Source organism: Schistocerca serialis, chromosome 5 (assembly GCF_023864345.2).
Source record: "Schistocerca serialis cubense isolate TAMUIC-IGC-003099 chromosome 5, iqSchSeri2.2, whole genome shotgun sequence".
Lineage (NCBI taxonomy): Eukaryota > Metazoa > Arthropoda > Insecta > Orthoptera > Acrididae > Schistocerca > Schistocerca serialis.
The window spans coordinates 252,232,603-252,304,691 of NC_064642.1; positions in this window are offsets into that span (position 1 = coordinate 252,232,603).

The following is a 72,089-nucleotide window of genomic DNA, read 5'->3' on the forward strand; positions in this document are numbered from 1 at the left end:
GTTCTTGGTGCATGATATAGTTCATCTAGTTTATCTTCTATCTTCTGTGTGATGTTAGCATGAATCTGAATTGCGTGTGTGGTCCTTTACCATAAGTGATTCCTATTTTATGAGACTAATGATTTACAAGCCCATCAGGCAAGTTATCTGATTATTTGTTGCACTTATATGGTTATTTAAAGCAAGCACTAGCAATAGTTATGTCTTCATATGAAAGTGTGTGGTTTTCTAATTTGATTACGTAAATAAACTCTAAATCTCGTTTAAATTAAATTTTATTGCCAATGTTTTATCCCACATATCCCACGCTCTGTTTCATAGGCTAAATTCTGCAGCGTTTGTCACTTGCGCAATTTTCATGCAGGTCTATTTATTTAATTGCTTGTTAATTATGTTTCAATTTTTAAAGTACATTCCGTATGAACAGATCGATTGCCTGGCTGAGAACAGAATGCACACTCCCATTTGATGAGAGATCCATAGCCACCATGTGGTGAATTAAAATCATTTCTTGTTCGCCAAATTTTAATAGATACAGTTCATGATTTCCACAGATCCCTTCATAATCCATATGGATGCCTTCCACAGTCCTCCATATACATCAAACCATCCGTGCTGTGCACATATGTCATCGCACGTTTACAGCAGTCTCACGGCACACCGTACATTCTCGATTGAAATTCTTAATATCAGTTCACAACATTGAAATTCGTTATCGCATTCTGTTTAATTTCATGTCCTAGCGGTATGCACTGAACAGCCCGTGCAGTATGCGATCAAAACTGCGCTTACAGCGTTAACGCAAGCTAGCTGCCGGCACATCAGATTTTTTGAGAGTAATGTGCAGAATAAAGGTCCAGACTAATAAACAGCGCGACAGAAGTGGTAATTAATTCTCGTCCGCCGTACAGATGCAAATCACAAAACGTATCACGGTCCACGCAATCATTTTTCATCTGCCATGGACAATACACACTAGCATTCACGCTGCACGACAATCACGTTCTTGCTTCCGATTCGTTGCAGGTGCTTTTCTCCGTCGAACTCTCGATATGTTCCTAAACCATTCAACCCATCTCGCTTCTCATTACACTTTCAAAATTCCTTCTATGTCGTCTTACAGTTTAATACAAAATTACAACATCAATGGAAAATAAATTTAAACTACAAGGTGTGGCGCTTGAATCCGAACAAATGAACTTCTTTTAAAAGCAAATTTATTAAAAAAAAGACAAATTAAAATTAAAATTCTTTTGCGTATGAACAGTGGTATCTTTCAAGAGTAACATTACTCAATTTAACCACCTTCAACCGCGATGACCGCCTCCAATCTTTTCCTGAAGCGATCTTACGCACTCTTTAAACCAGAACCGTCCATATTTGCGAATACTGCTTCGGTAGCGGCTCGTAGAAATGCCACATTAGGGTGCCCCGTCTTATTGGTAACCCTTTCAACTAAGCTCCAAACATAGTAGTCAAGGGGGCGGCCATTCGGCGACCAGAACTTTGACCAAAACGTTCTCCGAGAGCCAGTTTTGGACTAAATGGCTCATACGATGTCCTCCTCTGACATCCGACGCATTGTTCGCTCGCTGACACTCAATACTGATGCCAGTTTCCTCAGAGATTGCCCCGGGTCCTCCAAAATCTGCGTCTGAGCCTTTACGATGACTGCCGCGGTTCTTGACACGCGTTTCCTGGAATGAGATTTCCTCGCCGGGTTAGCGGAACCTTCCCCAGATCCTCCGAACTTGGGCACATTATCGTAAACAGTTGATTGGTTAATTTAAGGGGTGGCCGGATATCCTTCCTGTTGTCACCCCATTATCCACCGGCAGAAATATGCGTACAACTCTCTCCAGTAGCGTTATTCATGTCAAAGTGAGTGGGAGTTTTCTAAACGTTTGCGCACCGTGTAACTGAGGCGGGATTTGTGTACCAGCCCAGTAATCAGCTAGTGGGCTGTTGGAAACCTCCTAAAACAACATTCAGTCTGGCCAGTACAGCGACGTTCGTCGTTCATACGTCGGATGGATTTGATGCGTAGCCGGCGCATCCCTCCACCCTGGAGACAGCGGTTTAACATTCACGGCTATCTGAATGGGTGATATGTATAAATGTCACTCATGAGAAATATTGCCCTCCATTCAGTAAAACTAATTTTACAAAAGGTTCACTGACATAAATCTGCAATAAAACAACGAGCTCATGAGATAGTACAACATCGCCCAACTACAACCAACCCCAGTGGACATACAACACAACCGAACAATACAACCTACACTACAACAAATTAACATACGGTCAGCTATGATGGTACACGGACTCAAAAAGGTACACGGCCTCACAACAGATTCACTGAAGCTTCTCACTACAACACAATTAGATCACACCAAGATCTTACCGTGCTTTATCAAACCAAGTAAAAATATAATACAGTCAGATGACGCAATGGACAAAATAATTTTGGCTATTGGACCGCGTGACAGCAAACTACTAAAACAACTAAATTGCCGACGTTTCGACCAACTTGCGGTAGTCCTATTCAGGGCGGTTCACCGCTGTATACCAGTGAATGTCTTCCGTTATACATCTGTTCCTATCTTTGTTCCAGTTGTCGGTGGATGGCACAGCTCAATTGTTCTTAGGGTGTAATTAAGTCAGGGGAACATTTTCAGTTATTTATTGTACAAGAACCAAACATCGTACAGGCATCATACATCTGTCATTTTGAAGAGAAACGCTGAAAGTTTTTTTATGTATACCGGCACAGCATAGTTTGGTAATTTGCCGATAGTCAGCACTAGTCGCAAACATAGCGAGTTCAGGTGCGGAGAGCCGCGCGGGATTAGCCGAGCGGTCTGGGGCGCTGAAATCATGGACTGTGCTGCTGGTCCCGGCGGAGGTTCGAGTCCTCCCTCGGGCATGGATGTGTGTGTTTGTCCTTAGGTTAATTTAAGTTAAGTAGTGTGCAGGCTTAGGGACTGATGACCTTAGCAGTTAAGTCCCATAAAATTTCACACACATTTGAACTTTTTTTGCAGGTGCGGAGCGAGCTTCCTGTGTACTGGAGTTCGATAACAACAAGTGTGCTACAGCTGTTCAGCGGATGTTTAGAACCTAGATCTGGTTATGTACCGCCTCCACCACGTGATGTAGCAGAGCTCCAGGAGAGAATACGGAAGCGACTGTCACAGTCGACGATGCCACGCTGGGATGGGTATAACAAGAATTTGATTACCGAATTGTCGTCTGCCGGGTCACTCATGTTTCACATATCGAATGTTTGTAAAAAAAGCTTTCAGAGTTTCTCTTCAAGATGCAGTATGTATGACATCCGTACAATTTTTAGTTCTTGTGCAATAAATGATTGGAAGTGTTACCGGAGTTTATACACACTCTTATTGTCATTTTCGGTTACCTCGTGGCTACCGACATTACATATCAGAGATGTCACTGGACTGGTTGTTTTGAAAGGAGTGGCTGTACGGTAAGCTATTGCCTGTCCTACCTAGTGGCTGATTGCAAGGCAACTCTGGTAGGTGATTGGTAGAAGGTAGCGTAGCTGCTGGCTGTTGTCTGTGCCACTATGGTAAATGATTGGTAGGCATTCTCTAGTTGTAGACTGGAAAGCAATAGCAAATCAGCAGCTTGTATCTAGAGGGCGGTGCTTTCCTGCAGCGAGGCGTTAAGGTCGCACGGCAGTTCTCTCGCGACCGCTGTTTATTTTGTTAAACCCAGGTCAAGTGGTACTGCTGGTTGACGAATACACGTGGTTCGCCGGCTTGAATCGCTGGAAGCCAGGCCGTATGTAACTTGTAGCCATTCTACCTGTTCTGTTGTTAAGACGTTTGCCGACCATTGTGGCCGAGCAATTCTAGGCTCTTCAGTCTGGAACCGCGCGACCGCTACGGTCGCAGGTCCGAATCCTGCCTCGGGAATGGATGTGTGTGATATCCTTAGCTTAGTTAGGTTTAAGTAATTCTAAGTTCTAAGGGACTAATGACCTCAGATGTTAAGTCCCATAGTGCTCAGAGCCATTTGAACTTTTTTTTGTTAAGACGTTTAATTACTTCAATAGCCTCGCTTATTTTCCGTTGCTGCATCCAAAGCTGGCGAGCAAGCAAGCGAGGTTCTTGGAAATCGATAAGACGGTCACTTTCCTGGTGCTACAGCTGACTGGTTTTTCTTCCCTAGTGGTTCGTAACGTCCATGCTCGGATAAGCGAGTGCTAATGGCTCTCCCAGTTTCACCAACATAGATTTCGCCACATTTACACCGAAGTTCGTAGACACATGCAGTGTGGAGGACATTCAGGATTTTCCTACCAATCACCTACTGGAGTTGCCTTCCAATCAGCCACCAGAGTAGCGCAGGCAATAGCATACCGTACAGCCATCCTCTCCATAATACTTCGTTCAAACTGTCCAATGACATCTCAGATATGTGACGTCAAGAGCCACCAGATAATCTAAAATAACAAAGGGACCCATTCAGCAGTATACAGCAGTGAACCGTTCTGAAGAGTACGTCAGCAAGTCGGGTTCGAGCGTCGGCAGTTGAGTTGTTTTAGTACTTTGCAACGACGCGGCCCAATACATAAGATCATTTTATCCAAAACGACACCGGCTGTGGAAGCCTACGAACTTATACCAGATCACACAATGGCTCTGCCATGCTTTTTCAGTTCGACTATAATTATATAGAGAAAAGTTCTGCCAATTCAGACGCAGCCACGGCCCTACTATGTTTTATAATTAAACTCGGTTTCACACTGATGCCAGCACAAATGCAAATATGAGAACTAGAGTCCTGCATGACCGAGTAAGCGAGCACAAAATACGAGATGGGGCGAGCACACCCTAACTGGATAGGCTGCCCGCACTAGTCCTAGTGACCGAGCATAAAGCCGTGACCGAATACGTAGCACGTAACTTCAAACACATTACACGTGTCATTATCCGTGTGAGACTGCAGCCAGTACGGGCTTCTCATTTGTGGTGTGTCTCTCTCTGTTATCATGCAGCGCGAGGAAGCCAGTGCAGTAAGACGTAAGATTGAAACCAATGTTTACACATTGAAGAAACGGGAAGGTCTAAAAAGCCAAGCATGGAGTAAATTTCTGTTGTTTGTAGATGAAAACAGTGCGTCTACTGGGTACGTATCGTGCATAAATTGCTCCAAATTACTGTGCTTCCAGTCGGGAACCACTCATTTAAAGAAACATAGTTTGTAAGAAATCTCACAAAGATACAGCACCTTCAGGGATACCGGCAGTAATAAAAAATAGTATTACAGAAAAGTGTGTTGTAATGTGTGCTAAAGATATGAGGCCTTTTAATGTTGTTTCCGGTGAAGGTTTCAGAGAATTAGGCCAAGAATTAATACATCTAGTTGCGCATTATGGAGACGTTAACGTGGCTGATGTCATGCCACATCCCTCTACTATAAGCAGACATGTCAAAGACCAAGCTGATGCAATACGAAACAGCATAATGCCTTCTGTTATTAATAAAACATGTGCTGCGACAGTTGATATGTGGACTGATTCGCATAATCAGGTGCACTATTTGACGCCTACAACACATTGCATTAACAGAGATTGGTCTCTTGTGAACAATGTTTTATTTACAACAAAATTCCCGGACGTTAAGAAGACGGGAGTAAATATTATCAAAGAAATTGAAGAGAGGATGGCTGATTGGGACATTTCGCCGGACATGTTGCACAGTTTTGTTTTTGTCTCCGACCAGGATGCCAAAGTAATAAAGGCTTTGGAAAATCACGAAAGGATTCCTTGTGCTGCTCATTGTATAAACACAGCACTTAGCCATACTTTCGATGAACACAACTTCTTGTTACATCATGCCCCCAACATCACATCAACAATAAATACTGCAAAATGCATTGTAAGGTACATTAAGTAAAGTGGCCTCTGCTCGTCTTTGAAATCATCGTTGAATCAAGAGGTCTGCACACGCTGGAACAGCTTGTACGCTATGCTGGAATCCTTACACACCAAGTATAATGAAGTTGCTGCTTTGTTGGCGGAAAAGGACTCCGCTTACAGATTGCAAGGATATGATAATGAGCTTGCAGGAAAAATTGCGCATTTTCTGAGACCATTTAAAGAGGCCACAGATGAATTAGAAGGCGAAAAAGAACCGACAATTCAGTTAGTTGTTCTTTGGTTTCACAAACTGCAACAAGTCTGCAGTGTCCGTGACACTGACTGTCAGGTGAATAATTACTGCAGTTAAAGACACTGTTTCATTATGATACGCGATAGATTTATAATTAACTAGCGTAATGGATGTGTACTAACAGATATGTATTTTTTAACAGGAGGTACAAAGGATTAAAAATCGAGCCTTGACTTTCGTTTGTGAGAAGATTGTGATCACTTCCAGACACAATTTGCTACGGTTCTTTAGCCATCTTTCCGTGATCTTAATATGCTTGAAATAAATGAAAAGCAGGAAATTCTTAGCAATGTGTGACAAATTTGTGCTACTTACACAGGTACAACATGCAATCATTAACATAACCGTTTTTGCATAGTTAGTGGATAGTGTATTATAGAGAAACGGGAATGTTATAATTCGTATAATATTTCATTGACGTAAAACACCTCGTTTTTAGGGGAACGTTTCGATGATTTCCACATCAGTTCCGTATTACTTGTCTCTTTTGTTCATTATCATAGATCCTTCTAGTACTGTGTCATCACCACCCAGAAAGAGAGATCGTTTCAAGGAATGGAGGAACAACAGATCACCGCAGCAGATGAAATAGATCTCTACATTTTAATGCACCCCGGAGATGATGATGACATCTTAAAGTGGTGGAGCAGACATGAAACAGATCTGCCAGGCCTGGCTGCAGTTGCAAGACGTATTTTATGTATCCCAGCAACAAGCGCACCAAGTGAAAGGTACTTTAGTAAAGCCGGCATGTTACTAACAAATCGCCGAGGCCAATTCAATCCGGAACGCGTTAGTAATTTACTGCTGATCAACAATAACTATAAATTTGTTTCTGCTGCAAACAAGTGGAACGTATGACAAGTTACGTCTGTAAATGTTTAATGTTCTTTGTATGCTTTCTTTATGAAGATGGTTGTCTTCTAGACTACAGGGAAAGCACTTATTTAATGTTTCCTATTAATGAAAGGAAAAATATATCTTCAGTTTGGAAATGAGACTCGTCTTCTATTCGCGATTGTATTGAAATATCATTTTACTTTTCAAGTGCTTTATGAATTTAGTTGTGTCACGTATCCGTTCTTGGAAACGTTACTTTTGAATTAAAAGAGATAGAGACAGAGATAAATACGTTTTGTGTGTGTGTGTGTGTGTGTGTGTGTGTTTGAGAGAGAGAGAGAGAGAGAGAGAGAGAGAGAGAGAGAGAGACAGAGTGAGAGAGAGAGTGAGACACAGAGAGGCGTTCGATTTGTACAGTACAGTGAAGCGAACCGTGGCGAGCCGAGGTGAGACGTCAGCGGTAACCGGTCATGCTCGGTTATCCGCGTGTCCGGAATCCGGACAACAGACATGGGCCGAGTACGTGACCGAGCCGAGTGGTGTGGGGCCGGACACGAGCAGCTCGGTCCCCCTGTCAACAGGCGAGCCGTGACCGGCCAAACATTGAGCGTTGCAGTACTCTAATGAGTACCACTCAACAATATAGTTCAATCTTATACCTTGTTTGCCCGCCGCCGTCATGGAAACTCTCTTCTGCATTTCCTTCCTCGGGGTTAACGCTGCCTGCTGTTTGGGGCCCAGTTATGTCTCCCGATACAGCCGGTAACACCGCGTGTTGACCATTTGGAGTTCAACTGCTCTGGTGCCTCCACGCCGTCTCTCTGACGCCGCGGCACTGTTTGGGTTGTACAAAGCCTGTGTACTTTCGCCGGCGTATCCCGGCCCACTTCTGCTAACCAGCTCCGTCCCCACTGCCGCTTAGTCTGGAAACGGCAGCGGCCAACCCCTGGATCACACACGCTGGAACGTAAGCAAGACACCCAGCGCTGAACAAAGTGTTGGCCGCCGCTGCCCACAGCTGAATGGCTCTAGCACCGGGGGCGAGCTGGTGTGGCCGCTTCGGCTGGGTATTCAAACTGACTTTTGCTGTAACCTTAGAGAAATTTTCATTTGATATGTTCTTTATATTATTTAAAAAAGCATTAACAAATGTATACTAACAAGATCGTTATTTAACAGTGGTACTACCCAATTCTTTAGAAAATCAATTTTACAATCTCACCACAGTTTTTTAAAGGAAATAGGAAGCCCGGGATCACTGGTGATGGGAAAGCTTGTGACTGTTTTACAATTTTAATTTGACTCAAAACAGACTTTATTATAAACTTCAGTTCGGACATTTGCCCTCTTACTGATGCAATGTACAAATCTTCACTTTGATTAAATTACATAAACACGAATAAGAATCATATTATTTTGCGTCCGAAACCAAAATCATTGATAGTAGGCAAGGTGAATGATCAATCACAAGCAACCGTTCTAGTTTAACCATGTCTCAAGAGACTAATAACATTATACACTTCCAACCAAAGTTACACAGCCACATAATACCACAACTTCATAAAGAACAAAGAGGTCTTAAAGCTTAATGAAACTGAACTGCCCACATAAAGGTCCACAGGGAAACATGCTTATACTAAACATACAAGGTGGGCTAACCACGGTCGCAAGAACTTGCAGACAGGAATAATAAGAAGTTGTACGTTCATCAAAGATACACAATTGACTAAAATAGGTGTTAAATATGAATGACTAGTAATAACTAAACCAGTAAAATAACTTACAGAAACGGTAGTATTATAACAGGACGACCCCACTTAACTAAAGGACATAATGACACAGGGTAACATAGCAGGCAGTATTCCGACCGGCACCACAATGAGCAGTCCTGACAATCCATAACCGCGCCGACGACAGGGAACAAGCAGTCTTAAAAATTGGCGTGCTGCACAAATAGATTGCAATGAAAATAAGGTCAAATCACAGCCACACTGGAATAAATAATAAGCAGACCACCAAATTCTTACGGAGCAATACTCTAAAATTACCTTTCTCCCAGTAAATCAGCAGCAGACTTTAGAGATCACTTCCAGTTGCCTTAAGACAGTTCCAACATTAAATGAACATACCAAATGCTGCCGTGACAAATGATTAAACCATTAACTCTACGGCTGCCGGGCGCGTACACAACCGCAGCCAGTCCCGAAACTGGCAGTATGCGCTAAAACAAGTTAAATTTGCATGAAAACCACTTAAAACACACACTCCACGGATAAACAGAAACGGAATATGGAACATACGTCTCCTTAAAAATATCCACTGTGGAAAAAACTTCTTAGCTGAACACTTAGCTGAACACTTAGCTGAAAACTTCTTAGCTGAACACAGAAAAAAAGTCGTACATAACTTGGAGCTTGCAAATTACGAGCTGGAAAGCTGTTCAGCGTAAGACGACGAACCCACCACAATTTTGCACGTCAAGGCGCCAATGATCGGCACCGTAGATACGGCGCGCGCCAAAAGACAAGGGCGGCGAGCGCGGCGAGGCCCATGATGCACCACGGTTAGGGACGCGGGCTTCGTTTTCAAGACAAGATGGCTCGCTGAACGCCGACCGGAGACTCTCTTGTCACACGTTCACCCGGAAAACAGCCGGGGGAGGAGTCAAAGAAAGCAGTACAGCCGAATATCGATATCAGTGATGCAAGTGGAGCACCCTAGCGCCAGCCGCCACGGCTCAGTAATAATGAGAAGTCTTTGCTGTAAGATTTAGAAGCATCCGACCCATCTTACATTTCAAAGCGGTGGGGTACTCTGTACTGTTAATGAAGTAAATAAATAAACGTGCCTTCCCACGGCTTCAAGCTCTGCTGACGCGCTGCGCTCGCTGTCAGACAGATATGCGCGCCTCCTCGCTCGCCGGAGAGCATGAGCGTGGACTGCTGGGTGGTTGTGAATTTAAGCGTGCAGCGAAATTGCTATTTCCCGGCTCTGTACCGTTACTCTGACTTTTAAATTGACTTACCGGCTAATTACTGTGGTGCCTATACATTTACTTGCACTCCTAGCCACGGTACAAATTGGCACAGTTCATAGTGAAATATCAAATCCAGAGAGAAATAATCAAAATTGTCAGCAAAAAATATACTAGGACCGAAAGCTAAAATCTGAACGCTGGTTTTCATGCCTCTAAATACACTACTGGCCATGAAAATTGCTACACCAAGAAGAAATGCAGATGATAAACAGGTATTCATTGGACAAATATATTATACTAGAACTGACATGTGATTATATTTTCACGGAATTTGAGTGCATAGGTCCCGAAAAATCAGTACCCCGAACAACCACCTCTGGCCGTAATAACGGCCTTGATACGCCTGGGCATTGAGTCAAACAGAGTTTGGATGGCGTGTACAGGTACAGCTGCCCATCCAGCATCAACGCGATACCACAGGTCATCAAGAGTAGTGACTGGCGTACTGTAACGAGCCAGTTGCTCGACCACCATTGACCAGACGTTTTCAATTGGTGAGAGATCTGGAGAATGTGCTGGCCAGGGGAGCAGTTGAACATTTTCTGCATCCAGAAAGGCCCGTACAGGACCTGCAACATGCGGTCGTGCATTATCCTACTGAAATGTAGGGTTTCGCAGGGATCAAATGAAGGGTAGAGCTACGGGTCGTAACAAATCTGAAATGTAACGTCCACTGTTCAAAGTGCCGTCAATGCGAACAAGAGGTGATCGAGACTTGTACCCAATGGCACCCCATACCATCACCAGGCAACGCCGGTAAACTGTTTTTTTTTTTTTTTGTATGAGAAATCGACTGGAAAATTTCCTCATGTCAGCACGTTGTAGGTGTCGCCACCGGCGCCGGCCGGAGTGGCCGAGCGGTTCTAGGCGCTACAGTCTGGAACCGAGCGACCGCTACGGTCGCAGGTTCGAATCCTGCCTCGGGCATGGATGTGTGTGATGTCCTTAGGTTAGTTATAATCACGAAGTTGGCCTCGATCTTTTGACCTTGACACGAAAGAGCTAGCCGCGCGGGATTAGCCGAGCGGTCTGAGGCGCTGCAGTCATGGACTGTGCGGCTGGTCCCGGCGGAGGTTCGAGTCCTCCCTCGGGCATGGGTGTGTGTGTTTGTCCTCAGGATAATTTAGGTTAAGTAGTGTGTAAGCTTAGGGACTGATAATCATAGCAGTTAAGTCCCATAAGATTTCACACTCATTTGAACGAAAGAGCTAACCTTGTTTGTCTCGTAACTTCCGCAGCATTGTTTCTAATAGGACCTCTTACTTTAATCTTACGTGTTTTCAGAACTGGCAATTCCTCATTAGCATTACACTGCATGAATAAATTTTCTGAGATCGCAGTCAGTTCACTTCCGCTATCAATTACAATATTGACTGGGATATGCTTTACCATGGCCTTCACAATTGGTTGAATTTGAAATGGTTGGTTCTGTTCTTCTTTTTCATGCATCAACGAATCCTCCACTGAATCATACATGTGTCTTTTCAGGACTTTCCCCTGTGAATTCGAACTTTCTGTAGGATAAGTTTCGACTGCTACTTCTCTCTATTTTATTTCCTCTTCTCTATCTCTTCCTTCATTTACGCTTTCTTCAACATCCTCTACTTTTTGCTCATCCTCGTCTATCTTCTCCTTCTTCGTCGCTACTTCCACAGAATCGCATCTAAATGCTCTAATTATCGCTTCATAACTTCATTCATTATATACGTTGGGTTGTGTGCCCACTAGTAACTTATTTTCAACTTCTATCGACTGCGCATTATCCTCATTGAATTCGCTTTCCCTGGTTTCAATCTCAAATAGCTCTGCAATACTCATTACTTCGTCCTTTCCTCCTACATTCGTTGTGCATGCCTCTGGTAATTCATCTTCCTCGTCAGTATTCTCCCAATTAATTTCGTCCCAACACGATATTGTTATTTTCCTGTCTTCGTTTTCATCTGGTCCCTGTGGATTTGTTTCTTCCTTCTTCTCTTCTCGTGATAAGGTATTTACTTCTCTGTTCAAGGTGCTGCAATTGTCCTGGGTCGGTGCGTCATTCCCTTTGGCATGGGCGCTTAGTGGTCAATTCGAACGTTTTTCGGAGGTTGGTGGTCTTACCTCCACCTCTTCTATCTGTATTCTCTTTTCTTGCTCCGCTAGTTGATATTGGTTTCTTTGCTGATAATTTGACAGTCTATTGGCGCTCCAATACCCGTTCCGGTTGTCGTTATTCCCTCTGCAATAGTTGTTGCCGTTCCTGGGTGAATTATAGTTATTGCCATATTCTCTTCTAAATCCATAACCGGTTCTTTGTTGAAATCTATTGTCGTTTCCTGGTGCGAAGTTATCACGTGGTTCGTAATTATTGTTTCTTCGTACTGTGTCTTGTGGATTCCACTGCTTTTTGCTTTCGTTTTCACGTGCGCTTCGTCTTTTTCTTGCGTCATCTTCCGAAAATATGAACTCTAGTTCCCTTAGAATACCTTTAAATGCTTCGACGTCATTGCCTCCGCGACCTACTAATGATTGCTGGTATTTCAATGGTAACTTCATCGCGCATAATTTAATCAACTCTCCGTCACTGTATGGTACATCTAAGCATTGATTTTTGTTTGCCATTACTTCGAAAAATTTCACGGGTCTCTTCTCTCCTGAATTTTCAAAATATGGGCTCTGTCATAATTCGTACTTCACTCTGTTCTGTGTTTCGCTGGACCAATATCGTGAGAGAAACTTCTCTCTGAAATCTTCGTACGATCGGCATGTCACTGCAACATTCTGCATGGTTTCTGCGAGTGTTCCTGACATGTGTGCACATATAAAGTCTAATTTGTGTGCTAGCGTCCAGTGTTCTGGTAATCCTACTCGGAGTTGATCAATAAAAGTTCGTGGATGTAATGAGTTTCCTTCTCGAAAGTGTTGAAATTTTCTGACTGTGAGGAAATGATCGTTGTCATACTTCGTCATAGTTCCATATGAAATTCGCGATTCTTCGCCACTTTTGTTTCTGATCATTTCTCCCGTCGTTCTTTCCGGTTGTGGTAGATCCATTGGATATTGTCCACTGTAACTTTCGCCTACCCTTGCGTAGTATCGTTGTGGTGGCACGCAATAATTTTCTTCCATCGGTTGTGAACGTGTAGCTGAATGCATTGCACTGTACTCTTCGCGACCTGGCTTTCCATTGCCATGTATTGGTTCGGTATCTTGTCTGGATAACCTTGCCGCTTCATTGCACGATCCAAACTGTCTTGACACATACATTTGTGGTTCTACAAGTGTTTGTGGTGCCGTTTGTTCATCAAGAATTTCGAAACGTGTTTGTTGCTGTGCAGGCTGTCTGATTTCACGTATGTTATTTTCCGCCTGTGATCGGAATCGAAGATGCATGATATCTTTGTTAATTGCTGTTTTTCCGGTGCTGTTACAGATACGGATGTGGTTGCAGACTCAGTGCTTGTTCGATCTTGTTCACTACCCTCTTCAATGGTTTGCAACAACTCTGTTCGCAGTTTCTGAAATTGTTGCTTCGTTTGCGCTTCTATTTTCACTATGCGGTTATCATATCTTTTCAGCGCTGCTTTTGTGATACGTTCGTGTAGCACACTGTTTTCAACAATTTCACGCGCTGCACCTGCTCCTTGTCTAGTAATTACGTTTATCTGTTTCTCTAGTTTCTTGACTTCTCCCTGGGTGTTGTTACGTAATGTTTTGATCTCGTCCTGAGTGTCATTACGCAATGTTTGTACGTCCGCTTGTACCTTGTCAATGTCTGTTCTCAATTGATTGTGACCTGTTACTATGTTTCCTATCACTTCTCGAGATTCTTTTGCCTCGTCTTCAATATGACTTAGGTGTAACTGAATTTTTTTGTTTTGTTCTTTAATCTGACGCATTTGTCTCGTGATTTCTGCAATTTGGTTCGTCGTTTCTGCATTCTGAATTTTAATTTGGTTTGCAATTTCTTTATTTTGTCTTGTCATGGTTTCCGTCATTAACTGTAATAATTCTGCCAGATTGGTGGGTCCTATTGCGTTTTCTTCCGACGTCCTACGCTCTGTGTTTTCGCCCAAGTGTTGGTTTGCAACCGAATGCATTGAACTGTGCGGTGACACGTTTCTGCTCGAATTCCTTGTACTCTGTGGTGAGGGAGCTCTGATTACTTGTACTATGGGTTCTACGCATTCAAGACGCAAGTTAGAATCCTCATCGGCTGCCTCTCAATTTCCAGCTCCTCTGTCGTATGCTGACGTAGGTTTTCTGTGCCTTGGCGTACATTATCCTAGTTATGGTGTGTTATCTGTCCTATTTCTCGCGATACTGCATCGTCTGTTGTACTGTCCTCTATTCTCTATCCATCTTCATGTTGGGTCTCTACCTCAATTCGGTCAAGGTCTCGATCTGCCATTGCTAATCTTTCCGAATCCCTTATTTTCTGTTTTAAAAGCAATTCACGCGCCCTATTCGCGTCAACATGCGCTCATACGATCTCACGCGTTTCATAAACTTTTTGCACACATGACTGGACAATCCATTCACTTACTTGTTGGGTCAGAACAAACTTGTCAACGATGTATCCGCCACCTGTGCGCTTGCATTGGAGAGAAAACTTAATTCTAACAATATTAAAATACATAACTTTATTATGCTATTGTCTCTGCTAGAATGTCTCACTTTCTATTGAATACTTTCTTACTTCTATCGCTGCAGCTACTGTTTTCAACTGTTTATAACATTCAAAAAAAAATTATTACGAAAAGTTTTAACAGGATATTTTTCTGACCTAGTTAGGCATGTGGTCGACCTTCAATCATGGTATTTTACCATCCTGGCAGGGCCGCCATTCTCTAACATTCTGTGTGGTGTCTGTTGTTCTATGTCGTCTCTCCCTACCACTTTCGCGCAACGACGCCCTGAGCGTGTTTTTTAGGCAATTGACTAGTTTGAACATGGGACCTGTTGCTGGTAAGGAGACGCCAGACCACACATGACATGTAGAGTTCCGAAGAGTTCAGTGAGACTTTTTTTTTTTTAACATCAGTCTACTGACTGGTTTGATGCGGCCCGCCACGAATTCCTTTCCTGTGCTAACCTCTTCATCTCAGAGTAACACTTGCAACCTACGTCCTCAATTATTTGCTTGACGTATTCCAATCTCTGTCTTCCTGTACAGTTTTTGCCCTCTACAGCTCCCTCTAGTACCATGGAAGTCATTCCCTCATGTCTTAGCAGATGTCCTATCATCCTGTCCCTTCTCCTTATCAGTGTTTTCCACATATTCCTTTTCTCTCCGATTCTGCGTAGAACCTCCTCATTCCTTATCTTATCAGTCCACCTAATTTTCAACATTCGTCTATAGCACCACATCTCAAATGCTTCGATTCTCTTCTGTTCCTGTTTCCCCACAGTCAATGTTACACTACCATACAATGCTGTATTCCAGACGTACATGCTCAGAAATTTCTTCCTCAAATTAAGGCCGGTATTTGATATTAGTAGACTTCTCTTGGCCAGGAATGCCTTTTTTGCCATAGCGAGTCTGCTTTTGATGTCCTCCTTGCTCCGTCCATCATTGGTTATTTTGCTGCCTAGGTAGCAGAATTCCTTAACTTCGTTGACTTCGTGACCATCAATCCTGATGTTAAGTTCCTCGCTGTTCTCATTTCTACTACGTCTCATTACCTTCGTCTTTCTCCGATTTACTCTCAAACCATACTGCGTACTCATTAGACTGTTCATTCCGTTCAGCAGATCATTTCATTCTTCTTCACTTTCACCCAGGATAGCAATGTCATCAGCGAATCGTATCATTGATATCCTTTCACCTTGTATTTTAATTCCACTCCTGAACCTTTTTTCTATTTCCATCATTGCTTCCTCGATGTACAGATTGAAGAGTAGGGGCGAAAGTCTACAGCCTTGTCTTACACCCTTCTTAATACGAGCACTTCGTTCTTGATCGTCCACTCTTATTATTCCCTCTTGGTTGTTGCACATATTGTATATGACCCGTCTCTCCCTATAGCTTACCCCTACTTTTTTCAGAATCTCGAACAGCTTGCACCAATTTATATTGTCGAACGCTTTTTCCAGGTCGACAAATCCTATGAAAGTGTCTTGATTTTTCTTTAGCCTTGCTTCCATTATTAGCCGTAACCTCAGAATTGCCTCTCTCGTCCCTTTACTTTTCCTAAAGCCAAACTGATCGTCCCCTAGCGCATTCTCAAATTTCTTTTCCATTCTTCTATATATTATTCTTGTAAGTAGCTTCGATGCATAAGCTGTTAAGCTGATTGTGCGATAATTCTCGCACTTGTCAGCTCTTGCCGTCTTCGGAATTGTGTGGATGATGCTTTTCCGAAAGTCAGATGGTATATCGCCAGATTCATATATTCTACACACCAACGTGAATAGTCGTTTTGTTGCTGTAGTGTTGGCATAAGAGCCAACACTGTGTTGCTAGAGGAGGCCGAAATGCACGCGTTTAATTACACGCTGACTGGTGCGAGGTCTGGAACAGTTAAAGGAATTAATAGTAGCAAATAAAGTAAGTAGTTGATATAATACTTAACTTTAATCCACAATTGTAGAACATCGCTCTTGATGATACATGCTTCACATAATAAATATCAATTGAATACGGCGCCTTGTTAGGTCGTAGCAAATGTAGCTGTAGGCTATGCTAACTATCGTCTCGGCAAATGAGAGCGTATTTGTCAGTGAACCATTGCTATGAACGTCGGCTGTACAACTGGGGCGAGTGCCAGGACGTCTCTATAGACCTGCCGTGTGGTGGCGCTCGGTCTGCAATTACTGACAGTGGCGACACGCGGGTCCGGCGTATACTAATGGACCGCGGCCGATTTAAAGGCTACCACCTAGCAAGTGTGGTGTCTGGCGGTGACACCATATTCCTCCCCCGCAAAGCGGCGTACGGTTGTGTTATAAGGCTTCCGCCCGCCTTGGGGAGGACCCCATGTTGACGTATGCGACGAGGTGGGGAGCCTAACAACAGGCGAGGCTGTGCCAACCGCACCCGGCCATTCGGTCCGAGGGGAGCTAGGAAACGCCTGAAAACCTAGTCCAGGGTGCACGTCAACATGCGGTGTACGCGCCCGTAGAGAGACAGGAGGGGCCGAAGGGTCGACCTCCATCGCGTCGGGGTACCCGACGGGCGTAGACGACATGTGGTCCGGAGCGGGCAAGAGTTCCATGTCGGAGGACAGCTGGTCACGGGAAGCGATCGGCAGCGCGTGACCCAGGGAGGCGCCTGGCGGTTGCAGCGAAGCGTCCACTGCGGACGTCGCCGGCAGGAGAACAGGCGGCGGCGGCGGCGGCGGCGGCGGCGCATCGCCATGTGGCAAAATGGAAGGCAGCGTCGGTAACACCTGGGGATGAGGCGAGCCAGTAGATGGGTCCCCAGGGCGCTGACCGGACGGCACCGTCGCTGAAAGCAGACGGGGAGCGGCAGAACCCGTGCGACTACAGAGGCGCAGCTGATTGAGATGCCGACGCACCTCACCAGAGGCCCCCAAAACCAAATACATAGCGCGGCCGAGGCAGCGAAGAATGCGCCCTACGAGCCAACGCCGTGAACCTCGATAGTTGCGATAGTATACAACGTCGCCTGGAGCAAAAGCAGGTAGCTGCCGCTGCAAAGGAACCTGATGCGGCGGATGTAGCAAAGACATCAAGGTTCGATGAGGACGACCGTGGAGCAACTCAGCCGGCGAGCGACCATCTCGGGGCTGAGAGCGATACGAAGACAAGAAGAGCAATAACGCGTCCTCCCGAGAATGCGACTCTTTCAACTTCAACATCTATGACTTGAAAGTCCGGACCAATCGTTCAGCGGCACCGTTTGACTGAGGCGAAAACGGCGCGGATGTCAGATGTTGAAAACCATTGGCCTTGCCGAATGACTGAAATTCTGCGGACACGAATTGTGGGACATTGTCGGAAACAATAGTCTGTGGAAGACCTTCAATACAAAAGATAGCGGATAACGCTTGGATGGTGGCTGAAGACGTCGTGGAAGACATCCTGACAACAAAAGGAAAATTACTGAAGGAATCGACAACAACCGACCATCGAGCATTCCAGAATGGACCAGCAAAATCGATGTGCTAGCGTTGCCAAGGGGAAGTGGCTTTTGGCCATGCAAAGACTTTCCGCGGTGGTGCGGATTGTTGTTCGGCACACGCCATGCAAGAAGAGCATATTTTCGTAATCGCAGCATCGATTACGAACCAAGTACAGTGCTGACGAGCAATGTCCTTGGTGGAGAAGCCGTAAGACAGAGGACTGTAACGAACGTGGGACCACGACCCTGGACTGATCATTATCAGAACGCAACAGCAAAACACCACATCGTACAAAAAGTCTCTCCTTGTGAGCAAAAAATCGGCGAACCAACGGTTCCTCGATCCGTGACTTTGACAAGGGCCATTGCGTAGCAACAAAACGCAAAACGGTAGCAAGGACAGGGTCAGCAGCTGTGGCTGTAGCTACACGACCAAAATCAATCGGAAACGATTCGACCACGTCATCGGTTTCAGCATCAATGAACATGCAAGCAAGTTGGGAAGAATCGAATGCTCTATCCTCAGCAACAGGCAAACAGGACAATGCATCGGCGTTTCCGTGCTTAGCAGTGGACCGATACAAGATATCGTAGCGGTACTGCGAGAGGAAAATAGACCAGCGAATGAATTTCTGCGCTGTACGTGGAGGTACAGGCTTGTTCGGATGAAAAAGCGATGTCACAGGTTTGTGGTCGGTGATGATGGTAAAGTGACGACTATACAAGAAATCATGAAAACTTAGTAACACCAAAGACGAGAGCCAAAGCTTCTTTCTCGATCTGTGAATAACGTCTTTGCGCAGACGAGAGGAATTTGGACACAAAGGCAATAGGGCGATCATGCGATCCATCTTTGTGCGCAAGCACAGCACCGATCCCGAAATCCGATGCATCTACCATCAACAAAAGGGGTTTCCGGGGATCGAATGGCGTAAGGCAAGTATTTGAAAGCAACGCCGATTTCAACTGGCGATAGGCGCGTTCGCATGCCGTCGTCCAAACAAACGGAACACCTTTACGGCGTAAGCGATGAAGCGGAGCTGAAATGGACGAGGCATTGCGCACATAGCGACGGTAGTAATTTATTTTACCCAGCACACTCTGTAGCTGCTTCAAATTCTGCGGCGAAGGCAAGTCTTGTATGGCACGGAGGTGCTCTGGACTAGGATGTATGCCTTGGGCATTGATTACATGTCCCAGATATGGTAAATCACGAGCAAATAACACACATTTGTCCTTCCGCAAGCGAAGACCATTTTGGCGCAACACCTGAAATAATATCCTGAGATTGGCTAAATGTTCTTCTTCCGTCTTTCCGGAGATCACAATATCGTCCAGATAGTTTGCTGCAGTAGGGACCGACGCACAAACAGTTTGTAGATACTGCTGAAACAATGCAGGGGCGGATGCACACCCGAATGGCAGTCTTTTGAATTGGTACAAACCAAGATGTGTGTTAACCACCAAGACGCGCTGGGATTCTTCGTCCACTGGTATTTGCAAGTACGCATCTGCTAGGTCCAACTTCGAAAAATATTTACCTGGGTACAGTTTGTCAAAAAGATCTTCCGGGCGGGGGAAAGGAAAAGTTGCAATCACTAGTTGTGGATTCACCGTAGCCTTGAAGTCCACACAAAGTCTCAATTTTCCGGAAGGTTTTGGCAAAATTACTAAGGGTGATGCCCAGAGAGAAGCCTGCACACATTCAATCACACCTCGTGATTCCAAATCGTGTAATGTTCTTGCGACCTCATCACGCAATGCGTGGGGAACATTGCGCACTCTGAAAAATTTCGGTTGCGTGTTTACTTTCAGTTCCAAATGTGCTTCATAGTTCTTAGCGCAACCAAGTCCCGGTGCAAAAATGTCTGCAAACTCTTCACATAGACTAGAAACACTGGCTGAAAGCACAGTCTGGTTCACTGATAGGACCTGATTTACTATAGACAAGTTAAACAACTGAAATAAATCTAAACCAAACAAGTTCACTGCAGAAGAAGAACGAAGAACGTAAAATGACACAAGTTTTGTTTGTCCCTTGTATGTGGCAAGAAGGTTGCACTGTCCTAACACAGGGATATTCTGACCGGAATAATTATTTAACTTAACATTTGCGGCACGCAACTGAGGTGTGCCCAGTTGTTGGTACGTGTCTTTATTGATCAATGAAACTGCAGCTCCGGTATCGAGCTGGAATGGTATCACGTTGCCATTAATGTCCAAGTCTACAAAAAGTTTATTGTCCTGCTGACGACAAGAGCGACTGTCTCGTGCAATTTGAACAGACACTGGTACAGAATCACTTGCTAATTGACGTGATTTCCAGCGACGTCGACGCACACTTTTTGTGGGACGAACACAGTCACTGTTAGAGAGAGTGGCACTGGGCGGAGTGGAATTAACTACATGAATTTCCATGGGCGAAGGTTCACGAGCCTGAGTTTTCTTGGTTCGATTCCGATTCCGGCGCGAAGCAAAGGGCCTGGAATGGTTGTGAGTGTCCGATCTGTGCTTTTTCTGGCAAACACTCTGAACATGTCCTTTTTTATTACAGAAGAAGCAAATAGCTTGGCGTGACGGGCAACGTCCAAGCGAATGTCTAGTAGCACACCGCGGGCATGATTTCACTGCATTTGCGTGCTTGCGCGGCACACGTGGCTGCGCGGACGGGCGCGAGGGCTGTTTACTGTTCCGTGCAGTTCGCCCGGCTGCCCGGTTAATGTGACCGAGTCACCAATTTGTAGTGTTGGCATAAGAGCCAACACTGTGTTGCTAGAGGAGGCCGAAATGCATGCATTTAATTACACACTGACTGGCGCAAGGTCTGTAACAGTTAAAGGAATTAATAGTAGCAAATAAAGTAAGTAGTTGATATAATACTTAACTTTAATCCACAATTGTAGAACATCGCTCTTGATGATACATGCTTCACATAATAAATATCAATTAAATACGGCGCCTTGCTAGGTCGTAGCAAATGTAGCTGAAGGCTAAGCAAACTATCGTCTCGGCAAATGAGAGCGTATTTGTCAGTGAACAATTGCTACGAACGTCGGCTGTACAACTGGGGCGAGTGCCAGGACGTCTCTCTAGACCTGCCGTATGGTGGCGCTCGGTCTGCAGTTACTGATAGTGGCGACACACGGGTCCGGCGTATACTAATGGACCGCGGCCGATTTAAAGGCTACCACCTAGCAAGTGTGGTGTCTGGCGGTGACACCACAGTTGCCACTTCCCCCAGTGATTTTAGAAATTCTGATGGAATGTTATCTATCCCTTCTGCCTTATTTGACCGTAAGTCCTCCAAAGCTCTTTTAAATTCCGATTCTAATACTGGATTCCCTACCTCTTCTAAATCGACTCCTGTTTCTTCTTCTATCACATCAGACAAATCTTCACTCTCATAGACGCTTTCAATGTATTCTTTCCACCTATCTGCTCTCTCCTCTGCATTTAACAATGGAATTCCCGTCGCACTCTTAATGTTACCACCGTTGCTTTTAATGTCACCAAAGGTTGTTTTGACTTTCGTGTATGCTGAGTCATATCTTTTTCGATGTCTTCACATTTTTCCTGCAGCCATTTCGTCTTAGCTTCCGTGCACTTCCTATTTATTTCATTCCTTAGCGGCTTGTATTTCTGTATTCCTGATTTTCCCGGAACGTTTGTACTTCCTCCTTTCATCACTCAACTGAAGTATTTCTTCTGTTACCCATGGTTTCTTCGCAGCTACCTTCTTTGTACCTATGTTTTCCTTCCCAACTTCTGTGATGGCCTTGCGACCTCTTCAACTGTACTGCCTACTGCGCTATTCCTTATTGCTGCATCTATAGCGTTAAAGAACTTCAAATGTATCTCGTCATTCCTTAGTACTTCTGTATCCCACTTCTTTGCGTATTGATTCTTCCTGACTAATGTCTTGAACTTCAGCCTACTCTTCATCACTACTATATTGTGATCTGAGTCTATATCTGCTCCTGGATATGTTTACAATCCAGTATCTGATTTCGGGATCTCTGTCTGACCATGATGTAATCTAATTGAAATCTTCCCGTATCTCCCGGCCTTTTCCAAGTATACCTCCTCCTCTTGTGATTGTTGAACAGGGTATTCGCTATTACTAGCTGAAACTTGTTACAGAACTCAGTCTTTCTCCTCTTTCATTCCTTGTCCCAAGCCCATATTCTCCTGTAACCTTTTCTTCTACTCCTTCTACTCCTTCCCCTGCAACTGCATTCCAGTCGCCCATGACTATTAGATTTTCGTCCCCCTTTACATGCTGCATTACCCTTTCAATATCCTCATACACTTTCTCTATCTGTTCATCTTCAGCTTGCGACGTCGGCGTGTATACCTGAACTATCGTTGTCGGTGTTGGTCTGCTGTCGATTCTGATTAGAACAACACGGTCACTGAACTGTTTACAGTAACACACCCTCTGCCCTACCTTCCTATTCATAACGAATCCTACACCTGTTATACCATTTTCTGCTGCTGTTGATATTACCCAATACTCATCTGACCAGAAATCCTTGTCTTCCTTCCACTTCACTTCACTGACCCTACTATATCTAGATTGAGCCTTTGCATTTCCCTTTTCAGATTTTCTAGTTTCCCTACCACGTTCAAGCTTCTGACATTCCACGCCCCGACTCGTAGAACGTTATCCATTCGTTGATTATTCAGTCTTTTTCTGATGGTAACCTCCCCCTTGGCAGTCCCCTCCCGGAGATCCAAATGGGGGACTATTCCGGAATCTTTTTCCAATGGAGAGATCATCATGACACTTCTTCAATTACAGGCCACATGTCCTGTGGATACATGTTACGTGTCTTTAATGCAGTGGTTTCCATTGCCTTCTGCATCCTCATGTCGATGATCATTGTTGATTCTTCCGCCTTTAGGGGCAATTTCCCACCCCTAGGACAAGAGAGCGCCCTGAACCTCTATCCGCTCCTCCGCCCTCTTTGACAAGGCCGTTGGCAGAATGAGGCTGACTTCTTATGCCAGAAGTCTTCGGCCGCCAATGCTGATTATTTATCAAAATTTAGGCAATGGCGGAGATCGAACCCGGGACCGAAGACGTGTTGATGATGAATCAAAGACGCTACCCCTAGACCCCAGGGTATCTAGCTATGATATAACCAAATACTTAATGATTTCAGCGTCAGCTCCACTACACTCCCTGTAAAAGAATCTTAATACTAACTAAATTTAGTGGAAGGGGTTCAAGGCTTTCCTATTTTTAGTTAGCTGGTAAAATAACGTCGAAAAAGAAGTTAAGTTTACCATTGTAAATTTAATTCTACTCACAAAACATTGTTTATAAATTGCACTATTGATAACAGGAAATGTTTTAATACAGGATGATAAAAAGCAATTGCGTTCAACAAAAATGTGAACGAATATTCCCTGAATGGGTTTCCAAGTTTTACAGTGGATCGAAGGATGACCTTTGTCATATCACATCTATAATCTAAGTTTAAGTTTCACAAAAGAGAAAACTATCAAAATGGTCTACAGTGACCCTCAATTATCTTTAATTACTTATCTAACTTGTCTTAAATTACAGTGGCTAATGTGGCTTGTCAATAATTATATAACAGAAAAATCATCGCGTTTCAGATTTAAACTTACGTAGCAAATGTGAATACCATGAGCTTTAATTGACGATCGACACTAGTATTACACAAAACGGGGGTGTAACAGATGAGACTTCTGCAGTTCTGAGTGAAGCTTTATGCGCTGTTATGCGGCATCGCATGCGTTCATTACCTTGTCGTCGGTCGGCGCAGCTCCACGCACCTCACCGTCTCCGAAGCAACTCTTTCCTAACTTCTCCTTACTACAATTTATCGAAGTTGGTTTTAAAAAAAATATCTGGCTGTGTTTTCATCTGGCCAATCAGGGTCTCAATGTTAACCTTAAGCTCCGCCTACAAACATTCTGTCTATCCAATGAGAAACGTTATACTTTTCGTGGTGGAGCAATGTTTTTAACGTTTGAACGTAACTGAGACGCGAAAAAGTCTCACGCTAAAACTTGCGGCTGGTGTGGCCCTTTTAGTGTTATCATAAGATCTATACTGTTCTTCTGGAGGGCTCTAGCTTTTAACATGGACTGGGGGGTGGTCCTGGTGGTTAGCTGGCCACGTGGGTGTCCGTCCCTTATCTTAGGGCCTTCTAGCTTAACACGGTTCTGCTCTCGGCTTCTGTTCTCGTTTCTCCCCTCGGAACTACGTCTGTCTCACGGTGGGAAGGTATGGCGTGCATTTAGGCATTCTTGTGTTAGTCTGTGGTATTCCATTTGCTCACTCGTTACTCGTATTACTTTGGTTAATTTAATGTCACGATTATTTCGTAGCTATGTGACATGCTACTGGATTTGCTTATCATGTCAGGGTTTTCATGGAAGGTGTTGGATTTGCCTGACACCTTACAAGTTGCTCGGCCACAATTGACCAGACGTTTTCAATTGGAGAGAAATATGGAGAATGCGCTGGCCAGGGCAGCAGTCGAACATTTTCTGTATCCAGAAATGCCCATACAGGACCTGCAACATGCGGCCGTGCAGTATCCTGCTGAAATGTAGGGTTTCGCAGGGATTGAATTAAGGGTAGAGCCACGGGTCGTAACACATCTGAAATGTAAAGTCCACTGTTCAAAGTGCTGTCAGTGCCAACAAGAGGTGACCGAGACGTGTAACCAATGGCACCCCATACCATCACGCCAGGTAGTATGCCAGTATGGCGATTACGAATACACGTTTCCAATGTGCGTTCACCACCATGTCGCCAAACACGGATGCGACCATCATGATGCTGTAAACAGACTTTCGCAAGTCGATCTTTACAGGCAGCAGAGAGAAATTATGGCATCTCAGAACTGGAAGCATTGGCAATTGTATTTGGGGTACAGAAGTTTGAGCAGTATCTATTAGGTCACAAGATAATTGTTTACAGTGACCATAAGGCGTTGACCTTTTTAAAGACCTGTAAGTTGAGGAATGCTCGTTTGGTAAGATGGTCATTGTATCTCCAGCAATTTGACCTTGAGGTTAGATATATTCAAGGGAAAGACAATCTGGTAGCTGATGGGTTATCTAGAAGTGCGGAGCTCTGTGATGACGCGGAAATTACAGCAACAGACCTAAGTGAAGTACAAATGTTTGCGTTGCACGAAGTGAAGGAAGAAAGTGCATTAAGGAGAGTGATTAATAACTTGAGACGTGAGCAGAATGCAGATGACCAACTGAAATTAGTGAAGAGCCATTTAGGAAATGCGAACTATCCTAAGGTTTCGCAATACTAATGTCTGCATAAAGGTATTCTGTTTAGGAGGAAAAAGGTAGGTGTTTCTGAGTGGAAGCTATGCTTTCCCTCACAACATGTAGATTTACTAATCGACTATGTACACCTGAGGTATGGGCACTACGGTGCAAAGAAGTGCATTGCAAAATTAAAAGAGAAGGTTGTGTTTGACAACATGTACCGCCGTCTTGCCAAGCGTCTAGCATCTTGTGTACTGTGCCAGAAAGTCCGTGCTGCTAACTACAGAATGCAAGGGGATATGCATTCACTAGAGCCAACTGAAACCCTAGAATTACTGGCTTGTGATTTGTTTGGCCCTCTTCCTGCTTCGAGAGGTGGTTGCACCCATGTTTTTGTTGTTGTGGATGGATTCAGTAAATATGTTAAGCTGTACCCAATTAAAAGAGCAAATGCAAAAACGTTGGTAGAAAAGTTGGAAAAAGATTTCTTCGTGAACGTTGGCGTTCCGAAGAATTTGCTGTCAGACAATGGGCCTCAATTTACTTCTGATAGATTTAAGGAATGTCTAATAAGGCCGGAGTGAAACATCTGAAAATATCTGCGTATTTCCCCCAAGGAAATATGAGTGAACGTATTATGAGAGAATTGAATAGGCTTTGCAGGACTTCTTGTGCTCGGAAACACTCAAGTTGGGCAGAGCACATTGAGTATTTTGAGAATGTAATTAACAACTTAAGACATGATGCAACTGGTTTTGCACCTTGCGAATTGATGTTTGGCCAAGAACCGCACAATGTGATTGCAGATATGGTAGAATTCCATATTCTAACGCAAATATCCACAGACGAGAAGAAATTAAAGGCTACGGCAAATATAAGAAAAAGACCATTGGAAAGAAAGAAGCGTCATGACGCAAAAGCTGTACCCACTACTTTTGAAATAGGTCAGTTAGTCCTTGTCAAAACCAAGGAAAAATCAAAGAAAATAAATGCAGAAACAAAGAAATTCATGTTCGTATACCAAGGACCTTTCAGGATCATAGGAAAACCACATGCCAATGCATATAGGCTAGAGTACCCTAAGAGTAAAGAGCTATTAGGTCTCAGGAACGTGATCGACCTAAAGAGGTTCATAGGTAGTGAACGAACTCTGTAGGGAGTAGGTTGTTCTGTAACATCTACACAGTGTGACAGCTGTGCAGTCCCAGCTGTGAGAGATCTTATTTCCCATTTCAGATTTCACTCATTCTTCATCTTTCCTATCGACAAAAATTTCGGCCCCTTCTCTACAATACGAAAATTTTCTGAAACCAATGAGAGCTGTAGGGAGGAGGTTGCTCTGTAACCTGTACACAGTGTGGCAGCTGTGCAGTCCCAGCTGTGTGAGATCTTCTTTCCATTTCAGGTCTCACTCATTTTTCATCTTTACTATCCACCAAAATTTCGACCTCTTCTTTCCAACACATTAAAATCTTCCGTTATGGTTATCAAGCCAATAATAAACTAATGAATGCTGTAGGGAGGAGGTTGTTCTGTAACCTCTACACAGTGTGGTAGCTGTGCAGTCCCAGCTATGTGAGATCTTCTTTCCTTTTCAGGTCTCACACATTCTTCATCTTTCCTATCTACCTAAAATTTCGACCTCTTCTTTCCAACACAAAATTTTCCGTTATGTTTATCAAGCCAGCATGAAACCAACGAACTCTGTAGGGAGGAGGTTGTTCTGTAACCTCTACACAATGTGGCAGCTGTACAGTCCCAGCTGTGTGAGATCTTCTTCCCATTTCAGGTCTCACTCATTCTTCATGTTTCCTATCTACCTAAAATTTCGACCCCTTCTTTCCAATATGAAAATTTTCCGTCATGGCTATCAAGCCATGAGTTCTGGAACCATTCTATCCACCGATTAGTGAAGAAAAATACATAATGTGACAAAACTAACAGTGACGTAAACAATAGAGAAGTATGACGTAATTAATATACAAATGTATTTGAGTAACAATTATGTATAGTACCCTGGTAATATAGTAAGTACAAAGTGTTGTTTTATTGGAAATGGTCCCACAACAGTAATTTAAAAAGATGTACAAATTCGTGTACAAGCAGGATCTGAAGTGGCAGTGAAACCTAGTGTGTGCTGTAGAGCTAACTAATTAATAGTAAAAGAGATTGCTTAATGTTATGAAAAATATGCAGACAAGTTGTACGAATAAACTCACCTTGTGTAGCACGGAATGGCAGTGTAATAGAACCAGTTTTTGTGGTTGAGACGTGAAGGACACGTCTTTGAAATATTTGTAAGGTTGGAGCTGGCCATTATTTTGGTGTAGTGTGTGACAGGACACACCTACATGTATTGAGGTTATGAGTTGGAGGCGTGAATGCGACCATAGGTACCCTTATGTTAGATGAGACAGAGCAGCTCATGGTGTCCTATAGGTTTAAGGAATTTAGCATTACGCTCGTCCATAATTACTTGATGCATTTTAGTGGTAGGTCGAGAGAGACTACCTGTGGTTTCAGCGTCCGATCGAGTGGAAATGGATTGCCACGGTCTCAAACTGATCAGCTGCAATACACAATAGACATGAAATAAATGTGCTTTCCTGTGTTTTAAATGTTAATGGAGTGAGTATTACTTAAGTTCATACACTAGCAAAGTTAATGAATATCATAATGGCAGACGTGAAACATTATTTCTAGCTCAGCATAAATACACTTCGATGAAGTAAGTACATAATTGCAGATGTGGAACTGACACAGCAGTAGAGGACCAATAAGTGGATTTAGTAGTCAACTAAACGTAGTGTGTTTTGAACACTCAGAATTGTACTATTACCAAAAGTTACTCACATGTACAAATAAGCTGAGAAAACAACCACTAATCAAATATACTCATACTATCTCTAAGAATAAGGTAATCAAAGATGAGTCAGCTAAGTGAATAAAATACAGATTTGTCAGGAATGTACCGAGCATTGGTTCAGTGTTCCGGCCCAGAAATAATAAATTTAGATTAAATAGGATTTATGATTGTATGCCTTGAGCATAGATTTTCTCTAGTACGTGACTAACGGCGTTTTGAGCCATTTGTTTACCGATTTTATGACGATTAAGTAACCACGAGAGCAAAATTGAAAAAGTTCTGTTAACTTTGTTCCAGTAACATATTGGAAGATAAAATGTATATATCCCCATTTCACTGTGACCCACCCTTAGATATTAAGTGAACAGAGTCTGAGGCACTCTTTTTGTTTGTTCTACAGGACAAACCAGATAATGGCAGCCTGGTAGCTGCGTGAAAACGTGGAGTGACTTGGACACAACTCAAAGTGACACCTTCCCTTTCCCCATGTAATTTAGAGTGAACATGAAGGACGCAGACCATAGCAACTCCCCTCCTCTACCCTTGTGAATGGAAGTGTAGAACGCCAGCCAAAGCAGCTACAACCACGTGTGTAAAAAATGATTTGTGAAATTTTCTTTCAGGTTTAGAAAAGACTGCTAAGATATAATCACCTGTTTATGTATCTTGAATAACTGTTATTTTCTTTGAATTTGTGTATATAAAAATGTACTTAATGAAGATTTTCATAATTTTACATATTTTTATGTGTTTGTATGTCTAAGGCAATATGTATGCCAAAGTGTTTCATTGATTTTGCTTAAATTTTGAAAGATAATATTGCTTAAGAAGCAGTGAACATGCCAGTAATTTAAATAAATAAAGTAGGTAATCGGTTTTCCTTTTAATATTTCTATATGTTTATATTTCAATTTTAAATTTTCATAGGAAGTTAAGCTGTACTCTTGCTTCCCTTTTTGTAATTAATTTTTTTTTGTTCATTAACATTCAAAAAAAATTTAAGTAGAGGGTGATGTAGGGAAGCAGCCTACTCACGTCGTAATAAGTTCACATCAGTCTTTCCATTGTGTGCCAGCCAGTCCGCTGTAACTAGCTCTGACGTCATAAATGTTGCGCAATATTTTAAAAATCAAGTAAATAACCTAAAATGTTTCTAGCATGTCAGGACTAATACTAAATTAATATGTGTTGAATATCAGTTCGATAACTTTAACCATTTTCGAAATTTGGACGTCTTTCTGTAAAAATCATTGCCGCAACAGAAAAGAGCTAGAGACTTAAAACTTTATATTTAGACTCATTTTTCATAATTATGTAATAGAAACAGTCTTTTGGATCTCACAAATTAAGATTTTATTTGAAATTCATGATTTTCTTGTTTTTGTCCTAAAAATTAAGGAAGCAAGATAGATTAAGTAGGCTAATAAATAAGGCTAGGATGTTTATATTTAAGTAGAATGGAGATCCGCTACAATCATAAAGATGTGAAAAGTTTCATTTGAATAACTATAAAACTATAGCGATAGCGTATCTCCAAAAGGTAAGTTAAGAGCTCGTCTACTGCGTGTAGTGTAATTAAATTAATTCTCTCGCCCAAAATATTTAACTTAGCCACGTCAAACTTTTATTATGATTCCTTACCTGTGTGCTGAATGCGCATTTAAATTGAGAGCTTCATCGGCCATCAGCAGAGGAAGCGATGATTTATTCAATAACTTAAAGTGGTGCATTACTAGCCCAGCGGCTAGTCGGGAGAGCCGATTTGATCAGGCGTTCCCTTAGCCGTCCGCACCGCGGCTTTATATATATGAACGCTGCGTGAGGAAGCAAGGCCCCAGTTCTATCCAGACGCTGAATAGCACGCCATCTGTGTCGGGAGTCGCGTCGCGTCGGTATCATTGCTATAAACAGCCTCGGATGCCGTATTAAGTTACTCGGGATACGCGTAACCATGAAATCATTTTCGAGTGAAGTATTAATTCTGGGATGACTTTAATGATATATCTTCAGTTTGCATATGTCGTATTTTCACGTGCCGCCACGGGACAGACATTCTACCATTATTTAGCGTGGCGTTTGATGAACATTATCATCAAATTATGGCGAGCATTCATTTAAATATTTAATTTGGACAGTTATAGTTGCATCAGTGCATTAGACTCTGAACTGCTCTGTTAGTTAGATTGTGTGGATTCTTTTTTTTTTTTTTCATCTGTGACTTTCAGAATATAGAGAAATTTTTTTTTCACGATCGTTTTTGATTATAAATCCCATACAATCTCCTAATTCCTCAAAGCTATAAGCTGTAGCTATAAGTGTATTTCTCAGATGAAGTGGGCACTAGGAATTCTAATTACAGCCTTACATTTTGCTAATCACTTTCTGGTTGCCAATATTGTAGTTAGAGAGCCAGTGTTGAGAATGGCAAACAATAGCATAAATAATAGGAACACTTATATAACAATTAATTCCACTCACCACCCCACATATCGTTAATCGGCTGGGAAATGTTTCTACATTCTACTTTATTAAATAAGAACATTTAAAATTCCACCCGCTGCCCGACATATGGTGCATCGGCTGGGAAGTGTTTCTACATTCAAATATTTAAACAACATAAAATTGATTAAATTCCACCCGCCACCCCACATATGGTGCATCGGCTGGGAAAGAAACAAACTGAGTAGAAGTGAAAGTGATTTTTAAATATTCGGATTCGGGAGTGAATGCGACAAGCAACTGAGTAATAGAACAGTGAAAGTGTTACGTGTGCATGTGGACGACACAATTGGATTAACAACGCATCTGGATTGACGGAGCTGGCACTGAGTCTAGCGGCGCTGCCGGCATCGCGAGAAGCCAGTTTCACCTCACCGCAGTCATCCGCCGGAGCAGCCGGAGCCGCGCCTGCAGTTGCGGGCCACGCAAACACATCACAGCCGTTGGAGTCCCGTCTGCAGTTCAGCGTGCTGCGTCGCATCAATAATCCTGGTACGCCGCGCCGGCAACGCCATACGTCGTGCAGAAGGAACTAAGTTAAGTGAAAAGCTGTTAAAAATTTTACAAACCTGCACTAAAAGACTGTCGGAAATGGAACTGCCAGAAGAAACTGAGGTTAAACTTAAATCAGAACCTATGTCTGTTGAGGGAACTGTAAATCCAGATAACGATTCAAGTGTAAATATGCATGAAAATAGTAATATTAAAGTGAAATTTGAAGTATTGTATCCTGACAGTAGTGTAAAAAGTGGCAATGATTCAATAATAGAGACCCCTGTAGTAAAGCAGAAATCAGAAATTGTTAATTTATTGGATGATAGTTTCTCTGTTGAATTAAAAATGAAACAGTCATCAGAGGTGGTAGAGTTTAAAAAGGATAAGTTAGATATGACTGATCAATCAGAAGTTTCATTTAGTTTTGATGATTCTGGTATTGGAGCTAGTTTTTCGTCACCTGAGTGTGATAAAAAGCCAGCTAGTGAGCAACCCAAAGATACTGGGGCTATTGATTTAAATGTTATATTACAAGCAATAGCTACCAGTAATGCTAGAATGACAGCTGAACTAATGCCTGAAATAACTGAGGTCAAAAGCAGTAATGCAAAAATGTCGGCCAGAAATGCCAGAATGAATGCTGAATTAAAATCTGATATAATTGAGGTAAATAACAGAATTGTGGCCAGCCAAACTAATTTTAATGAACGATTGGAGGAAATGGACAATACCTTCAAGTCTCGCTGCAATAAGTTGAAAGAGGATCTGAACAGTTTGAATTATAAAATTGATTACAACCATGAGGATATTAAGAAAAAGGTTGCTCAACAATTTTCTGAAATGTATAAAACAGTTAAATCTGAAGTTGCTGAGGTTCGCAAAGACTTCGAAATGGAAGATGCGAAGCTGGAGCACAAGTTAACAGAAAAGATCGAGGCGGAATCTGAACTGTGCTCAGATAGATTTAAAGATGTTAATATAAAAGTAAACATATGTCAAGCAGAAGTAAATGCAATCAAAACAGACACTACTCATATTGTGCAAAGAGTAGATAATGTTGAAATGAGAGTAGAAAATATTAGTACTAACATTGCTAACATTGAAAGTAAAGTAGCTTCAGTAACTTTTGGTAATGGTAGTATGCAACAAATTGTAGCTGCAAACGCCGCTTTTATCGGGTGTCGGCAGTTCTTGCGGTTCGATCCAGATAAAAATATCCACCCGCTAGATTTCTGGAACGATTTTGAAGATGTGATTCCACCAAGTTGGTCTGAACGAGAGAAAATCTCATTTATTAGAAGCCATTTAGCAGGTGACGCCATGCGTTGGTCAGCTGATGTTATGTTGAAGTGTAAAACATTAGCAGAATTTGAAACAGCTTTCATTAATGAGTATTGGTCTAGTAATAAGCAAAATGAAGTGTTGAGAGAATTTTGGAGTGGAAAACGCTTCAATGTGGGCAAGGAATCTATTAAAGAGTTTGCCAGGTCATGGATCTCACGTTTGTCACATTTGGCCGAAAAGCTAAAACCTGAAATGTTAATACTAGGTCTTGAAGCCAAACTGCCATGGTATTGGCAAACTAGAATTATATTTGCCCCTAGAGACAATCTGGATCGTTTCATTGAGTATTTGGAACGGGTAGAACGTGTTGCTGTCAATGAGGAGCAAGCACGTAATAACAGAAATGCTAATAACACTAGTAGTAATTTTAAGAACGAGCAGAATGGCAATGTAAACATCAGAACAGTAGGTGTTCGCCATCCTAAGACAGGTAGGAATTTGAGAAATAATTATCAGAACCAACAATGGCCTCCAAATGATAGTAATTTTTTTCCAAACAAAATTATGCAGGTAAACAACAGTGCGGAAAGCAATGCTGTGCCAGTTAACTATAATGGAAATAAAAGAAACAGTAGTAGGACGAGGCAGGAAAACTAGTTCCCATCTATGAGAACACTGGCGCTCACCAGGCGGTTACCTTTCCGAGGCCAGTAGTTACGGTAATTGGTAAGACAGATCAGAATACTCAGACTGAACATGTGGATGAAGGGTCGGAAGCATCTAAGGATACAACAGAAATATTAGATCACTCACAGTATTTGATAGATACGCTTTCTAAGTGGGAAGAGAACGAGAAGGCGCAGCAGTGTAATGGTAGGGAAGAGCTACAAAACATTGAATTGTCAGGTGAAGAAGCAGAAGAAATTCATGCTTATATTAATGATGAGGATGATGTGCTCTTATCTAAAGTGCCTGTGCAGGATGTTGATACTGTACTAATAAATTTGGAACAGGAGGTAAGTGAGAATGTAGAGGGTAGCCTGTTGGGGGTCGATGAACCCAGTAGCTGTGACCAGTTGTCACTTGAGAAGGAACCCGACGATAATAGTAAAAGTGGTGTGGCTGTAACTAGTATTATGCCCGGTCTGGAGGCGCAGAATCACTCAGACTACAGTAATTTGGGTCATATTCAGCAAACTAAATGTAATGAAGTCGTGTACGGTGTTTCGATTTGAAATTAATAGACCGACTGGAAAAGGCAGCTGAAAATGTAATTCAGGAAACCCCTACACACTTTGACCTAAATGTAATGAAGACAGATGTCGATCACTTTAGTTGGAGACAAATCCAAAAGGAACTATTGGATGAATTTGAGGAACCACCTGTACAACCTAGAATAAGCCACCCTATAATAATAGTGAATATGTTGGGTATCAATGTACGTGGAAGTGAGACAGTGGAAGTGAGGTGAGTGCGATATCTCAGTCCTTCTTTGATGCATTACCTGGTAAAGACAAGCTTACAGTAATGAGGGTATCAGGACTGAGAATAATTGGTGCTACTGGCAAGGTGTCAAAAACGGTAAAGCAAGAAGCTTTGCTGCCCTTTGACATTAAAAGTAATTTAACTGATCATCCATGCTTAATTGTAAATAATCTCAGTATTGAGGTTTTACTTGGCATGGATTTCTTGTCGAAATGTCAGAGTGTTGTTGACTTTGAAAGAAGCCAGTTAAAAATGGTCTTGCCGATAACCGGAGTAATTACGGTACCTTTTATTGATAAACATGTAGTAACTAATGATGAAATTTGGGAGCTGCCTATACGAGTTCTGAAAAATAGGAGATATTGGGATGAAGGTGTCAATTTTAGTAAAAGAAAGCTAAACACAGAAGAAGAATAAGCAATTATTTTGGACAAAATAGAAGCTAAATTGCAGGAAATCGATAAAATTTCAGCTAATCAGAAAGAAGAACTGAGACAGGTTTTAAAAAGGCATCATAAGGTATTTTCAGATCGACGTGGCGTGGTCAAAGGTTATGAATGAATGCTGTAGGGAGGAGGTTGTTCTGTAACCTCTACACAGTGTGGCAGCTGTGCAGTCCCAGCTGTGTGAGATCTTCTTTCCTTTTTAGGTCTCACTCATTCTTCATCTTTCCTATCCACCATAATTTCGGCTCTTACTCTCAAATACTAAAATCTTCCGGTATGACTGTCAAGACAGTATTAAACTAATGAATGCTGTATGGAGGAGGTTGTTCTGTAACCTCTACACAGTGTGGCAGCTGTGCAGTCCCAGCTGTGTGAGATCTTCTTTCCATTTCAGGTCTCACTCACTCTTCATCTTTTCTATCCACCTAAAATTTTGACCTCTTCTTTCCAATACGAAAATTTTCCGTCATGGCTATCAAAGCCATGAGTTCTGTAACCATTATATCCACCGATTAGTGAAGAACATACCTAATGTGACAAACCTAACTGTGACATCAACAACAGAGAAGTATGACGTAATTAAGATACAAATGTATTTGAGTAACAAGTATGTATAGAACCATGGTAATATTGTGAGTACAAAGTGTTGTTTTATTGGAAATGGTCCCACAATAATATTTTAAAAAGATGTACAAATTCGTGTTCAAGCAGGATCTGAAGTGGCAGTGAAACCTAGTGTATGCATTAGAGCTAACAAATAAATAGTAAGAGAGAATGCTTAGTATTACGAAAATATGCAGATAAGTTGTAAAAATGAACTCACCTTGTGTAGCAAGGAATGGCAGTGTAATAGAATTGAACAGTGTTTGTGGTTGAGACATGAAGGACACGTCCCTGAAGTATTTATAAGGTTGGAGCTGGCCATTATTTTGGTGTAGTGTGTGACAGGACACACCTACATGTATTGAGGTTATGAGTTGGAGGCGTGAATGCGACCATAGGTACCCTTATGTTAGATGAGACAGAGCAGCTCATGGTGTCCTATAGGTTTAAGGAATTTAGAATTACGCTCGTCCATAATTACTTGATGCATTTTAGTGGTAGGTCGAGAGAGACTACCTGTGGTTTCAGCGTCCGATCGAGTGGAAATGGATTGCCACGGTCTCAAACTGATCAGCTGCAATACACAATAGATATGAAATAAATGTGCTATCCTGTGTTTTAAAAGTTAATGGAGTGAGTATTACTTAAGTTCATACACTACCAAAGTTAATGAATATCATAATAGCAGACGTGAAACATTATTTCTAGCTCAGCATAAATACACTTCGATGAAGTAAGTACATAATTGCAGATGTGGAACTGACACAGCAGCAGAGGACCAATAAATGGATTTAGTAGTCAACTAAACGTAGTGTGTTTTGAACACTCAGAATTGTACTATTACCAAAAGTTACTCACATGTACAAATAAGCTGAGAAAACAACCACTAATCAAATATACTCATACTATCTCTAAGAATAAGGTAATCAAAGATGAGTCAGCTAAGTGAATAAAATACAGATTTGTCAAGAATGTACCGAGCATTGGTTCAGTGTTCCGGCCCAGAAATATTAAATTGAGATTAAATAGGATTTATGATTGTATGCCTAGAGCATAAATTTTCTCTAGTACGTGACTAACGGCGTTTTGAGCCATTTGTTTACCGATTTCATGACAGTTAAGCAACCACGAGAGTAAAATTGAAAAAGTTCTGTTAACTTTGTTCCAGTAGCATATTGGAAGATAAAATGTATATATCCCCATTTCATTGTGACCCACCCTTAGATATTAAGTGAACAGAGTCTGAGGCACTCTTTTTGTTTGTTCTACAGGACAAACCAGATAATGGCAGCCTCCTAGCTGCGTGAAAACGTGGAGTGACTTGGACACAACTCACAGTGACCCCTTCCCTTTCCCCATGTAATTTAGAGTGAACATGAAGGACGCAGACCATAGCAACTCCCCTCCTCTACCCTTGTGAATGGAAGTGTAGAACGCCAGCCAAAGCAGCTACAACCACGTGTGTAAAAAATGATTTGTGAAATTTTCTTTCAGGTTTAGAAAAGACAGCTAAGATATAATCATCTGTTTATGTATCTTGAATAACTGTTATTTTCTTTGAATTTGTGTATATAAAAATGTATTTAATGGATTTAAGATTTTCATAATTTTACATATTTTTATGTTTTTTTTTTTTTGTCTAAGGCAATATGTATGCCAAAGTGTTTCATTGATTTTGCTTAAATTTTGAAAGATAATATTGCTTAAGAGGCAGTGAATATGCCAGTAATTTAAATAAATAAAGTAGGTAATCGGTTTTCCTTTTAATATTTCTATATGTTTACATTTCAATTTTAATTATCATGGAAAGTTAAGCTGTACTCTTGCTTCCCTTTTTGTAATTAAATTTTTTTTTCGTTCATTAACATTCAAAAAAAAATTTAAGTAGAGGGTGATGTAGGGAAGCAGCCTACTCACTCCGTAATAAATTCACATCAGTCTTTCCATTGTGTGCCAGCCAGTCTGCTGTAACTAGCTCTGACATCATAAATGTTGCACAATACTTTAAAAATCAAGTAAATAACCTAAAATATTACTAGCATGTCAGGAGTAATACTAAATTAATATGTGTTGAATATCAGTTCGATAACTTTAACCATTTTCGAAATTTGGACGTCTTTCTGTAAAAATCATTGGCGCAACAGAAAAGAGCTAGAGACTTAAAAATTTGTATTTAGATTCCTTTTTCATAAATATTTAATAGAAACACTCTTCTGGAACTCACAAATTAAGATTTTAGTTGAAATTCATGATTTTCAGGTTTTTGTCTTAAAAATTAAGGAAGCAAGATAGATTAAGTAGGCTAATAAATAAGGCTAGGATGTTTAGATTTAAGTAGAATGGAGATCCGCTATAACCATAAAGATGTGAGAAGTTTCATTTGAATAACTATAAAACTATAGCGATAGCGTATCTCCAAAGGGCAAGTTCAGAGCTCGTCTACTGCGTGTAGTGTAATTAAATTAATTCTCTCGCCCAAAATAATTGACTTAACCACATCAGCCTTTTATTATGATTACTTACGTGTGCACTGATTGCGCATTTAAATTGAGAGCTTCATCTGCCATCAGCAAAAGAAGCGATGATTTATTCAATAACTTAAAGTTATTCAATAACTAGCCCAGCGGCTAGTTGGGAGAGCCGATTTGATCAGGCGTTCGCTTATCCGTCCGCACCGCTTCTTTATATATAAGAATGCTGCGCGAGGAAGAAAGGCCCCAGTTGTCTCCAGACGCTGAATAGCACGCCATCTGTGTCGGGAGTCGCTTCGCGTCGGTATCATTGCTATAAACAGCCTCGGATGCCGTATTAAGTTAATCGGGATACGCGTAACCATGAAATCGTTTTCGAGTGAAGTGTTAATTCTGGGATGATTTTAATTATCTATCTTCAGTTTGCGTATGTCGTATTTTCACGTGCCGTCGCGGGACAGACATTCTACCATTATTTAGATTGGCGTTTGATGAACATTATCATCAGATTATGGCGAGCATTCATTTAAACATTTAATTTGGACAGTTACAGTTGCATCAGCACATTAGACTCTGAACTGCTCTGTTAGTCAGATTGCGTGGATTCTCTTTTTTTTTTTTCATCTGTGCCTTTCAGAATATAACGAAGTTTTTTTTCACGATCGTTTTTGATTATGTATCCCAGACAATCTCCTAATTCCTCAGTGCTATAAGCTGTAGCTATAAGTATATTTCTCAGATGAAGTGGGCACTAGGAATTCTAATTACAGGCTTCACGTTTTGCTAATCACCTTCTGGTTGCCAATATTGTAGTTAGAGAGCCAGTGTTGAGAACGGCAAAAGACAGCCTAAATAATAGGAACATTTAACAACAATAATTCCATCCGCCGCCGCACATATGGTTAAACGGCAGGGAAATGAAGTGTTTCAACATTCAAACATTTATACAACAGCAACCTTAAATTCCAACCGCCGCCCCACGTATGGTGCATCGGCCGGGAAATGCATTTATTCTACATTACAAAACAAACAATTAAATTCCAACCGCCGCCCCACAATCTTTGTAAGAGTATAAAATACAATGCAATGCTCATTCTTCTGTATAGTCTGTTTTGTTCTGTTCGTTCTGGTGTTAGCTGGAATAAGGTACGCAAGCTATTGTGCTGCGCTAGCATTTTGTTTCTGTCGTAACGTAATTGCAAATATTTAATGGTGTAAACTGTGTCCTAGTAAGAATATATTAGTATAAAGTGATCTCCGTGTGTTATTTCAAGAACCTACGCCACATTTATCTTATGTAAAGAATATTTAATGAAAATTATTTAGCATGTTTCCAGCTGCTGCGGAGCGAGCAACAGTAATCTCTGACTGTTAACAATAAGCCGCCATTACGCGGTACATTTAAAAATATTTTTTCACAGCACAATGTCTGATAGCCGGAGCGGAAGAAATTAAGTAAAAATATTCAGTGAGATTAATTGAAGTAACCCAGTGAAATAATTTTATTAAAGCTTGTCTATTTTCTGTGATAGTAATAATTTCAGAGCTGAGTACTACTACGCTATGGCATTTACAGTAAATTGTAGGGAGCTCGATAAAACCAGATATAATACGTAATTGGCAACCTACGAAATTCATTATTTTGCTTATTATATCTCTTTTGTATTTGTTTTTTGAAAGCTAAAAGTAAAAACTAACTCCACTAAAAATCAGTAACAGATCACGATAAATCAAAGGACAAACAAATTTACTAGGAGAGTGTTTCCTCTACATAAATAGCATACATTATATTTCTTTTAAGAGAAACCACCGAATCCATATTCTGCTAACAGTCATTGGATATCAACCAACGCGAGCAGCAATGTCGCGATACGATAAAACGCAATCGCGATAGGCTACAATCCGACCTTTATCAAAGTCGGAAATGTGATGGTACGCATTTCTCCTCCTTACACGAGGCATCACAACAACGTTTCACTAGGCAACGCCGGTCAACTGCTGTTTGTGTATGAGAAATCGGTTGGAAACTTTCATCATGTCAGCACGTTGTAGGTGTCACCACTAGCGCCAACCTTGTGTGAATGCTCTGAAAAGCTCATCATTTGCATACCACAGCATCTTCTTTGCGTCTGTAGCATGTCATCTTCGTGGTGGCAAATTTAATAGCCGGTAGTGTACAAATTAAATCAGTTTTTCGCACACCAGTCACCAATCAGATCCCACTAACGAGGAGGGCACGGCAAGTGCCATAACACGATTTCCCAGAAGCTTCACTCAAAGGAACAGGAGTCAAAACAAGCGAAGACATGTCTCGACCTATCCACAGATACTCAACCGTTTCTGAGAAAACGACGGACAAAGTTACGAGGGACTTTATGTGTCTCCTAGCGAGTAAAGAGTTCAACAGGAGCGGTGCCACCTGCGAATTGTCTCTTTTGCGCCCCGTTCGAAACTCAACTATTATTTTTTTTCATTTATTTACCCATGTCCGTAGAAGATTACTACACGAATGTTTTCCACTGCAAACAGAAATAACGTTATCCTTATTCGTCTGCTGACTGCATGTCTGCTTAATGAATAATTTTAAAAATGGATAAACTATTTGAAACTGTTTTTGGTGGAATTTCTGTAGTGTACCTTAGTTCATAATCAATTCCAAGCGCCAGATTTCCGATAAGTGATCCGTTAAGTCTGGGTTTCCGCGAAACTAGTGCCCAAGCGTGAAATCTTCAGCAGTGTTAACGACGTTTCCTTCCCGAATGAGATTCATATGAAGAAATATCGCCGCGGCAAACCTGTCTTTACGTGATACCCTTGGTGTTCGGAATTTCTATATTTCGAATGTTTCCACGATCGGTATTATCCAAGGGAATGCACTACATTTTCGCCAGCCGGAGTGGCCGTGCGTTTCTAGGCGCTACAGTCTGGAACCGGGCAGCCGCTGCGGTCGCAGGTTCGGATCCTGCCTCGGGCGTGGATGTGTGTAATGTCCTTAGGTTAGTTAGGTTTAATTAGTTCTAAGTTCTAGTGGACTGATGACCTCAGAAGTTAAGTCGCATGGTGCTCAGAGCCATTTGCACTTCATCTTCCTGAGAATAAACATAAGAATAAAATATGAGAATTAAGAACGGCTATAAGAATAAAATGTAAGAATATGAGAATTTAAAAATATTGTAAACCATGAAAATAAAATACACATATCTACTATAAAATAAATGAATGACACTTATTGTGAAATCCTGTTGTAGTTTTACACATATCATAACGTCCTTGTATCCCCTAACTTGATAAAAAGACAGCCATGTAGTAACCTATGTACATGGGTAGATAAATGAGGCATAAAAGAAATAAAGAAAATAATCGGGTTTCGAACATGGAACACAAACGTGAGAAGCGGCGACCTCAATCGCTGCGTCAACAGTTACGGGGAGTTTACCGCCCGATGAAGGTCGTATAAGTACAACTAAAACATTGACGGTCGTTTTCTCAGAAGCGGTCGAGTATCTACGGACAAGCCGAGACACGTTTCTTCATTTTCACTCATCTTCCACTGAACGAAGTTTCTAGGAAATTTGGTTATGGCACTTGTCGTATTCTCTCCTTATGTATCAGTCATCACATGTTAAACACATTCGCGACAAACTATTTCTCTCAAAAGATAAGTGTGTAAAAGCACAGAAAAGTAAAGCAGTCCTGAGAATCTCTTCAGAGGATATAGTTAATGACCGAGTGATCACAGGCATAAGTTACCGTAATTACTATTCTGGATCTTACAGACATCATCAATTTCTCTCTCATTAACGGTACATATCCTACTGAAAGGAAACAAATTTTAATTTTACCAATCCAAAAAGGATCATCTAACATCATCATGTGATTTCATACTGATCAGTATATTATCTGCATAATCAATGTCTGGGAGTTGAATGTTCATTAACTGCTGCTAACATACTACCTTAGCACTCACATAACCTTCGACAAACATCAATCAGCCTTCCAAAAACACCATAGCGCAGTAACTGCATTAGTCAAAATAAGTCGTGTGACTAGGGCCTCCCGTCGGGCAGAACGTTCGCCGGGTGCGAATCTTTCGATCTGACGCCACTTCGGCGACTTGCTCGTCAGTGAGGGTGGAATAACAATGATTAGGACAACACAACACCCAGTCCCTCTGGGGAGAAAATCTCCGACCCAGCCGGGAATCGAACCCGGGCTCTTAGGATTGACATTCTGTTGCGCTGACCACTCAGCTACCGGGAGGGGATGTCAAAATAAGTGACGATCTCAGACAAAGTCATGTACACGAGAAGCGTTCATTTTAAGTCATGGTCACAGGTGACATAAATCAGCGAAAATATTTACGAAAATTTCCCTTCCCACAGCCAGTCACAGTGCACCGTTACTTACAGGATAAGAAAGAAAATAAAAATACTGTAAAAGACGTCGGTATAATCCCGAATGAGCCTAAAAATTGGACAGAACAGACCATCAAAGCTATTGTGGTACGGTTTACGCGGCGCAAATAATGAGGGCTCCTAGCGTCTCGAGTTAGCATCTATGCTAGCGTAAGATAAGTTGCAACATTCAATATTAGTCCTTCCGTTCAGTTACGGTACATGTGACGCGATAGGCGACGTGACTTCCGCAAGCTCTATTTTCTACGTCGTTTTAATCACTGGACTCACCAATGCCACGTCCATCACCTAGGCTATACCGATGCATGGCTCTAAATCTTTATTCGTTTCTTCTCCGTTTCAGCTGACTGCAGAAGAAATTACTCGCTATCCCGCTTCTGAACGAAAATAACGCTGAAATCAAGAGGTGGCTACAGTTTTGACTGTTTTCATCAGCGTAGATGCGCTACTGGCCTGCTCTACCTCTTTCCTGTCGAACAGAAAACTAGCGTTTTCGTACATTTATCGGGACTCCCTCATGCTTCCTCATTCCGGTCTTCTTATTCGTGCTCTTCTCACTTTTCCAGTGACCTGTTAAACTGCTATCTAGATTTGATTCTTCCGGTACAGCTGCATTTCATATCCGGTATTCAGAGGTATTCTGTAATCTCAATGTGGGCAATGAATTACCAGTTGTTGGAGAAGGATTAAAATTTGCTTTTTCTATTATAAATAAATTCTGTTGATACTGCATTAAATTTACTTCAGCCAGTCTAATAATATATTTAAATTTGTTGCTGAATTCGAGAAAATGAATTAAGAATAAATTAAAAATCAGTGGAATTTGAGGTGGGTCAGGTCCATTGAAAAAAACTTGTCTCCCGTACTAAAAACTTCATTTCGTCGTTTCCTGGTGTTCGAATTGTACTGAGAATGCTACAGACATCACTAGTAAGTTTTGCAATAAGTAAAGGAGTTTCTCGAAACTCGAACTTATGAGGATCTTTTCAATTTTATTTTACAGATCCGTCTTGATCACACAAACTTTTACATTTCACTATTACTGGTTTCGGCTACTGCCATCCTCAGATCATAAAATATTCTGACGTAATATACAGTAAGTACACTTACTATGTACCTACATTTTTACTTTGATGTTGATATTACATCAGAATATTTTATGACCTGAAGATGGAAGCAGCCGAAACCGGTAATAGTGAAGTGTAAAAGTTTGTGTAATCAAGACGGACCTGTAAAGTATATTGCCAAAAATATGACCACAGACTCATTTTCAGACTTTACGTCTTCAATTAATATGATATTTTCAATGCCAGTGGCTCAGGAGAGGCTTATTGATATGAAACTTTTGGTTGTAGAAACAGAACTCTGGGAAGACTAGGAACTATTCAAAGTAATTAACTACTCGACTTGAAAGAAAAGATGTAGTTTGTGGATTTATACCTACATTTTCAAACATACAGCACTGTGTTTAGAATTCCCACACTGCTTTGTTATGAAGGAAAATTAGTGATATACAGACTGATTCAGCCGCCGCTGCTTTTGCGTCTTATGCAACGTGCAACACCTCCAGAAACCACGAGCGAGACTGTCGTATTCTCTTGCTCACAACGTGCAAACTATTAGTCCAACTGAAGAAATGAACAGATTCTTTCTGTAGGAGCCTATTTTTTTCGGATTATTCAAGAAAAACGTTCAAAAACTACATTCAAATGCGTTTAACTTGAATAACTAGAAAACCATAGGCTCCAGCAAAAATTTATCCCAGCACAAAATTTGACTAGATTAAATTTTCTTACAGATAGTTTCTGCTCATTTTTACTGTAAAACTTAAAAGTTTACTCTTAGCGAACGAGAGAATACGAAAATCTCGTGCATGGTTTTTGAAGGCTTCGTGGGTTCCAAAAAACCTATAGATAGCGGCAGCTGAATCACCTTGTACGTTTACGTTGCTTATTGTAAAAAGCATTAGAACATCTTTATCTCTGACAGATATATACAGCAATGAACATAACGTCGACACTAAGTGTTACATAAGGATTAACGGCTTATATCTGCTCCTCTTCGCATTGTGAAGTATGAATCGTTCTTCAGAATCCGCTCTGCAATCTTTCGTCGCCATTAGTTGCGGCAGTCAGACGTCGAGTGACTTTCGACGGAATACACATATTTACCACATGTTTCTCCATGTGCAGCCAGATATTCCCGACGGGTCTTTTGGTGACGAGGGAACGTTTCTTAGTGAATGGCAGGGAGCAGCTGTCACTCGCCAGACGGCATCTCCGGGCTAAGCTGGTGGTTTATAGTCCTTACAACTTTGATCTACGGACTCCGAACTATAGAGCACAAGTTTCCCGCTGCACCAACTTCCGTAGTCCTACCCCAGTCCAAATCTCTGTCCTTCAGGCGGTAAATACACAGACACGCACTCACCCCCCCCCCCCCCCCCGGCCCCCTAGACACACATACACATGCACGCACACATGTACATGCACACGATCTCGCATGCATACATGCACGCGTCAGATTGCTACATTTCTGCTTTATCTTCGTTCCCAGTTTCAAACGCCACATTGGTTCGCCGGTAAATAAGAACCAAACTCGTCTGGTAAAAACAGAATATGTTGTTGAGGTCCAATGTACTCCATTTAAGTTGGTAAACATGTCCGAAGGACGAGTGCATCGAACTTTACCGAAACTGAAAAATACAGACAATGCGCTATTGTATTTCATGCCAAAGCGAAGGCAATCTGACGAGAAAAGTCGGAAATCACATAATTTTGCATGCACTTTAGGAAGCAGACTCTGGGACATATAGGGATTTGGTTCGGTCCTGGAAGCCTGCCCGTATAGCCGAAGGGGTCAAGGTGACAGTTCGCGTAAAGAGGAAAATCCGCGTTCGAGTCCCGATCCGGCACGAGTTTTCTCTTTAAATTTCGGGATATCGAAATCATAGTTGGCATCACTCAACAAAGGATTCTCCACTACTGTCATGATTATATTCTCAAAATCCAACATAATGACATAATCTCTTATCCATACAAGCCCTACAGTAAAGAGCAACGAAGCAGTGATTTGACGAGACCTTTGTTCATTATTATCTACTCACGTCTAAGCCTGAAATTACTGGCATCTTCAGAAACAAACATTTGGGCACAGTTCAAAAGTCGCGATTTTACATATTTTCCTTGGAAATATAAAATTACTATTCCGGCTTATTACGACACTAAATACACTCATGCTCATAAATTAAGGATAATGCTGATACATGGTGAAACAACGCTCTGGTGGGCGGTTGGCGGGTTTAAATCACCTCGGGGTATGACCAAGCGGTGCATCTGACCTGCGGTCATCGCACTGTGGCGCTGGCACCAGTCCACATACGCTGAGGTGTGTTGGTGCATGTCATAGTACGGTGCAGTGAGCAAGTGTGCAGGCGTTTTCAGACGTGCTAATGGTGACTGTGTGTTGAAAACGGATCAGAGAACACATATTGATGACGTTATGAGGGGTAGAATACTAGGGCTACTGGAGACTGGTCAAACACAGCAGGTCGTAGGACGGGTCCTCCTTGTGCCACAAAGTGTGATCTCAAGATTATGGCAACGATTCCAGCAGACAGGAAGCGTGTCCACGCGCTACAGTACGGGACGTCCACAGCCACGGGGTACTGCAGGCAGCGTTGCTCGGGACCTTACCGCAGCCACTGGAACAGTTGTCTCCAGACACACAGCCTACAGACGAGTGAAGATACATGGTTTATTCACCCGGAGACCTGCAAGGTGCATTCCACTGACTCCTGGTCACAGGAGAGTGCGTAAAGCCTCGTGTCAAGAACACAGTACATGGTCATTGGAACAGCGGTCCCAGGTTACGTTCACGGACGAGTCCAGGTATAGTCTGAACAGTGATTCTCGCCGGGTTTTCATATGGCGTGAAAGAGGAACCAAATACTAACCCCTTAATGTCCCTGAAAGGGACCTGTATGGAGGTCGTGGTTTTATGGTGTGGGGTAGGATTATTATTGGTGCACGTACATCCCGGCATGTCTTTGACAGAGGAACTGTAACAGGGCAGGTGTATTGGGACGTCATTTTGTACCAGCATGTCTGCCTTTTCAGGAGTTCATAGAGTCCCACCTTCCCCCTGATGGAAGATAACGCACGGCCCCATTGAGTTGCCATCGTGGAGGAGTACCTTGAAACAGAAGATATCTGCCTATTCTCCAGACCTAAAGCCTATCGAGCACACCTGCGATGCTCTAGGTCGACGTATCACTGCACTGCTTCAAACCCCTAGGACTCTTCAGGATCTCCGACAGGCACTGGTGCAAGAATGGGAGGTTATATCCCATCAGCTGCTCGACCACCTGATCCAGAGTATGCCAACCCGTTGTGCGGTCTGTGTACTTGTGCATGGTGTCGTGTGTGTTCCCTATGTGCCTATGCTATTAGCGCCAGTTTTGTGTAGTGCCACGTTGTGTGGCACCACATTCTGCAATTATCCTTAATTTATGAACATGAGTGTAGTAGACCTACCCAAGGGACATGTCGGTTTTGATCGGCTTTGTATACGTTATATTGTGCAGTAAAATAAGAAACACAGATTTTTCATATGTGCCCATACGATCAATAAGGGCTGAAACACAACCCTGAAAAAAATACAGTTAAACATTTGCGAATGAATACCGTTGAAACAGTACTGGATAGAAATGTAATTCAAATAACAGTTCTACGGTTTTTAACGTAAGTTTCAATGGTGCAGCCAGATTTGAGGAAAATACTTTTTTCTTTCAAAATCTCCTTCCTCACTATTTTGATTTTCATTTCCACATTTGAATAATTGCAAAACGCTTAGCATCGTTAATATCAAATTCATTCACATACAATGAAATGGTATTCCAAAGACCCATTTGTCATAAATAAACTAGAAATATCTTTCTATCACAGCACATGTACCCAACAGTTGTCCATTTCAATACCAGTTCCCAAGTGTCATGTGGTTCTTTTGTAAGTCTTTATTTAGTTTTACTTTCTTTTATATATATATATATATATTTTATTTTAGTTTCGCCAGTATGTACTGTACTTCCTCGATTCGCCGCCAGTTGGCCCAATTGGAGGAAGGTAATGTTGACTTCGGTGCTTGTGTTGACATGCGACTCATTGCTCTACAGTACTAGCATCAAGCACATCAGTACGTAGCATCAACAGGTTCATGTTGTTCATCACGAACGTGGTTTTGCAGTCAGTGCAATGTTTGCAAATGCGGAGTTGGCATATGCCCATTTGATGTATGGATTAGCACGGGGCAATAGCTGTGGCGCGGTACGTTTGTATCGAGACAGATTTCCAGAACGAAGGTGTCCCGACGGGAAGACGTTCGAAGCAATTGATCGGCGTCTTACGGAGCACTGAACATTGCAGCCAATGACTCGCGACTGGGGAAGACCTAGAACGACGAGGACACCTGCAATGGACGAGGAAATTCTTCGTGCAGTTGACGATAACCCTAATGCCAGCGTCAGAGAAGTTGCTGCTGTACAAGGTAACGTTGGCCACGTCACTGTATGGAGAGTACTACGGGAGAACCAGTTGTTTCCGTACCATGTACAGCGTGTGCAGGCACTATCAGCAGCTGATTGGCCTCCACGGGTACACTACTGCGAATGGTTCATCCAACAATGTGTCAATCCTCATTTCAGTGCAAATGTTCTCTTTAAGGATCAGGCTTCATTCCAACGTGATCAAATTGTAAATTTTCGCAATCAACATGTGTGGGCTGATGAGAATCCGCACGCAATTGTGCAATCACGTCATTAACACAGATTTTCTGTGAACGTTTGGGCAGGCATTGTTGGTGATGTCTTGATTGGGCCTCATGTTCTTCCACCTACGCTCAATGGAGCACGTTATCATGATTTCATACGGGATACTCTACCTGTGCTGCTAGAACATGTGCCTTTACAAGTACGACACAACATGTGGTTCATGCACGATGGAGGTCCTGCACATTTCAGTCGAAGTGTTCGTACGCTTCTCAACAACAGATTCGGTGACCGATGGATTGGTAGACGCGGACCAATTCCATGGCCTCCACGCTCTCCTGACCTCAACCCTCTTGACTTTCATTTATGGGGGCATTTGAAAGCTCTTGTCTACGCAACCCCCGTACCAAATGTAGAGACTCTCCGTGCTCGTATTGTGGACGGCTGTGATACAATACGCCATTCTCTAGGGCTGCATCAGCGCATCAGGGATTCCATACGACGGAGGGTGGATGCATGTACCCTCGCTAACGGAGGACATTTTGAACATTTCCTGTAACAAAGTGTTTGAAGTCGCGCTGGTACGTTCTGTTGCTGTGTGTTTGTATGATTAATGTGATTTGAAGAGAAGTAATAAAATGAGCTCTAACATGGAAAGTAAGCGTTTCCGGACACATGTCCACATAATATATTTTCTTTCTTTGTGTTTGAGGAATGTTTCCTGAAAGTTTTGGCCGTACCTTTTTGTAACACCCTATATATATATATATATATATATATATATATATATATATATATATATATATATATGGGAGGTGATGGGGGGGGGGGGGAGAAGAAATGGATGGTTCAAATGACTCTGAGCACTATGGGACTTAACATCTGAGGTCATCAGTCCCCTAGACGTAGAACTACTTCAACCTAAATGATCTAAGGACATCACACACATCCATGCCCGAGGCAGGATTCAAACCTGCGACCGTAGCAGCAGCGTGGTTCCGGATGGAAGCACCTAAAAACGCTCGGCCACAACAGCCGGCGAAGAAATGGATTGAGGCTGATTGAGAGAGGAGAGGAAGCAGTTAGGTGGTGGTGGAGGTGTCATCAGTTTCAAAAAATGGATAATGCTAAAATTATAGAACATGTGAGTATGTAAAAAGTCTTGTTGCGACACTAATAGTGTAGAACTGTGGGGATGTAAAATGGTAACGGTATAAAATAGTGAAACTATAAAATGGAGCGAAGAGGGATTGAGAATGGGCAAAGAAGGCAAGGAAAGGAGGGGAAGGAGGGATAGCGGCAGGGATTCTATGAGTTTGATAAGAGAGTGTCTTATACTAAAGCTGCAAAAAATAAACTATATATAAAACATTCTGTTAAGATGCCAGAATGAATGCACAAAACTGTAAAAGAGGGACAAAATAGTAGATTATAAAAGTGGAGATAAAGTGCCTGAATTGATATCTGAACGCATCCACAGTATGAAACTTGGAAAGTATAAAGTCGTGAGTTCTTACTCTAAGAGTTTAAAAATAAAATTGTATAAACGTTTGTTACGATAAAATGTTAAAAGTGTAGGCCTAGAGCAATGGGTATATAAACAGTAAAAGATATAGTGATCGTAGAATTACAGAGGTCGAATTACTTAGAGCATCTAGAACTGCATAAAATGTCATTAAATATTAAGAATTTTAAAATGTTCAGTGTTCTTTAAAATTCAAAATATTTAATGACACCTCATGCAGTTCTAGGTACTCTACATATTCCCACTTCTGTAATTTTACGATCTCTACGTCTTTCACTGTATGTACATCCATTATGTATTACCAGATATAGTCTGGGACACTCAGATGTTTCGGACGGGTGGTAGGGACAGAGCATCGAGTGACATTATACTGAGTGCACTATCCGAAAATTACCTCGAGCAATTAAACAGAGAACCGACTCGTGGAGATAACATCTTGGACCTACTGATAACAAACAGACCCGAACTTTTCGACTCTGTATGTACAGAACAGGGAATCAGTGATCATAAGGCCGTTGCAGCATCCCTGAACATGGAAGTTAATAGGAATATAAAAAAAGGGAGGAAGGTTTATCTGTTTAGCAAGAGTAATAGAAGGCAGATTTCAGACTACCTAACAGATCAAAACGAAAATTTCTGTTCCGACACTGACAATGTTGAGTGTTTATGGAAAAAGTTCAAGGCAATCGTAAAATGCGTTTTAGACAGGTACGTGCCGAGTAAAACTGTGAGGGACGGGAAAAATCCACCGTGGTACAACAACAAAGTTAGGAAACTACTGCGAAAGCAAAGAGAGCTCCACTCCAAGTTTAAACGCAGCCAAAACCTCTCAGACAAACAGAAGCTAAACGATGTCAAAGTTAGCGTAAGGAGGGCTATGCGTGAAGCGTTCATTGAATTCGAAAGTAAAATTCTATGTACCGACTTGACAGAAAATCCTAGGAAGTTCTGGTCTTACGTTAAATCAGTAAGTGGCTCGAAACAGCATATCCAGGCACTACGGGATGATGATGGCATTGAAACAGAGGATGACACGCGTAAAGCTGAAATACTAAACACCTTTTTCCAAAGCTGTTTCACAGAGGAAGACCGCACTGCAGTTCCTTCTCTAAATCCTCGCACAAACGAAAAAATGGCTGACATCGAAATAAGTGTCCAAGGAATAGAAAAGCAACTGGAATCACTCAATAGAGGAAAGTCCACTGGACCTGACGGGATACCAATTCGATTCTACACAGAGTACGCGAAAGAACTTGCCCCCCTTCTAACAGCCGTGTACCGCAAGTCTCTAGAGGAACGGAGGGTTCCAAATGATTGGAAAAGAGCACAGATAGTCCCAGTCTTCAAGAAGGGTCGTCGAGCAGATGCGCAAAACTATAGACCTATATCTCTTACGTCGATCTCTTGTAGAATTTTAGAACATGTTTTTTGCTCGCGTATCATGTCATTTCTGGAAACCCAGAATCTACTATGTAGGAATCAACATGGATTCCGGAAACAGCGATCGTGTGAGACCCAACTCGCCTTATTTGTTCGTGAGACCCAGAAAATATTAGATACAGGCTCCCAGGTAGATGCTATTTTTCTTGACTTCCGGAAGGCGTTCGATACAGTTCCGCACTGTCGCCTGATAAACAAAGTAAGAGCCTACGGAATATCAGACCAGCTGTGTGGCTGGATTGAAGAGTTTTTAGCAAACAGAACACAGCATGTTGTTATCAATGGAGAGACGTCTACAGACGTTAAAGTAACCTCTGGAGTGCCACAGGGGAGTGTTATGGGACCATTGCTTTTCACAATATATATAAATGACCTAGTAGATAGTGTCGGAATTTCCATGCGGCTTTTCGCGGATGATGCTGTAGTATACAGAGAAGTTGCTGCATTAGAAAATTGTAGCGAAATACAGGAAGATCTGCAGCGGATAGGCACTTGGTGCAGGGAGTGGCAACTGACCCTTAACATAGACAAATGTAATGTATTGCGAATACATAGAAAGAAGGATCCTTTATTGTATGATTATATGATAGCGGGACAAACACTGGTAGCAGTTACTTCTGTAAAATATCTGGGAGTGTGCGTACGGAACGATTTGAAGTGGAATGATCATATAAAATTAATTGTTGGTAAGGCGGGTACCAGGTTGAGATTCATTGGGAGAGTGCTTAGAAAATGTAGTCCATCAACAAAGGAGGTGGCTTACAAAACACTCGTTCGACCTATACTTGAGTATTGCTCATCAGTGTGGGATCCGTACCAGGTCGGGTTGACGGAGGAGATAGAGAAGATCCAAAGAAGAGCGGCGCGTTTCGTCACCGGGTTATTTGGTAACCGTGATAGCGTTACGGAGATGTTTAATAAACTCAAGTGGCAGACTCTGCAAGAGAGGCGCTCTGCATCGCGGTGTAGCTTGCTCGCCAGGTTTCGAGAGGGTGCGTTTCTGGATGAGGTATCGAATATATTGCTTCCCCCTACTTATACCTCCCGAGGAGATCACGAATGTAAAATTAGAGAGATTAGAGCGCGCACGGAGGCTTTCAGACAGTCGTTCTTCCCGCGAACCATACGCGACTGGAACAGGAAAGGGAGGTAATGACAGTGGCACGTGAAGTGCCCTCCGCCACACACCGTTGGGTGGCTTGCGGAGTATCAATGTAGATGTAGATGTAGATGTATGTTCTAGGCCTATATTTTTAACATTGTATAGAAAGAAATCTTTATACAATTTTATGTTTATACAATTTTATGTTTATACTTTTCGGGTAAGAAATTATGACCTTATACCTTCCGACTTTCACACTTTGAATACCTTCAGATACTAAATCAGTTTTTGCTGCTTTATTTCCACTTTTATAATCTACTATTTTACCTCCTCCTACAGTTCTGCGCATCCATTCTGGTACCTTAACACAAAGTTCTTCAAGTTATTGACTTTTGCAGTTTTAGAATAAGACCCTCCCTTGCTAAACCCATAGCATTGCTGCTACTATCCCTCCCTTCCCACCCTTGCCTTCTTAGCCACTCTCAATCCCCCCCCCCCCCCCTCTCGCCATTTTAAAATTTCACTATTTTGTAGTGTTTACATTTTACATGCCCACTGTACTACCCTATTAGTGTTTCAACAAGAGTTTTAATTAAATGTTCTATTATTTTAGCACGACCACTCTTTCCAAACTTGTGTCATCCCCATCACTCCCTCTCTGCTTCCTTTCCTCTCCCCCAATCAGCATCACTCCATTTCCCCTTCCCCACTCCCGCCCTCCACCCCCAACAGGCACCAATATAAATTTTGCCCGCAGTTACAAAACACAGTACTCTGATATTTGATTCTGAGAAGACAAGACGGGTTGACGAAGCAACTACTTAGGTAAATTCTACATTTATGTACCACTGTTCTTTTCTACTTATTTAAAATATTAGACGGTAAGTATTTAGTTTTACTTTGTTTTAGATCTGAAAACGATCTAGAGTAAGCGAATCATGTAATCTTATTAGAAATGCGGAACTGAGACGGAACGATACATGAGAATTACCTTAAATATCTATACAGTTGCTGAATCACTCAAGAGGATTATACTAACTATGTATTGAATATCTTCCGTTGTATATGTGTTTCCTTTTACGTTTGGCGAATCTTTGCTGTTTTCAAGATTAATCGTTCTAATTTACTTATATTATATGTGATATCGTTTGTTCATTATTGTTGTAATATTATTGTAAATCTGTACAACAATGAAAAAATGCAGAATTGTTTCGGGCAAAGAATGCTGCATGCAGTTTGATTTTGCGCACCAACACATCGGAAAAATGCACTTCCATGACGCGATCAGGAAGGAAGAGACGTTCCCCCCTCTTCTCCCCTCGGCCGACCAACCTTACCCAACCACACGGGCAGCGGAGTGGGGAGAAGTGGTGTGAGGGAAATACTGCGTGCTGGGACTGTTACAAGATTTGATTAAAGGTGCTGTTTATAATGCTGTATTTATGGAAAGTCACTTTAAGCTTCGAAGACGATATTGCAATTTGAGATCCTGTTCTAATGAAATAACGGTAGAAGATAATAAAAAAGCAAAACGTGACATAGACCTTCAGTACAAACAAAAAGCCAACACATTTTGGCGCTCTGATAAAACCAACTTTGAAACTGTAGAACACAGACACAGAAAGGTTACAAAGAGAGAAGATCTGTATAAATGGAAAGCACAGATTTCTGTAGCATGAACGAAAATGAAAAGTTATTAGGTATTTAGAAGTATGTCTTACATAAATTTCAGATTGGTGTGGACAAATCGGTACCGTCACATGATCTGGATGTAAAGAGGTGGGCTTTACAAGGGATGTATAATGATAATTTTTCGCAATTGTTCAAGACTTTCTCAAAATGTATTCGTAATTTCGAAGTAAGAGACTGGATTGTTTCAAGAAAATTCAATACATTCATCACTCAAGTGGAAGTAGCAAATAACAGAGCTTCAGGGTGAGAAGCTTATGAATTTCTGGAGACTATACAATCGAAAATTATATTGACAGGAGTGGGAAAAGTATACAATTGTGACCAGTCAAATTTCAGTTTGGAAATGGTTGCAGGAAGAACATTATCCTCACATGAAATTCTAGCATAATTCCTGAATGCCTTAACACGTATTTATAGGATGCAACATGTTACATCTGGAAGCAGAAATTTATTGTGTCCCTTGCTCATAATTTTGAAACAAAAAGTTGGTAAATTCGAAAAAAAGTTGAAAAAGATGTATACAAAACAATTAACATCCTTTTATTCGCTTCCACGTCTGGTAAATTGACACCGGAGTAAGTAATGGGATGGTATGAACAGGTTTAAATACATAATGTGACTCAAAAAGCTGTTTTGTGTTTAGATTTATAGACTGGGAAAAACAACACAACATTCAACACCATTGATAAATGTTGAAAAGGCGTCAACATTTTAGCAATTCCTGACGGACCGACTATTATGATTCAGGCAATGGACATATATATGTTTCGGCCATGAAAAAAATTCCTTGAACCATTTTTCAGACGTAATTGAATTACAATTAATTAAGATGTTCACCTGCAGTTGAGAAATAATATTCTAAAATTTCAATCCCTCATTCTCAGGCAATTTTCTTGTCTCAGATTCGTCGAATTTTTTAAGTATGCATGGTTCAAGAGTGGTTATGCTGAACATAAACCACCTAAATGTGAAACACTTGTCCACTTTTGCTTAAACTGATCCTGTTTGTACCTCCTGTCATGAAATTGCAATTGTCCATATGCTTGGTGGACAAAATATAATTGAGTTCTGTATTTTTTTGGCCCAAACCATTTTTTGGTTCATCATTATTGTACAAATTTACAATAATTTTACAACAATAATGTACAAACAATTTCAAATATAACATAATTAAATCTGAAAAGGTTACAAATTGAAAACAACAGAAACAGTCCAAATGTAAAAAGAAAACACAAATACAACACAAGATATTTTATATTACATGAAATTAAAAGAAAGTGTATATACTCATATATAGAACACTATACATTTAGAATATATGTATATGGGAAAGATTTATTAAACAGTCCAACATGACAAATGGCATTGAAGTGGACACATATCAGTCGCTTACAGCAATATAGAGATATTTCTGTCTTATTTCTGACAAATGCATCTTTCGAATATCACTTCATCATATCTGACTGAAATGGGTATTAACAATGCTATACGTTTTGCTATTAGTGAAATGCTGAACTGAATAACGAAGTAGTGGGAAGAGTCTGAATTCAAAGAAAAGACCGTAACGTACATTAAAAACTTTTATTTGAAGAATATATCTGTTACCGTTTCAACGAAATTCATTCAGGAATATTTAATTCAATTTTTTTCAAGGGTGTGTTTTACCCCTTTAACGGCCTTATGGGCACGTATAAAAATATGTGTATGCGTCTCTTATTTTTCTCTGTAATACAACATATTCAAAACTATCAAAATCGAAGTGCATCCCTTGGATAGGTTTATCTGTGAGGCTCGATCTGCACCGGCGACATGATTAGCGCGCGGTCAACCCTCATCATGATCTTCCCAAACAAGGGAGAGCAAACACTGTGAGTAAACTCTTCCCCAATTGTGACATAAGATACTTCAGTTTTCTAAGTTAACATATTCAAAATGATTTTATTGGTACAGACTTGATGAACGCTTATTCTTACTCGGATCAACCATCAGGAGAATTTTAAAACGTATATTTGTCTTCCAAGCAGTACAATTACTGACGCACTATTTTGTGTCTCTTCCACTTCAGGGACATGGGCGAGTCCATTCCTCAAACGACATCTCACTTTACTTTTACCGGAAGTGTATCTATACGCAGACCTTGTAGGAGGTTTGAGAAGCCACCCTGGCACCTCCACGTGGAACTGCTTCCCGCTTTCGCTCACGCCGTCTGGAACAATGGCAAACATGGTTATCTTTTTCGTCTTTGAATTCCGCAGATTCACTATCTTCAAAACTGCATACAAAACAAATCGGTTCGAATTATACGCGACTGTCTTAATGAACTGAACATTTCCCATTGCATATTTTCTAGGTTACTGAAGAACAGTTTATTCTGTAAATGAAATTACGTTATTGCGTACTATTACAGTCTATAACGAGCATGGGCAGCAAAATGACTCATCACTGGCCACTTCACTTTGTTCCCTACCTTTCTCGGTTACTTGACCTGATTGCTTTTGCATCAACGTAAGATTTCAGTTACATCTGTTTTTAGAGCACTCCTGACATCGACTAATTTAGTCAACCGTATAAAGAAATCGAGGATGGTCTATGAAAGCAGGGAGACTGGGTCATTCGTGCCGACATCAGCCAAGATAAGCAACCGACTGCATCTATGAGAATTTTTTAATTACAGATTTCCTCAAGTCGATATTTGAATAAAGGACTAAGGTTGATGCATAAGAACCACATAAACCGATAGCTTCAAGAAAGCAGCTTCCAGTAATCCAAAATGTGAACTGACGTTGAACAAGCAGCTTACGAAGTTTCTAGTGCATTTTACACTACATGGAGAAAGTTGAACGTTCTCAGTCACTACTTTGAAAACTACTTTATTGCCGAGACTTATACCGGCAGGTTTTATCGTAATTGTTCTTAATTAGGTTGCACCGCTGTCTTTTGGCTACTACTGTTAAAGACAGACAGTTTTGATACCTATTCTATTAGTCTGAGGCAGGTAATTCGACTTATCTATCCGCTGAAATTACCAGTGAGTAATGAGTCGTTAACTCGAGTCGTTCAGATGAAAATGATGCGTGGTACACCTTATTTGCGAGCCTACAGAAAAAAAGACTGTATTAAATTTGATTAAAGATAACTAATTTAAATATATGACTACACATAACAGCCGTAATCGCAATATGTAAGTAAGAAATTTCGGTGACTGCAGTTCAAGAGTTAATAACCTCCCATTCACAGTCCAGTAGCATGAAAGATGAAAACATAAGCTCGCATTCGAGTATACACTATGGCTAAGTGCCTCCAGTCAACACTAGGAATACACTGTATGTGAGGTCAGTTAATAACCTTTCGTATGTAAGTGCGGACACTCTCTAAAGTGTTTTCCGTCAGAGTGAATGAGGGTATCGTGTGAGTTGGAACGCGTCGTGAATGAATTCTCCTGAAGATCGAGCATTCAGTCAGAGAGACAGGTATTACCTGTCCTCAGTGCTAGTATTTATTTCAGGTCGAATCAGCGAAACCAATTATTTTTATTTCGATATTGCAGTGCCTGTATTATTCTGATTACAGTGCTAAGTTCCTTTGGATATGCGTGCATGTCCAAAGGGGCTTAGCATCGTAATTAGACTAACACAGGCACTGCAATATCGCTTTTCTCTGTCGATATCTGGCAACGTCTGACCCGTACGGGAATATACATAATGGATGTACAGATAGTTGATGCATTGTTGACGACATATAGAAGTTTGCGTTTGCCCGTGAGTCGTGCACGAATAGCCAAATTGATGCTGGCACGGTAGCTCGGCGTGTTCGATCAGCGGGTTAGCTGTCCTCTGTAACAAAAAAACTGAGTTAATGGAACGACGATCAACTTGACCAAGCGTCATGGGACGTCCGCCCCGAACAAATAGAACGAACAATCTCGAACAACATGAGATCAACAAAGAAAAAACAAAACAAAAAATGGTAAGGCGACTTCTCGTGATAAGTGGTAAATCAGGGTTGGAGTCCCGATCCAGCACAAATTTTCATTGCCGTCAGTCCATCCTACACCTGATGGCTGTCCTTATTCGCAACTGCGAATTCATTTAATATACTTTTATTTTATTTATTTAATGCTGTGGCATTATATATAATTTACTCAAAATGACAAGCTTGCAATAAGAAAGTTTTAAGGACTACGGTAAACCGGAAAATTGGTAGGAAACATATACTAAATGCATACGACATGCAACAAGGCATAGAATAACAAGTTTGTCAGATTTGTAATTTTATGCCGTAAGAAAATATATATTCGTTTCTACAAGCTGCATTATTCTTATTGTTACTTCTTTTATGTGAAACGAATCTTCGTTATAATTTCTTTCATTTATCAGTCATAAATAAAAACAGGTCACATGCGCCAGAATGATTCCTTTTCTTACTCAGATCATTTTTTACATATTCTGGTATAAGTAAACACTTCACAGGTGATGTGCCAATAAAGTAAGGTGTATAACACGAAAGTGCTGTAGTTCTGTTAGCAGGACTCTCAGTTTACTTTCCTCTGTCATCTGAACTATGAGTTTTAGCTGCTACTTTTGAGCTCTCTTTATCTTGCTGTGTGTGTGTGTGTGTGTGTGTGTGTGTGTGTGTGTGCGCGTGTGTGTGTGTGTGCGCGCGATAGTGAAGGGAATCGGGATTTCATTGTTATTATCTAAAGAACAAGGAAGGATAGAGAACACGGAATAACATGTTCATTAGAGGAATGTTAAAAATAGGATACGACAGATGAACGGTGTATTGACGATTAGTAAGGACGGGTCGAATTGGAGACGAGGGGAAGGAAAGATTCGGTGTTTAGAAAGATGAACTGCAGGTGGAGGTTCAGCCTGATCTAATGTTAGATCTAAGTCACCAGAAATTTGGTAGATTGAAGTTGACAGTTCTAGTAACTTATATGAAATACTGAGGGCTGAAGTAAAGGTAAGGAATTAGCCATCCCTTCCCTGTCTCTCCCCATTCTCTATTTCATACAAATTTTTAGAACTGTCGGATTCCATAATGTGTTCCAGCCGGTCATTATCGTAATGCAATGGTGAAAGTTGAAAATGTGTGCCACTGCAATGCAGCGTCCTTAGTCCATTAACCCCCTACCCGTAAATTATTGATTCCCGTAGGAGTTCGGACGATAATAGTGCATCCGGACTGAAACAAACTTCAAGGGACCGTCGCGCTCTTTCAGAAGTGTATATATTTGAGTGGTACCTGTTCTGTTTGACATGTCCGACTCGAAACTGGATTTACCGCTTCGAACCCCAGTCAGCACAAATTCTCCCCATTGCATTACACCATGCCCTGTGCGACTGGAAGTAACGAATTCCCACCCACTCCTTCCCTTTCTTTCCCTCTTCTCTGTTCCATATAAATGGATGCACCAGCCACGTCATCGCGAATGGTATCTGTTCCGTGGGACGTGTCCGACAGAATGGGCACCATTCAAATATATATACAGTTCAAGTAATACTGCTGTGCTACAGCCTCAAGACGTTATACAGGTTTTCCCATACATTTCAGAGACAAAATCGTACTGACGCTAGAGCTTTCTGAATTGAGTATTTTGAGGTAGAAAACCAATTCTCGAAACTGACCCCACGGATTTTTCCCCTCTTACGGTTACATGAAAACATTGTTGTGTGAAATCTCACACAAAATGGACAGCAACAGGTGGGTAGGAGCCTTACTGTCTGTCTAAAACAACAAGGATATTTGAGAGAGCATAGTGAAATGTTAGCCGGCCGCTTGTGGCCGAGCGGTTCTGGCGCTACAGTCTGGAACCGCGCGACCGCTACGGTCGCAGGTTCGAATCCTGCCTCGGGCATGGATGTGTGTGTTGTCCTTAGGTTAGTTAGGTTTAAGTAGTTCTAAGTTCTAGGGGACTTATGACCTCAGCAGTTGAGTACCATAGTGCTCAGAACCATTTGAACCATTTTTTTAGTGAAATGTTATGCAGTGTTGTTAAGCTTTTATTGAGACAGTCACTCATCATCTTGTATAGATTCAGTTAACTTGCGTGATAATCATCTATAATTTGTTTATATCAATAAAAAATTAATATTGATCTCTCATTAGTAATCCTTTATCTGAAATTCCATCAGTATATAATTTTGCCATTAAATGTTTGAGACATAGTACATTTTTAGAGCATACAAACTAAGTTATGAATAACGTCCGTCACAGATAGTTTCCACTAAACGTTAATAGGAGAAATAACGATAAGCGTTGGTTACGCTCAACGACAGTATAACTTGAACAGTGGAAGCCACTTTCAACTTTATGGGTATGAAGTGGACCCAAGATAGCCACACCGAAGACCTTTTCACTGCACAAAGTAGTGTCAAAACGTGACCGTACATAAGTTCCTATACATTATGTGATCAGAAGCATCCGGACACCCCCAAAATCATATGTTCTTCATATTAGGTATATTGTGCTCCCACTTACTGCGAGGTACTCCATATCAACAACCTCAGTAGTCATTAGACATCGTGAGAGACCAGAATGGGGGGCTCCGTGGAACCCATCGACTTCGAACTTTGTCAGATAATCGGGTGTCACTTGTCTCATACGTCTGTACGCGAGATTTCCACACTTCTAAACATTCCTAGGTCCACTGTTTCCGATGTGATAGCGAAGTGGAAACGTGAAGGTACACGTACAGCACAAAAGCGTACAGGCCGACCTCGTCTGTTGACTGACAGAGACCGCCGACAGTTGAAGAGGGTCGTAATGTGTAATAGGCAGACATCTGTCCAGACCATCACACGGGAATTCCTCACTGCATCAGGATCCACTGCAAGTATTATGACAGCAAGGCGGGAGGTGAGAAAACTCGGATTTCATGGTCGAGCGGCTGCTCATAAGCCACACATCACGCCAGTAAATGCCAAACGACGCCTCGCTTGGTGTAAGGAGAGTAAACGTTGGACGATCAAGCAGTGGAAAAAAGGTGTGTGGAGTGACGAATCACGGTACACAATATGGCGAAACGATGGCAGGGTGTGTGTATGGCGAATGCCCGGTGAACGTCATCTGCCAGGGTGTGTAGTGCCAACAGTAAAATTCGGAGGCGGTGGTGTTATGGTGTCGTATTTTTCATGTAGGGCGCTTGCACCCCTTGTTGTTTTGCATGGCAGTATCACATCACATGCCTACATTGATGTTGTAAGCACCTTCTTGCTTCCCACTATTGAAGAGCAATTCGGGGACGCCCATTGCATCTTTCAACACGATCGAGCACTTGTTCATATTGCACGACCCGTGGCGGAGTGGTTCCACGATAATAGCACCCCTGTAATGGACTGGCCTGCACAGAGTCCTGAACTGAATCCTATAAAGACTTTTGGGATGTTTTGGAACGCCGACTTCGTGCAGGCCGCACCGACCGACATCGCTATCTCTCCTCAGTGCAGCACTACGTGAAGAATGGGCTGTCATTCTCCTGAAACCTTCCAGCACCTGACTGAACAAATGCCTGCGAGAGTGGAGGCTAAGGGTGGGCCAAGACCATCAAGACTATACTGAATTCCAGCATTACCGTTGGAGGGCGTCACGAACTTTTAAGTCATTTTCAGCCAGGTATACTTTCAATCACATAGTGTATGAGACAAGTTCTTCCCCTGGAAAGGAGTGCTCAACTGAAACGGCAATAATGACAATAATAGTCAATTTACTAATTCTTCGGTGTAAGAGTAGCGTGTGATGGACACATTAATAACAAGGCGATCAGAAGACATTGATATATAAAACAGTGAGCACCGGTATCAGCTGAATGTGAAATATAAAATGTGATGTCACCCCCATCATCATTAGTAGCGTCAAACCACGTAACCTGAAGAGAGGTCTGTTTTTAGAATCCCAAGATGCAGTAATACAATATCAATACTATTAGAATCCAGCCGTATCTTGGGTAAAGTTTTGGAAAATCTCTTAAGTCATCAGGCTTACTTCTGAGGGAATTGGGAGTACTGTGAAGCTGACCTACCTTCAAGAAGGTAATCTCAGTTGTGAGATATTGTACTAATTATAATAACAGCAATAATGGAGGCAGCATCAGAACATTTACATCTACACAGAGAAACTACAAGCACCAGTCACGTTACTGTGACGAACACCTACTTTCTGCGTCAAGCGACTCACAGACGGTAGGTGGCTGCACTAGCAGTGAAGGGTATATAAAGCGTGTCGCATGGGACGCGGAAATCAGTGCAGTCTTCGTCGTAACACGGAAACGGAGTGATTTATCTGATGTCCAAAAAGGGCACGTTCATTGGCTTTAGTGAGGAGGGTGGAAACATTTCCGAAACGACAAAGTTTTTAGGCTGTTCGTGTGCCGCAGTGATGTAAGTATCCGTGCATGGCAAAAGGATACTACACTCCTGGAAATTGAAATAAGAACACCGTGAATTCATTGTCCCAGGAAGGGGAAACTTTATTGACACATTCCTGGGGTCAGATACATCACATGATCACACTGACAGAACCACAGGCACATAGACACAGGCAACAGAGCATGCACAATGTCGGCACTCGTACAGTGTATATCCACCTTTCGCAGCAATGCAGGCTGCTATTCTCCCATGGAGACGATCGTAGAAATGCTGGATGTAGTCCTGTGGAACGGCTTGCCATGCCATTTCCACCTGGCGCCTCAGTTGGACCAGCGTTCGTGCTGGACGTGCAGACCGCGTAAGACGACGCTTCATCCAGCCCAAACATGCTCAATGCGGGACAGATCCGGAGATCTTGCTGGCCAGGGTAGTTGACTTACACCTTCTAGAGCACGTTGGGTGGCACGGGATACATGCGGACGTGCATTGTCCTGTTGGAACAGCAAGTTCCCTTGCCGGTCTAGGAATGGTAGAACGATGGGTTCGATGACGGTTTGGATGTACCGTGCACTATTCAGTGTCCCCTCGACGATCACCAGTGGTGTACGGCCAGTGTAGGAGATCGCTCCCCACACCATGATGCCGGGTGTTGGCCCTGTGTGCCTCGGTCGTATGCAGTCCTGATTGTGGCGCTCACCTGCACGGCGCCAAACACGCATACGACCATCATTGGCACCAAGGCAGAAGCGACTCTCATCGCTGAAGACGACACGTCTCCATTCGTCCCTCCATTCACGCCTGTCGCGACACCACTGGAGGCGGGCTGCACGATGTTGGGGCGTGAGCGGAAGACAGCCTAACGGTGTGCGGGACCGTAGCCCAGCTTCATGGAGACGGTTGCGAATGGTCCTCGCCGATACCCCAGGAGCAACAGTGTCCCTAATTTGCTGGGAAGTGGCGGTGCGGTCCCCTACGGCACTGCGTAGGATCCTACGGTCTTGGCGTGCATCCGTGCGTCGCTGCGGTCCGGTCCCAGGTCGACGGGCACGTGCACCTTCCGCCGACCACTGGCGACAACATCGATGTACTGTGGAGACCTCACGCCCCACGTGTTGAGCAATTCAGCGGTACTTCCACCCGGCCTCCCGCATGCCCACTATACGCCCTCGCTCAAAGTCCGTCAACTGCACATACGGTTCACGTCCACGCTGTCGCGGCATGCTACCAGTGTTAAAGACTGCGATGGAGCTCCGTATGCCACGGCAAACTGGCTGACACTGACGGCGGCGGTGCACAAATGCTGCGCAGCTAGCGCCATTCGACGGCCAACACCGCGGTTCCTGGTGTGTCCGCTGTGCCGTGCGTGTGATCATTGCTTGTACAGCCCTCTCGCAGTGTCCGGAGCAAGTATGGTGGGTCTGACACACCGGTGTCAATGTGTTCTTTTTTCCATTTCCAGGAGTGTATATGAAGCTGGCGCCGAGGCAACTGTGATACACCACGGTCCGTAGATGATAGGAATAAGCGACGGATGCGGAGATGTGTACCGGCGAATGGGCGTACAACTGTTGAGCAACTGACCGCTCGATGAACCAAGGGGCTACCAAGTGTCTGCTCAACGACCGTTCAGTGAACGTTGTAACATATGGCCTCCACAGCAGGCGCCTGGTTGATGCACCCATGCTAAATGCTGTTCACTGGCGGCAAAGACTGGAATTTGCACGCCAGTACCGTAATTGGACGTCCACTCAATGGCTACAGGTGGCATTTTCACATGTATCACATTTCACGCTCCATCGGACACAAGGTGTTCGTGTGTACAGCCCTGCATCAAAGATGCGAAGGGTCCAAGCCAGAGGAGGTACTGTTGTGGTCTGAGGAAAGTTTTCGTGGCATTCCTGGTGATCTCGTCACTCTGGAATACACTACGGATCAACGCAAGTATACATCTGTCGTTGTCCACACCTACATGCAGTTTATTTTCCTCGGTGCTATGGCATGTTGGCGCAGGACAATGCAACGTGTCACGCGGCTCACAGTGTACGGGCGGGTTTCTAAGAGCTCCAGGAGGAGTTTACCGTTCTTCCCTGGTCACCAAATTCAGCAGATTCAAACTCAATTGAGAATCTGTGAGACCACCTCTAACAGTATATTCGTTTCATTGATTCTCAAGCGAGCAATCTAGCAGCACTAGGATCGGCATGGTTCAATATCTCTGTCGGCACTGACTGTCAATTCGAGTCACCCTGGTAATTTTGGGAACCAAGCCAAAACTGAGGAGAAATAAACGACACCTGTTCAGTGTCCTCAATACGTTGCAAGTATCAGTCGTCGTCAGAACTTTTTTCATGCTACTCTACGGTAGTATTAACACAGTGCATGGGGGCTTAATTAAATAGTTTGAAAATATTTTTTAGTTTTTAGTAGCTGTATGTCCGATTACGCTGTTTCGTAAACGGTTGGCCCTGACTAGTATTATTACGCTATCTGACTGCAAAGAACAACAACAAAGAATGAAATGAAAATTTTCGTTAACACAGTTAATTAATTAAGTCCCCAGCAACTATAAAAACTAAACCTACTAAACCAAAGCACAAGTGTAATTGTTCTGTGTGTGGGAGTGTGACTCAACGTACACATCTGGCACGGTTCTTCTTCAACAAGACAAGAATTTTTAAATAGCAATTATACTGACGTGATAAAAGAAAATTAGAAATACTATAATTGCTCAAGGAAAGTAGAATTACACTCTAATACAAGAACACACGCCAGGTGCTTTGTTGACTGAACCTGTAATGACGCATTATTTAGGACACTGAAATAATGAAAAAAAAAGAAACGGAGTTTATTACCTCATTTATATCGATGAAAATCACTCTAATCCTTACAATATATCTCCACACCGAGTCTCTACTACCACATCTCGACAAGACTCTTCAGTATCACATCTCAGCAAGCACAGCCTACTAGCACATCTCAACAAACACTCCTCTGCTACAACATCTCAGCACAGACTACCCCGAGTCCTCGACAGGCACAGACTACTACGAGCTCTCGACAAGCACTGTGGAGGCGGCAGAATAATACTCTTTGGCGCAATCTCTGGCGCAGTGGCTCAGTGTAGCCACCTTTCAACAGTTTATAATAGATGGCACTAGTGGAAACGTGGAGGCCGGTGAAAGGGAAACAGGCCCGTCGGCAGGTGAATGACAGAGGAAATCACGAGGTGAACGTATAACCAAGACAAGTCCAAGGCGCAGCCAAGTCGCCAAGTACATAGCACCATCCAAGGGAAAACCCGAATCTCAAAACATAATGGCGTGATACTCAGGCTTGGAAGATCAGAGAGACACTGGCTTCAGTGCAGGTAAACATTCGTCAGAAGGTGGCGCCACCCCTCGTGGTTGCCACGGCGGCAGCGTGCCGCGCGATCCGGAGCCTCTGCTGCCGTCTCAAGCCCGAGTATCTCTGACGTTCTCTGTGTCGATACTCGGGCTAAACGAGGAATCCAAGTCACCCTCGGATACTAAATGAACAGCGTTCTATCGAGTTGTGAGTGCATTATGTCGAAACCGTGGTCTGGCCAGATGAGTCCCATTTTAATTGGCAAGAGCTGTTGGTAGAGTTTGAATGTGGAGCAGACCCCACGAAGCCATCGACCCACATTGTCAGATCAGCAAGGCACTGTGCGAGCTGCTGGCGCCTCCATAACGATGTGGGCTGTGTTTTTATCGAATGGATTGGGTCCTCTGATCCAAATGAACGTATCATTGCCTGGAAACGGTTACGTTCGGCTACTTGCAGACCATTTGCAGTCATTCATGGACTTAGTGCTCCCTAACAAAGATAGAATTTTTATGGATGACACTGCGCTACCTCACCAGGCCACAACCGTTCGCGATTGGTTTGAAGAACCTTCTGGACAATTCGAACGAATGAGTTTGCTACACAGGTCGTCCGACATGAATCCCATCTAACATTTATGGGATATAATCCAGAGGTCAGTTCGTGCACAAAACCATGCACCGACAACTTTTTCGCAATTATGGACGGTTATAGAGACAGCATGGCTTAATATTTCTGGAGGGGACTTTCAACGACATGTGGAGCCCATGACACATCTAGTTGCTTCATTAAGCCGGCCTAAAAGAGGTCCGACACCATATTAGGAAGTCTCCAATGACTTTTGTCGCCTCGTTGTAGACCGCATACAGGGAAAGCGGGAAAACAACTCCCAAGTTGCAATACGGACGAAGGTGCCGTTGAGTGAAAGTGACGAACCATTATTGAAGAGGAAGAGGTTAAAAATAAGAAGGACACACCTGCTAAAAACACTGAAGAACTGAATGTCGCAACGTGATCCCTGTCAGTATCACAACAACACGAACGGAGCTCCATAAGCAGGGAACTGCAGGGTGACCTGGAATTCCAAAACCAATCAACAATGATGCAAATTCCAGTAACAGAAAAATGTGAAACCGAATAAATAAATCCTGGACCATGGAGCAATAGAAGAGAATCGTTGGATAACATGCGTCTTGTTTCACGCTGTTTCCAACTTCTAACGAGATTCTTCCGAAGCGTGAAATATGGCGGGGGTTCGGAGATGATTTTGGTAGCTACCGTGGTATTCCAAAAGCCCCATCCTTACTCTGGAAGGTCGCTTTATTGCCAAGGACTGTCTGACCATTTTGGATGATCAGCTCAATCCCACAGTACAATTTTGTTTCCAAATGGTGATGCTGTGTTCCAAGCTACAGGGCCACTATCCACACAGCTCGCATTGTGTGAGCACGAGAATGAATTGACGCATCTCCCCTGGGCACTATAGTCACCAGATTTCTAGTTATTGAGCCTTTGTGGTCTATTCTCGGAGAAGACTGCGTGATCGCTACCCACTTCCACCTCCTTAACTTGAGTCCCTTTAAAACCACACAGGAACTGTATTTATCCAGACGACTTAAAGCTCTTTTGAACGCCACAGGTATGGGGCTTTGCAATCTGCTGTGCTTTTGGTGTCTCCATATTTTTGTCCACCACATATAATTAATCACTGGATTGCCTCCAAATCAGAATGTTTGGTACCATCCTCAGACCGACGTTACGTGTCCAGCTACCTCGCTGCCAGGAAGGCCTTTTATTTGAACGGGGAGGCAGTCGTCTGTGCTCGTTAATCATCCTACCCCGTCACGAACAGCAGCTCAATTACTCATCGATTCGCCTGTTGCGATAGGCGCGTAACGTTTCCGGCGTAACTCCATGCCTCCGTTGAGCACCATCGATATTGCAGCGCAGTTCGCGTGTACGCTTCTCCCAGCTGCCGGGACAAACGGACGGCCGCAGTTCAGCGGACGAGGTCGGCCATCCATCAGTGTTGACTGGCACCTGCTGGATCTCGCAGCTGCTGTTGCCTGCCTCCTGCACCATCGCTGTCTGCCAGAACACGGGCAGAACTGCCTAACGGAACATGCAGTGTCTCGTAGCTCTGTACATATAACAGCCTTCTAAGTTACTGAACCTCCCATGCAATGCTTACGTATAGATAACATCCACGTTGCTGCATAACCACCAGCTTGCCAACCTCTGTACAAGCCTTAGATATATGTAATACCGGTTTCCCTTTCCATGGGATACCATCTTATCATGTCTCTGACCTTGTAGGTGAAAAAGTTTTGCGTGTTCTCGTGAAGCTGAGGGCTATAGTCCAGCAATTGGCAGGGTTTCGTAAGATGTTTCGTGAATGGAGCCTCAGGGATACCGGGCATCTTTCGGCCTGGGGCACCATTATTGTCGACCTGAAACATTCACAATTGTCGCGGAATCAAAATGTTGAACAGCGAAAACTATTAAAAAACTGACGAACATCGTCGTTCAAACCGATCGAAAGCGTATCTGTTACTGGGTGAAGTTGAAGGTCAGTACAAACAGCGAAAAACGTTGCTGGGAAGTTGGACCACATCAACAGCAAGTCCTTGTCAGAGGAATGGAAAGGTCTTGAACCTAAGACCCCTAAAAAAAGAATTATCTCAGAGTGAAGCCGGTAAGCAGACAGCCTCCACCTCCAAGACAAGAAACAAGTTAACGAGAGAGCAGTCTAGTACTTCTCAAGATGATCGAATTCAGAATAAGTCTCAGGTCTTAGGATGGTAACTATCCAATAGGAATATCCACCGGTAAACATCACCTCGGAGCAATAGAGCTAGTTCAAATGGTTTTCTGTGAGAAGACGGGGAGAGGGGGGGGGGGGGGGCCCAAATTTAGGAGGCTGTATCTGGACAAAAGGAACGAGAACAGTTATTGGCTTAATGAGATGGTGACCAAGATATCTTCCAGTGATCGAAGCTTCTGATCAAACCAGTAGGGGAACGCTTCAAGACCGCGAAAATATTAATTCAGGTACCGAAACTTCTTAAGTGGACAGGAAATGGGCGTGACCCTGAGCCAGGAACCTCATCAATACGAAGCGAGCTTATCAGACACTGGAGAGGCTGGTGGTAACTTGATTTAAGCAAGAAATCTAAAAAAATACAGTAAACAGAACGTGCATTAATGCCAAGAATGGAATTTCATTTATATCAATGCCGGACTTCTTACTGAGCTCAGAGTACTGACGCAGCACTGACGCAGATCGCACACGCTTGAATATTAAGCTCGTGAAGATAAGTAATTAATTCTATAATAACTGTCAATTAAGTTAATATTACACCGTAACGAAGTTAATTAGAGTCTGTTTTACATTATCTATTGAAGGTTTCACACATATTTAGTAGCTCACTGAAACAGAGCATTTTGCAAAATAGACTGAAATACGCTATTGTTAAATCGTTGCATAAAAAAGGGGATAGAGCTGATGCTAACAACTACTACCCAATCTCACTTCTGACATCTTCATCCAAAATTCTTCAAAAAGTAATGTATTCAAGAGTAGCATCACATATTTGTAAAAATGAAGTACTAACAAAGAGTCCATTCGGTTTTCAGAAAGGCTTTGCAACAGAAAATGCTATATACGATTACACTGATCAAATATTAAATGCATTGAAGAGCCAAACATCACCCATTGGGATATTTTGTGATCTCTCAAAGGCTTTTGATTGTGTGAATCATGAAATTCTTCTAGGTAAGCTTAAGTATTGTAGTATGAGTGGGACAGTGCACAAATGCTTTAATTCATACTTAACTGGAAGAATGCAGAAGGCTGAAATTACCGAGCGGGGTGGCGCAGTGGTTAGACACTGGACTCGCATTCGGGAGGACGACGGTTCAATCCCGCGTCCGCCCATCCTGATTTAGGTTTTCCGTGATTTCCCTAAATCGCTCCAGGCAAATGCCGGGATGGTTCCTCTGAAAGGGCACGGCCGACTTCCTTCCCCATCCTTCCCTAATCCGATGAGACCGATGACCACGCTGTCTGGTCTCCTTCCACAAACCAACCAACCAAGACTGAAATTAACAGTACAGATAGTCTGCAAAAACCAGCAGAGTCCTCTAACCCGGGAAGTATCATGAATGGTCCCTTATTGTTCCTACTATATATGAATGACTTGCCACTCTATATTCATGAAGATGCGAAGCTAGTTCTTTTTCCTGATGATACAAGTATAGTAATCACACCTAAGAAGCAAGAATCAGCTGAGGAAACTGCAAATAATGTCGTTCAGAAAATTATTAAGTCGTTCTCTGCAAATTGACTCTCTCTAAATTTTGAGAAAAGACAATTTATACAATCCTGTACAGTAAATGGCATAATATCATTGATAAATATAATGTACAGAAGTATGTTACTAAGGCAGAATACTCAAAATTTCTGGGTGTGTGCGTTGATGAGAAATTGAACTGGAAGAAACACATCGATGAATTGCTTAAATGGGTAGGTTCAACTACTTACACTATTAGGGTTATTACAAATTTTAGTGATAATCGTATCAGTAAATTAGCCTACTATGCCTATTTTTATTCACTGCTTTCATATGACATATTTTGGGGCAATTCGTCATTAAAAAAGAAAGTATTCATTACACAAAAGCATGTAATCAGAATAATAAATCACCTTGCAGACATTTATTTAAGCAACTTGGGACTTTCACAGTACCTTCTCAATACATATATTCACTTATGAAATTTGTCATTAATAGCCGATCCCAGTTCAAAAATAACAGCGAAGTGCATAGCTTCAACACTAGAAGAAACGATGATCTTCACTATTCTGGATTAAATCTCACTTTGGCACAGAAATGAGTGAATTATGCTGCCACAAAAGTCTTTGGTCATTTGCCAAATAGTATCAAAAGTCTGGAAGATAGCCAAACGACATTTAAAAGTAAGTTAAAAGAATTTCTGAATGACAACTCCTTCTACTCAATAGACAAATTCTTTGATATAAAGTCGTAACTGTAAAAAAATAATTATTTTGTCTAAATAAAACTTACGTTAAAGTGACACAATCCACATCATTTTGAAATTTCGTATCCATGATCTATGGAACAAGGATTAATGTATGTATGTATGTATGTATGTATGGAACAGCGTGAGGAAGGAAGCTAGAGGGGATATATTTTGGTCTCGGATTATTCCTTCCGAGGATAGAGCTTCTCTTCCCGTGGAGTGAGGAGATTTGTAGACAGCTGCTTGTGGCTGAATAAACATACGTGTGTCTGTTGTGCTGCCAATACTCACAACCTGATGTGGGGAGCAGCTACGCCAACAGCAGAGGTGATTACCTACTCGAATACCTACTCGTCAGCAACATGGAGATTAGGTAGGGGACCTACCTTCAAGGACAGGAGAAGGGATGAAGTAACTGAGTAAACTTTTGCGTCCATCCTTATAGGTAATTATGTCATTGGTATCTGGCGACTGAGCCATGCCTATCTGACTGCCCGTACGATAAAATTGGGATTCAATGGTTTTTAAACAGGTCATGTAACACCGAAAATGCACCATCCAAAATTTTCGCCGTGTAATACTCGTGGATAACTTGCACTGTACTTTTGATTCTGAAGCCGTAAGCTGTATTACATAAACTATATTTAATACGTAATCGATGTACTAGTGTATTTATTTTTGACTGTATATGACTGATTGTAATTATAATGAAATATTGTAAATTGGTGGGTAACAAATGGTTCAAATGGCTCTGAGCACTATGGGACTTAACATCTGAGGTCATCAATCCCCTAGAACTTAGAACTACTTAAACCTTACTAACCTAAGGACATCGCACACACCCATGCCCGAGGCAGGATTCGAACCTACGATCGTAGCGGTCACGCAGTTCTAGACTGAAGCGCCTAGAACCGCTCGGCCACACCAGCCGGCGGTTGGGTTGGGTTGTTTTTGGGGAAGGAGACCAGACGGCGAGGTCATCGGTCTCATCGGATTAGGGGAGGATGGGGAAGGAAGTCGGCCGTGCCCTTTGAAAGGAACCATCCCGGCATTTGCCTGGAGCGATTTAGGAAAATCACGGATAACCTAAATCAGGATGGCCGGACGCAGGATTGAAACGTCGTCCTCCCGAATGCGAGTCCAGTGTCTAACCACTGCGCCACCTCGCTCGGTGGCCGGCGGTGGGTAACAGCCAAAGGAACTTTATTGAAATGCATCGATAGCAGCGACGAAATGGTAGTAGCTGTTTCGTTGTTTATCTTTTCATGTGGAGAGTTTGTCGCATTGCGCGCAGAGAGGAGGCAGAGCAGCTTCAGTTGTGAAAGAGAGCGGAAGTGTTTGTTGGGCGCTCCCGCCAACACAGTGTGCAAATATGCTCACGCCAGTGCAAACGCGCCTGATTCGTCAATCTGCGAGTATTGAGAACATGGTAGGATTGGACAGACGAAGGAGGCTGCAACTCCTACTTTCGCCTGTCCCATAATTATCCGTGGCTCTGGAGACGACTCGGGATTCTTCTCATCGAGCAGCAGCAACAACAACAAGAACAGCAGCTCAGCATTGTCGTCGGCTACAATCCTCGTCGTCCGCACAGCTACAACGTCGTAAGACTGTTAACTCACAAACAAGTAATGTAGAGGCTCTGCCTAACAACATTCCTTTCACAAAGTATGAATAACTCGAATAATAACTTGCAATAGTTAAAACTTGTAGGGCACCTGCGTTGTCCTTTTCCTCAGATATTATTACCAAGCAGGGTCCCTTTCCTTTCCATGCAATGACCGAGTGTCGTAAGAATATCAAAAATTAACTATCGACTGTCAGTTTCAGTCTA